This window comes from Micrasema longulum, unplaced genomic scaffold, assembly GCF_059751315.1.
Source record: "Micrasema longulum isolate JH-2025_06_02 unplaced genomic scaffold, ASM5975131v1 h1tg002899l, whole genome shotgun sequence".
Taxonomy (NCBI): Eukaryota; Metazoa; Arthropoda; class Insecta; order Trichoptera; family Brachycentridae; genus Micrasema; species Micrasema longulum.
Genome location: NW_028280018.1, coordinates 1 through 59,047, shown reverse-complemented (window position 1 = coordinate 59,047; position 59,047 = coordinate 1). Strand labels below are relative to the sequence as shown.

The 59,047-nt window shown below is 31.0% G+C and overlaps 1 protein-coding gene across 1 annotated transcript; it reads left to right on the top strand.

Annotated features, from left to right (window-relative positions):
* Window positions 1-18,069: 18,069 nt before the first annotated feature.
* On the top strand, window positions 18,070-55,615 carry LOC148271399 (uncharacterized). The gene is made up of 4 exons (XM_088241435.1): window positions 18,070-18,099; window positions 20,300-20,466; window positions 41,174-41,321; window positions 54,907-55,615. Exons 1-4 carry the CDS (start codon window positions 18,070-18,072, stop codon window positions 54,943-54,945), a joined length of 384 nt encoding a protein of 127 aa, XP_088097561.1. The 3' UTR covers window positions 54,946-55,615.
* The last annotated feature ends 3,432 nt before the right edge of the window (window positions 55,616-59,047 follow it).

The window sequence follows — 59,047 nt, the reverse complement described above, 5'->3', positions numbered from 1 at the left end:
TGTTGTGTTGTAGGCTTGTAAATTCTTCACAACACACGTGTGCTTTACTTTGTCCTCGTGGGAAATTCGAATTTAATGTGCGAAGGCAATAATTCAGGTGGACGGAATACATGTGTTGCCCAGTAGAGGTAATAAAGCTTTAATAAATCCAATTGTGCGATTTAAATATTTAAATGAATAAACAACTTACTCCATTTTTTTATTCAAATTATTTATTGACGATTCTTGATAGAATTCTATTGTCATGATGTAATAACGTATATTTACACATAAGTTATTAATTTAAAAATACTTGGTACACTTCCACTCATTTATTTGACCAATTAGCGCTTTCATCTTCTAATAGGAATCTCCAGACTGGTGACTTTTATACAGTGTAAGGATAATTTACATAAAACTGTATATTATTTTAAGTGTAGGTACATTTAAAAATAAGTTAAAAAAAAGGAATACGAAATATTTAAATGGATCAGATCAAATTATTGAAACATGTGTTGGCGGTGTACTGTAAGAGAGGATTCTATTCTATGAAAAACATTTATTGTTTTATTACAAAGTACAGGGACCAACCAAGGGGGCAATCAGCTAACTTCTTATTATTATTTGTAATAACTTATGTCATGTGTTGTTAAAGATGCTTGTTTAAGGAATAAAGCCACTCCAGCGTTTCTAAAATAAGCTTTATTTATTTGAAAGTACAATGAAAGAAATAAAACGTAATTTTTTCAAACTTTACCAAACAAGGTTGAAAAGATTTTTTTTTTGTATTTTTGAAAATGAAAATAACGGCGTTTGAACCCAAAACGTCAAAGTGTCTTCAAAGAAAAACCGCGACCTGACAGATTTCTCCTGTAGTTTTTAATCTAGAACAAAAAACATTATTTCTTATAAATATATACAAAAATCTATAGGACTACCTGGAGAAATTATAATAGAAAATACCGCTTTAAACAAAAAAATATTCGGATTCAAAAGAAAACTTTAATTTGTAAGCCAAAAATCACATACATTATTAAAAAATTACAGCAGAGTTGGAAAACAAATTTTCAGAAGGGAATATGGAAGTTTAGGTATTTACAGGGTCATTGGCTTGTTTAAGTGGCCAGTTTACACACTATGTAACATAATTAATTGTTTATAACGAGAAAAGTTAAAAACCAATCGCAAATTTCGTAGTTCGAGGAGAATGTATCAGAGATTTCAAATCAATCGGTGCTTTTTGGCTAAGTTGCGTGTCCGGCCAGTTTAAAAAAGATATTTCAAGAAACGCGCGTTAAAAGTTGGAATTAATAAATAACAATATAAATTTTCGACTTACTTTTAATCCGCAATGCCTGCACCATACATTTGGCCTTTTAAACTATCATTGTCCGCTTCTTCTTCCTTTTTGGTTGACTTGAAAAATTGTTGAGCGTCTTAAAACTCTGGAGAAGCGTTACCCCTAATGTTACTGTACCTAAAGCTTTTACCTTTATTTTCCAATTCAAACCAAAATGATTGAAAATATAAACAAATTGCAACTTAAGTAAAAGCTCCTGACTTGAACACGTTTTTTTTTATTTTTCCGCGAAAAGATGTATACCGAGAGATACAGAAGCTCTCGAAAACTATCGACATCTACATCTTCTCCGACTATCAAAACTGAATTAGTTACTTGAATACTTCTCAAATGATAACGATGATTTCTCTACACCCTATTGACTCACAATTAACCTGAAATATCTTCTTGAAGTTTACCCTAAAATTTTTACTTTTAACGAAAATTGACGTTTATAAATTATAAATATACATAAAATTTTGTTTATTTTTAGTTTTTTTTGGTTCGTTATTGTTACACATACAACTTATATGTACGCTATAGGAACTTTAACTTATTAACTATAAAGAAAACATTAGAGGGTGAAAGCGCTAATTGGTCAAAATAAATAAGTGGAAGTGTACCAAGTATTTTTTAAATTAATAACTTATATGTAAATATAAGTTATTACATCATTATAAAAAAATGTTTGTTGAAAACGGCTTCTGCGGATAATATGGACCTATTATTCTGTACATGTCGGCAGTTTAGTATAACTATTAAATATACTATTTTAATAATTTAACTATCAGCTTTCTATTCATTAACTTCTACCTTATATTTGCAGTCTGCATTATGTGAACGGTTAAACAACCGGAAAAGTAATGCATTCTACAATTGTCAAATAATTATATAAACGATCTTAGAACTCAGGATAACTTGAGAGCTATAATAAGCACCCGAGTACAGCCAAACGTAATCCGACACATCTGGACTGCAGGTTTCGGCTGAGCCAATGTTTCTTCGAAAAATTGGCCGAAACTGAAACGGTGGCTGAAATTCGTTTATTGGCCGAAACCGAAGCTAAACAACAACAACAAACCCTTATACCGTTTCTTTGTAGGGGTAGGCAGAGAGGAGAGAACGCCATATCACTCTGTCTTAGATTAGATTAGATTTTATTTATTTATTTATGACGAAATGCATCGTTTTTAACTTTACATATATTTACATACATTTCATTAAATTACATTAATATTACACCACAACATACATAATTTTGATAATACAAAGATTATGAGTCTAACAAATGAATACATATATCTAGGATACAAAGTCAAACTTGGTAACGAGCGTATGTACACAAAATCCGTACATGTTAATGTAAAATGAATGAATAGTAATAAACACAAATAATTAAATAAATGCTAAAATCGACAAATTCAAATAATTTCAGCAAAAAGTGGTAAAAGAAAAGTTACTTAAATAATAAATGTTAGAACACTCGTATATAAAAAGATTTAGAATATTTCAATTTTTAAATGCGATAACGGCGATATGTATATTTATTATTAAGTAGTATTATTCTATAAAATCGCGATCCTTTGCCTTCTACTGAAAGAAGAATAAACCTGTAATAAATTGACTATAAATATATATTAGATCAATCATAGCGTAAAATTTATGGCCGCGATCAAATTTTTATGACAAATATTCTCGGCGTTGCGATCATTTGACTATTTTTTTATCTTCTCATAAATACAGAAAACTTTGTCGTTACACGGGCCAAAAGTAAATCTTTTTTGTATAAGAACTGGGATTTTTTTCGGATACCTTCTGAGATTTTTACGATTTATTGGAAATGCGGTTGATTTTTCACATATATTAAGTATTATGGTAAAAGCAATATAGGCTAAGGTTTTATTTTAATGATCACACAAAATTTTACGTATTCACAAGCAAAATAATAATTATTTTGATATCAAACCAGGGTGGCCTCTGTAAAGGAATATTACGCGTTTCACTCAATTAAATGTAAAAAAAAATCTACACTTGAATCTTTCGATACATGACAAATATAAAAAAAAATATTAGAGTCTATAAGATTGTACTAGTTTTGATAAAACTAATGTTTCTACTGCGCATAACTTCACCTTTGCATTTTAGGCAGCCAATTATCGCTCGCTACGTCGCTTTAAAATCTACTTTGGCAAACAAATGTTTATCGCAGGAGGCTAAACAAGCAGTTCACAACGGAGTTCTAGTTCCAACTCTAATGTATGGGAGCGAAGTATGGAATTGGAAAAATAATGATGAAAGTAGGTTGAATGCTGTCGAAATCCAATCCCTCAGGCGAATGTGTGGTAAAACGATGTATGATAGGTGCACAAATTTCGAGATCCGTGAAGTGTGTAAGGCTGAGACATGCATTATTGACAGAATCAAGAAAGGGGTGCAGCGTTGGTTTGGACATGTAGAGCGAATGGACAGCGAAAGAACGGCTAAAAGGATCTACGATGCAAATGTTGATGGATGCAGAAAACGAGGAAGACCGAAAAAGACATGGCGCGATCAAGTCCATCAAATACTTGAAGATGGGCATGTCAAAAGTAGGAATAATCGGCGTGCGTGCATGAGAAGATGTATGAATGTAGAGGAAGCGAGGTCTGTATGCCAAGATAGAGTGTTATGGCGTTCTATCCTCTCTGCCTACCCCTACGGGGAAACGGGGTGATGGTTTGTTGTTGTTGTTGTTGTTATGTCGCTTTATGTTTATTAGTTGGACTGACCACGGACCTTTGGTCCGTGAGTCCAAGACACTAGCCATGGGACCACAACCTTTCCGGATAAATAATTTAGAAAACATGTTTTACGTAATTTCATATAATATTATATTTATAATCATTTAGGGACATGCAGAAAACAATATTTATTTACAGACGTTCGTATATTTTAAACTATACTATAACTTTCAAATGCAGAATAAACATTATGGTATATTGTAAATTAAACTTAATCGCCAAAAAAAACAAAAAAAAAAAAACGTTAATTGTTTCAATTCTAAGCTATGATGAGTATTATAAATGACATATTATACATAATACAAACTATAAAGCATTTGTCAGCGTCATGGTGTAATGATCAGCGCGTTTGCCTACCATGCAAGAGATCTCGGGTTCGATTCCCGACAGCGCTCTTCAGGTGATTTTTACAAAAACGGCGCTGTATAAATTATCCATCTATGATAATGGTTGATATAAATTATTTGTAAAAGGGTGTTTTACACTACAATATTTCATAGGTACCTTACAATCTAGAAGAATCATCATCAATGATACCGTCTTACTTTACAAAATTTGCAACAACAACTTAGATTGCCCTCAACTGCTTAAGAAAATTAAATTTCGTATCTCTTAACGTACAACTCGGCTGCAACAATTGTTTCATGTTGGTATTTCAATAACGAATAATAATAAAAAGGCATCTTTTCCCAGAATTCTAAATAATTAAAACACGTTTTTTACTGAAATCGATATATATTTTCTCGGTTTAAACAAGTTTAAAGAAAATGCTAGAACCCTAATTGAAAATAATCATTAAAATTTAATCTTACTGTACCTACATCATATTTTATTTTTCGTACTCTTTAATATTGTCATTAATTAATTTGTTTGAAAGAAGAAAGGAGGGAGGGCTGATTTGAGGTTACTCCGTATGGATTCGCTGGCAAAAGCATTTTTAAATAAACAAAAAAAAATGATTTTAATTATTTCATTATCATTGTAATGTTTTATTTATTTTTTACGTGTGGAATGATGCGGAGTGGCTTTTAAAAGATACGCTTTTTTTCTTCTTTTTTTGACATTTTATTTAGTAATGTATAAAAAAACTTTAATTGGCCTATAATTTTTGGTATTTTTGCAAATATTTTTTTTGCTATAATGGTTGTTGTTTTATTTAAATACAAAAATAAAATAATCCCTGGACTGGTACCTGAACCATAAGACTGGTCCTCCTACCTTCATGTAACAAATATTATCAAGATACGCTGCAATTGGTGTACCAATGTAGTGCCCTATGCACCATTAGATGCAAAAAGGGAATGATGATGATAAATGCTGTATAATATACAATTTACATGACTAAAACAATATTTTCCTTCTAATATCCAATTTTTAACCAGTGCGTGTCCGTTGAATTTTGTTAGTACCAAAATAATTGCATCAAACACAACTGCCCTAAATAAAGCCAATCATATGTTTTATTCAGTTTTGATATACAAGTATAATAATATGAACATTTACAGCTCAATAATGCAATATCTATTCAAGGGGGATTTGGAGCCAATTTCAAATATCGAACATGTCGCGTATGCTAAGTAATATTATGTTTGTGAAAGCTCATTAAAATAATATTATATATCAATATAGCAGGCGTTGCGTATTGTACGTTGAACAAAGAATTAATATTATACCTAATATATATTTATAAATAAATGACTACAAGTAAAAAAAATACCGGGCTTTCTATAGGATAGTTGAAATCAATTTGCATTAGTATATATATATTTATTATATAAATAAAAGAAGAGTGATACTTTAATCCACAAATTTGGAATATCCAGTGACCGGTTTCATCACTTTCGCCATATCTTCGAGACTGGTATCTTTATTAAAGCGTTAAATGTATTTATACAAAACAGAGGTAAGGATAGATAATTCAAAATTATAAGAAAGTAAAGTAAATAAGCTAAGTTGAGCAAGTTCATCAATATAAATATTTAGAATGCTGGCAGAATGATAAATGGAATCACTCGCAAGAGATTAAAGTCAGAATAGAGGTGGTGCGAGACTGCTTTTTCAGAATGCGCGACCTTCTTTGCCGTAGAGTTTTTAATTTAGACCTTCGAATGCGCATTACTCGATGTTACATCTTCTCAGTACTTTTTTACGGCGTCGAAACGTGAACACTCACCCAAAACACTTCAAAAAAGTTCGAAGCCTTTGAAATGTGGTACTACAGGAGAATATTAAAAATCTCCTGGGTGGATAGATTCCGAAACGATGATGTTCTCCGACGGATGGAAAAAGATAAAGAGGTACTGAAGACCATAAAGAAAAGAAAACTTAAGTACTTTGGGCATGTGATGAGAGGCAAAAAATATAAAATTTTACAAGTCATTCTACAGGGAAGGGTTGAAGGGAGACGCAGTGCAGGTAGAAAGCGCATCTCTTGGCTTAAGAACTTGCGCGACTGGTTCCATTGCAGCACTCAGTCCTTGTTCAGGGCAGCTGCCAATAAAGTAAGAATCGCAATGATGATTTCCAACCTCTATCGGGGAGAGGAACCATAAGAAGAAGAAGAAGAAGAAGAAAGTAAATAAAGTTATTTTTTAAGTTCGGGACGATGTTCCGCTTCTTACACGCTCGGTTGAACCACATGTGCTGGGATGCCATTCTTAGCTTAAGATTTATTTTTTTACGCAATCGTTTCAGGGTTGCTGTGTTTGCGTTATCTAAAACATTAAAGTGAAAATTCTTGATGGAAGTTCATTGCAATGGCATCCAAGCACCTGTGGTTCAACCGAGAGTGTAAGAAGTGGAACATCGTCCCGATTTTTTTTTTTATATCAAGATACGCTGAAATTAGTATACCAATGCAGTGCCCTGTGCATCATTAGGTGCGAAAAGGGAATGATGACAACTATAATACAAGATACTCTAATAGGGATCTGATACTAAGTGAGGGGGTCAACACTGTTCTGGCATCGAGACAACACTATTACCTAGGCACAAAGGTCCATAACCTTTTGCCAGAATCGTGGAAAGACGGGAGTGTTGTCAAGTTACGGAAGGTGTTGACCTCGCTCTTTCATGACGGGTCGTAGGGAGTCAGAAAAATTGGTGCATGCCACGGATTGGAGATTTTTACTGGATATCGAATATAAAAAATACGGAATAATTAAAAAAATATATATTTATAGATGACAACCATGAAGTTTCGCATAAATAAATTGTCTATGTTTTTATGAATATATATATGTGTATGCGCATGGGTATATGTACGTGTGTGTGTATGTACATGTGTATATATGTGTATATATATATATATATATATATCTGTGTATATATGTATATGTCTGTATGTATATGTATCAAAATGTGTATACGAATAAGTTTACATTTTGTTTTTCTGTGCTCTATATTAATTTGTTAACTATTATAATATATTAAAATGTAATTGCCTACCTTGGAACGATGTATGTACCTTTGTTAGCTGGGCAAAGTGAACATGGAATTGTATTTTGATCAAGAGTGTAAATAAATAAATAAATAATGATGTATTCCAAACTCCATGAGGCCAAAGGCCATGTGTTTAGTTGGGATACATAATAAAAAATGGAAAAATAAATATTATTAAAAAATATAATTATGAAGATTTTAACACAAATACCTATTCTTTATCACTATTTTTTGTAAAGCTATGTAATTTCAACATAAAATAGTAGTTAATTTATATATTTTATGTCGCTACGATTTACCGTTAAGGAGTTTTACTTTTTACCAAATAATTCCTATAAAAAATTTAGTTGAAAAAATAAAGTATATCTATGAAGCCATTTTTAATGTTATATACTCATTTTACTTCGCTACGACTAACCATTAAAATTAGTTTTATTTTATATTAAAAAGCCTGATTGCCATTGTGCGTTGAGAAGATCATGATCACAAAGCAACGATGGGTCATGTTCACGTAGAAAATGGCTCATTAATTTTAAAAATATCATTTTAAATGCCGTGTCTAAATTTTGCGTCGCTGTGGCATATTTTTCAAAGAATGGTAAGATCACCAAGCATCTCCGGATAAATTTTACGTTGTAAATAGCATCAAAAGCATAAAACTATGATTTTCCCTCACGTGTTTAAATTTTATATCTCTTTGGCTTACCGTTGAGAAAATCATCAAATGTATGTTAAACGCCAGGTAAATTTTAAGTTTTTTTAGGTGGTTTTATTCTAAGTAAGTCATGTGCGGATCATATCCATAATATAAAATTCATTATCCAACAGAACAATGAAATGAACTAACCCTTTGCGTGTTGCTTCATTGACTACTAGAAAGCATTTGATAATCCGCATCGACCATCTCTTCGGAAAATTCTCAAGACGAATGGTATTTCTTCCATGATTATTGATGTTACGAGTATAAAAGCGATCCACGTAGACAGCAATTGTCGTGTGAGAGTCGGAAGCTTTTTTAATGATTGATTCAGAGTCCCCACTGGAGTGAGGTAAGGCTGTATCCTTGCACAGTGTCTATTTATCATTTTTATGGACTTACCATACAAATCAATACCACCTGATTGAGGCATAGAAATCCACTCCCTCCTAAAATTGTGCGACTTGGAGTATGCAGACGATGTGGTTTTTTCTTAAAAAGTCTGTTCATGATTTTCAGGAAATTGTTTACAAACTGCAGGAAAACTCTGCCCGTCTGGATCTTAATATTAATACAAAAAAAACTCAGATATTGTGCAACAAATCCTGTCCTGAACCTGATCAGCCTCTCTATAATAATGGACAGAGGATCGAAAAAGTTGACAGCTTTAAATACATGGGAGTTTACATAACTGAGGATGAAAGCATGCACAAAGATCTCGCAATCCGCCTAGGAATTGCTGGAGCAATTTTTAACACTATGCGTGTTGTCTAGAACTCTTTACTTGGTCAAAACAAAATGCCAATTATTCAACTCTTGTATTGTACCAGTACTCTTATATGAGTGTGAATCTTGACACCTTACCCAAGCCCAGAACACCAAACTCCTGAGTTTTGAGAGTAAGTGCTTGAAGAGAATATTAGGTATAAGGTGGTTTGATTTTATTACTAACATCGAAGTCCAAGAACGGACGCAATAGCCTCCTATAACGAGCGTCTTGAAGATGCGGTGGCTGACCTGGCTTGGACACATGCTGCGCATGCCTCAGAAAAACCTAAACCCAAGTTGCCTCTTCTTTAAACCTGCGGGCTCACGCCGAGGACGGCGTCGATTACGGTCTTTCGACTTTATTCAGCGGAACTAAGGGGCGCTGGATTGACGTGGGAGGAGGTGAAAGTACTGGCTGGCAAAAGGGTCTCCTGGAGGTAACTGGTGATGTCCACATGCTCCACTTAGGAGCGGATGAGGAAAAGAAGAAATTTATTTTTTTAAATATATAAACTGAATTTAAAATTATACCGTTGATAGTTTCCTTCTTTAACCCTGCTGCGTGCCATGTAAATGGCTGTTTCTTTTATTTTAAAATTACTCAGATTACATACTGAAATGACAACCTGCTAATGGTACATGTTTACAATACCAGGTTTATTAGTATAAATGGGCTAGCCAGTCCTAAATATAAAAATAAATAGGGCAAGAGGACAGACAATATGTAGCGTGTTACCGAACAATATTAAGAATAGTGTGCTGAATACAGAAATAAGGTGTTTACTCAAATTGTGGTTGATGAAGAAAAATTACTTATATTGGCGACATGTGTTATTAAATAAAATATGTAAATATTAAATGAAATTTCAAATGGCATATTATTAGATTGGAAAAAAAACATAGGAATTAGATATAAAATATAATTAAAATCCCTTAGGGCTATCATGTCTCATCTCTGTTTTTTGTGCTCCCAACCATGTCACCAGATGTCAAAATTTGCAATTTTCGTTTTTATGTCCCAATGTCCAGAATATTTATTTATTTATTTACACATCAACGGTTCAAAGAACCTTTTACAAAAAAATAATAATATGCAGAAATAATCACAGCAGTGCACAATAATCATGTAGTACATAGTATGAAATAATAGAGTAATTAAAACTAAACAATTTAGTAAACATATAATACAAAAAGTTGAAAAGAAACATAACATTTCTAAATAAAGATAGCAATAACCATGAGAAAATCTTACGTACTAAATATAAATATAACACAGTAGTTGAGAATAACTAGATAATAATAAAAAAATTAATACAACATTAGTACTTAAAAAATAAAAGTTTTTTGAGCAATAAAACAAAAATAAAAAAAGTTAAATTACTAAATAATAATAACTCTATTTAGTGAAATCATCATCACTTGGTTGGAAGAAGTTGCCATTTGGCAATAAATCCGCCAATGTATAATTTTCAATTATGTCTAACATGTTAAATAAAAGATCACGTATTCCAGAAAACAAAGTTAAATTTAATAATATATTTTAAAATAAATCCATTATTTTTCTAAAAAATAACGAGTGAGAATTTGTTTTAATTCATGAACAGAATTTGTATTGAAGATATCGAATATTTGTTCTAATTCATTTCCATATTTATGTATCCTGCGTACATTTCAAAGTTGGTCCGCGAATTGTTGCAAAAAAATAATTCCTTACTTTTAGTGCACCTACCAGGTATTCGAATTTGAATTAGTTCAAGCAGAGCAGGGCTGTCAATTATCGATTTCATTATTTTAAATAAGAATCATAAATCAGCAATAACTCTACGATCAGATAATTCAAGTAATCTCATTTCATTTCTAAGGAAATCATAATTTAAGGATTCTACGGGTATTTTCAATTTATAATTTATAAAACGCAATAATTTATTTTGTACCCTTTCGGTAGCGTATGAATGAATTTCATAGTAGGGAGACCAAACCGTAGAGTTGTATTCAAGTCTACTCCTTACTAATGAGCAGTACAATTGTTTTACAGTAGATACATTTTTGAAATTTGACGCTACTCTCAAAATAAATCCAAGCATCTTCATTCCATCGTTAGCCACCTGATTGATATGTAAAGTGAACATAAGTTTCTCATCAAGTAAAATACCCAGATTTTTATTTGAATATGTAAATTAGTCTATTTATCGCATGAATTGGAGTTGGAATCTCATCGTCACTAACACGTGTGGAATAAAGTAGGATTGGCATGACTTATTCTTACATTTGGATCGAGTTTTTTTAATCTACTGTATTCCATTATTTGGTTGTCTTTGTTTGTCTTCATGACATGTATTTATGTTCTTTTCTTGAATAAATTGGGGTATTGAAAGCGAGCTTAGAAATCTCCATTGCAGAAATTACTGAGATATTTGCGAAAAACTTAGAAAAAAGAATTGTGAGATTTCTAATTGAACGTAGTTATGCAGAAAACAGCCAGTCCACAATTTTGAAAAAATTAGATATTGGTGTTATCGGGCGCAGTAAGGTCAATTCTTTGTTCTGCTAAAAACAGCCAGACCGTTTTCAAACAAAAAACTGTATTAATCGCCTTCTGAAAATGATGCCGATCACAAAAACGGCATTTCTCAATTTGCAACACCCACAGCACTAGCAAAACCCTAGGGTACTGGAAAAATTATTCAAAATGGTGAAATACACAATAAGATTCTTGTTTGCAATATAAAATAAAAAAATCATTGTTTATCATTTGTCAGCGTCAAAAACATTCAAAATGTTGTGTAGATTTGATTAGTTACTCTTTTCACAAAAGTGCTATTATCTCAGTTTCACTTTTCTATGGCTGGCTGCTTTCTGCATAACTACGTTCAATTATGCTTCACCAATTCAATGGAGACTGCTAAAAATTTGCAGTTTCAAACATAATTAAAAATTGAAATTTTTGCAAGATTTAGAGTCGGTTATGAAGTACACTATTATTTAGATATGTAGGTTTTTGTGTATAGTTTATTTTGGCATCAATGACTCACATTTTCTTAATTTGCTTTTAATACTCTTTTGTGTTTTCTTGTGAGAGCGTTATAATTAATGAATATATAAATAAAAACATTCTCACGAGTTTCGAATTTGCAATTCCGCAGGATTTAAAATAAAATTAATTATTTGAATAAAAGTGAATTGCTAAAATTAGTGGCATTTCACCTTTAGAAGCTCGCGTTGATAAAAAGCTTGATAAAAGGTAGTTCGTTAACTTAATAATTTCCCTTTAAGCGCAAAACTCGGAAGTCTGGCTGTTTTAAATCTTTCAAAAGTTTTTTGTCGCCGAACATAATCGGATAAGCTTAGCGCCGCCGTTCTATGCCATAAAAGACCGCAATTTCAACGGATCATCATATTATCTACTGAGTTCCCAAGAAAGAACCTAAATACTATCCTTTTTTTGGTCTATTTTGTTTTCGTAATCGATTTCTCCGGTCAATGGTTGACATTAAAAGGTCTTAATTCTCGGACTCTGACCTGAAACTAGGGGCCGTATTTTAATGGGAGGTTAACATTTCTCTTAAATTTTATCTACAAAGGAAATTAAGTTTTCTGCATGAAAAATTTAATATGGAGGCAATATTATTTTCTCATCACGTTCAATTATAGGTTGCTGACGCTTACGATTGTGCATATTGCCGGTGACAACATATGGACTAAAAACCATGTCTAAAACACGAAAAAGTAGCCAGAAATTAAAATGCACTCAACGATCCATGGAAAGACAGATGCTCGGTGTATGTCTAAGAGACAGAATAAAAAATAAAGAAATAAGACGCCAAACCAGAGTCGTAGATATCATGAATCGTGCAGAGAAATTGAAATGGCAGTAGGCATTTTTTTTTTTTTTACATTTTACGTTTTTTTTTTTTTGCACCACAACAGGCCAGGAGGCCTAATTACAGTGGTGAATTACATCACAGAGCACCCAGGCTTGAGAAAGATCACATTTTAATTTTTGTGTTTTCACCGGGAATCGAACCCGGAACCTTCCGTGCGTGAATCAAGCGTCTTGACCACTACACCACGGAGGCCGCCGAGCATGCCGCCGGCATGGCACTTGTAGAGACAAAATGACGGCAGGTGGACACCCAGAATAATAAAGTGGAGACCATTGGCAAACAAAAGAAGTGTTGGAAGGCCACAGAAAAGATGGGTCGACGACATTGCCTCTATTGCCGGTAAAACGTGGATGATGAAAGCGGGTGATAGGAAGGAATGGAGACGTTTGGAAGAGGTGTTTATCCAGCAGTGGAGAAAATAATGCTGCAGAAGAAGAAGGCGAAGAAGACGAAAATATTAGCAAAAATTATACAAATATACACATTTACGTACATAGACATCGATTTTACTTTATATCATCTCGATGTGTACATGTGAAGATAACGTTTGTAATCGCTGCGCAGTATTAACTAAAACTGTATGAGGTCTAAATATGTGAGAAATGTGTCATCATGATGTGTTATAAAAACCTAAAGAAATATATTTAACAGTAGTAAAAAACAAAAATCGTGTGTTTGTTTATAAGATTAAGAAGCGTATTTTTATTGAATTAAGACAATTTAAAAATGCGTATATTATAATTCTGCTCACTTATTACTCCAGTACAGTGTTTCAATATGTCCAAATGCTTGCTGACTGGCTGGATTTCCGCCATAGGGAGTTATTTAAATTTAAATTTATTGCAACAGAGAGGGAAAACATCTTTGAGAAAAGAATATGGAAGTCTAGGCATTTAAAGGGCTAATGACCTGTCATTGGCTGGTTTAAGTGGCCACTTTACACACAGTGTAACATTTACCATTTTGCCCATGTTCAAACATTCACATTTCCTCAACTCTTCCATCTGTTAACTTTTGTGAAGTAAAGAAGCTGAAACCATTCAGTACTGAGTTATTAGGTGGGAAGAGCTTTTAATAACATGAAGAATTTAAGAAAAATGAATGTCCAAACATAGGCAAATTAGTGAAAGTTACACAGTGTGTTAAATGGCCACTTAAATCAGCCAATGATAGGTCATAAGCGCTGTAAATGCCTAGACTTCCATATTCCCTTTTTTAAGGTATTCTCTATCCCTGTAGTAATTTGTTAATCTTAAGGACTCCCGAGGAATTAAATTCCAGTCTTTTGTCTGCAAACATTTGGACAGACTCAAATATTGTAAAAAAATTGTTTTTTTTTTCAACAGAGATGAAGCTGTTGAAAATGTGGAAGTCTATTCATTTACAGAAATTAAAATTCAACTAAAACTTTTCAGTAAAACGATTGATTTTGTCATCTAATGCAACGGATTTAAACAGCTAGATTACAAATTAATTCCTTATAATCCACCTGTCTCTCGAAAAATCCCAGCTTACTCTGATGTACAATTACTTTTTTTATCGCTGTGATGTAGCTGTTTAAAGCGTAGGACGTCTATCAACTAGTACATCTATAATACAATATTCTGAAGCACCTTTGTACAGTGATTTATACACAAGCCAACAGAGCTTGTATTCCACCCTCTGTGGAAAACCAATCGAATAATTTCCTTTACAGTAAATAAAATATGAATCGTGTACAAATCTTTTCACCCGTTTTTATTATGTATAAGGTGTATCTGCCCACAAAACAAACAGTTTTAAAATATGTAGGTATGTATAAACCATTACTAACTTTTACATGCCTCTGTGATGTAGGGGCTAAATGCTCAACAAACACGGAAGACTCCGGGTTCAATTCCCTGTAAGAACAAAAATAAAGTCTTTTGGCTGTAATACGCCACGGTAATTGGACAAATTGGACTGTTGTGGTGTGAAAAACAAACACCTGTTTGTTTTTAGTTAGTTTGAAGATATTTCTTAAAGCAAAGCCATTTTTAAATTACGGTTTTTTACTAAAAACCTTAAATTTGTTAAAACTTACCGATAGAAGAAAAATTATCGACCTTTTAAATTTATTCAAAATTGTAAATTCAATATGAGATTGCCCTGAACTATTATCTCTCATCAACTTCAGGGTGCCTGGGAGAATGACTAGACAGGTGCCACCGTTTTGTAACAACAATTCACGGACAGTGTATACTTGTAATTCCGTATTTAATAGACTTCATGAACTCGGCAATAGTTATTCCCACGTATCTGATATATTTAGTGTAGGGTATTGTTCCTATAGAACAAACCTTTTGAACTTTTTCAAAGAAAGTGAATGGTTATTATATTTATTTATTCGTGCATTTCATAATAAACACAGTTTTTTGTTCACTTTGCCCAGCTGTATGAAACAGTACTTATGATTTTCTTGTTGTATTACGGTAGAATGTTTAATTATTTAATTTTGTTTTTTAAATTTATTCTTGAATTGTTTAAACTTTTTACTGAATATGCTGTATATTTTTGAGGTTATTTTTTTTAATATAAATCTTGTTTAATTTTAATTTTTTTTTTTTCATAAATCTTGGGTGTAAGGAAATTTATGTTTTTAAAAAATATATAAAAAACATTAAGCCAAATATGTTAGTATTATAAATTTTTGTAAAAGGCAGATTTGCTGTTTACGTTCATAAAATACACCCGACAATGCACGACAGAGTACATTTTTGGTATTTTATTTATTTATTTTATAAACATAAACATATAAGGGCTGGCATATTTCCTTAATTCAAATTAACCATAATGTACCTCACCGTAACTTACGTATCAAATATGTCTTTGCTGTGGGAAATTATAAAACCAACGTCGGATGGATTTTTTCCCCTCTGCCAAGGATCCTCAGAATAGTGAACAAAATCTCAATCAACGGTACTGTTGATGTGTTCCCACAGCAAAAGCAAGGATTCAAGAAGCGAGCGGTGTTGTCACTTCTGGACTCGCGATGACGCACTTGCCATGCCCGCCTAGATTATGCCATAATTATACCTTTTGTAGATTTACAATGATTTTAAGATTGTTTTGATTAAGTGTATATATATATACTCATTGATGCTTATCTGTTAGGGCTTCCATAAGCCTGTTGATTGGCTTAAAATAAAAAACATTTTTTCCTACCTACCCAAACCATTCAGCTTTAGAAAATAAGAAGTTAATGAGCATATTCTTGTATATTAATACAGAATCTAATAATTGTATGAAAAATTTGAAACAAAATAAACAACTATATATAAAGTTTTAGAACCTAAATTGCTAATAATAATTATAATTTATTCTAACCGTACCTACGTAACTTTTGTTTAGATATATATTTTTTTTGTATACTTTTATGTTACATTTATTTTCTCTTGTTTGAAAGAAGATAGGAGGGATGGTTGAATTAGGGTTAGTCCGTATAGATCCGCTGACAAAAAAATACTTTAAAACAGAGTAAACATTTTTTTTTAAAGTTTCATGGATGGTTCTATTTCATTATCATTGTAATATTTAACTTTTTTACAAGTGGAATGATAGTAATTTTTCACGTGTATCTACGCTTTATTTATTATTTGTTGTGATGTATTAAGTTTTATATAAAAAAAAAACTGTAATTTCGGTTTTTTTTTTTGTACTGCAACAGGCCAGGAGGCCAGATTACAGTTGTGAATTACAGCACAGAACACCCAGGCTTGAGAAAAATCACTTTTTTTTTGTGTTTTCACCGGGAATCGAACCCGGAACCTTCCGTTTGTGAGTCAAGCATCATGACTCCTACACCACGGAGGCCGCCTTTTTTATTTGTAAATATCGTTTTTTTTATAATGGCTATTAATTAATAAATGAATCATAAATTAAAAATCTACACTAATCTATGAAGAGTGGAAGGAGAATGGAAAGGAAAGAAAAATCAGAAAGGACAAACTAAAATACTCAGATAATAACATTATGCTGTTAAACCCTAAAACTTCTTGTTAATTAAGTTGTCATATCCTTGTTCATTCGTCTATCATCCCGTAGCTCATAGCATATAGTAATTTCTTTTGATATGTAACTTTTCTCATATACAATATCCTATATGCATTTTTGCACTATCAATATTGGCGTAATGCACTTTCAGCGACGTCATTACAAAGTATTTATGACACTTTTATGAGGCATTACACGCGGAACGGGCTTTATTAGAAAATAGAAAATCGTGTATCGGAAACAAGAATGTTGATTTCTACGTATCAGCGCTTTTGAACATATTTTGAGTTTGTCCAAATTCTGTAATATATTAATACTTATAACTCCCTGGGGACTTGAATCCAGTTCACGTCTACAAAAATTTGGACAAACTTCAAATACTGTTGAAATAAAAGCTGGAAATATTTCTGTGTCTCTGGTCTAATAGAGCCAATGTCAGATTTTTTTCTTGACAACATTTTGTAGAGGGTCAATAAAAAACACACTTATTAAAAAAAATCATGTACACATTCATAATATGTGGTAGTGATTTTTTTTATTCAAAATAGTTTCAAACAGTTTATTGTAACGCCTAAAAATAGTCAAATTTATGTGCCATAATGTTGTGATTTACGACATTAGCCCCAAGACTTTTAGACCCAAGCCACAGATTTGCTGGCATGAGTTAGTTTAAATTGTGTTCGAAATTATGTAAATGCAAATTAATTTTTTGAAAATTATGGCCAATAAATAATATTCTTCGCGACTAAAAAGTTACGTTAACATTTTGTCGTCCAATATATAGTATTTTAATGTGAATACGGACAAACATTTTGCTGTCATGTAAGGTTATCTGCGACCAATATTTGTGTTCTTTTGCGTGCCTCGTGTACAAAAACTATAAATATGAATGAATATTTAAATCTATAACTGGATAGTCGGTTTTTTCGACTAATTGAAATAATTTATTGCAAGTGAAAACAGGGTAGCAAGGTGACGTATTAGAGATGCGCGTGGAGGTCTGAATTTGGACTTGTATGGGTACGGCGCGCGCTCAGTTCAGTTGTATCTCCGGAAAGAGTTGGTTAATTTTAGTGATCGAGGTGTCGAAAACTGAAAACGTGAACAAACATTAATAATATAATTAATTAAAAAATAACATTGCAAAGAAAAAATATTGAACTAGTGAAAATGCCGCGTCCTCCGAAGAAAAAGAAGGCTGTAAAATTTGGAATTCATAACAAAATGCGTCCACCCCAATTTGTAAATTCAGAACTTTGTCGGCTACGTTGATTGCAACAAAAGGAATGGGAACAAAGACGCTAAAATGGGGTCCTTTCACGTTTCTTATTATTTTTATTTATAATTAAGCAAAAACATACGATCGTAACGGTATTATTTTTTTTTTGTGCGACGTCGGATAATTTTTTTACAAACGGTTAAAATATACATTTATTGAATTACCCACATACAAGACGTTATGCGGCCTGTGGCACAAACGGCACGTATGGCATTTTGGTGCCAAACTTGTACGCAATGTTCGTTAAAAGCAAAGTCGGCTTTTATAACGCGTGATGTCAAAATGACGCGATGCCAACTAAGAGCCGTTTTGTATGTACTCATTTTTAAACCCGAAAATTCTAAATAAAAACTCGTTTTGAATGAATTGATAGTTATGTCATAAGAATTCTAAAAATCCACTCTAAATTCACATTATATTTTTTAAGTTATTTCCAACTTGTGAAAATACCGTATTTGAATTTGTATGTTGGAAGTGGAGCACTCAGTACAAGTAGCGAGTGTGAACAACGTTTGGAGCAACCTAGCATTTTGTTATCGTGTCAAATGGATTTAACAAGTAATCCAATAGACGAACAAAGAAACAACAATTCCATTGATATGCAGCATGATTATTTCTTTTTGACAAACATAACAAAAGAATCTCCCAATAACGAGAGAAATGCGTGTAATTTCGTATTCACGAAATAAAGATCCGACGGGGGTATCAACAATACTCCCTGTTGTTTTTATAACAAATACGGCTTTAGTTCTGAAACGGTGCGTGTTATATTGGCTTCTAATGATTCAAGAGTTGTCGGTTTGTTTTCACAAACTATGGGCCAAACGTAGTCCCATAGAAAATAAACCGAGGATCGTGGAGACCAATTAACTGGACCAATTGTTGTAGCCAAACTTGTCATGCAATTAATTCATTGTTTTACATATATCTCTATACGCTTGATGAACTGAACAACGATTGGTTCATTATTAATTTGAGTATTGTCACAGAGCACAAACGTAAAAAAATAATGTCATCGTTAGTTTCCAATCAAAAGTTCCACGACAACAAAAAAAAACACAAATATTTTAAGTAAGTATGTCCGAATGTTTGTAAACAAGGCTGGATTTCACTGCTTAGGGTTTTATTAGAATTAAAATTGATTAACAAAAAGAGGAAAAAAATCAGATGAGTGTATGAAAATCTAGGCATTTACAGTACTGATGACCTGTCATAGGCCAGTTTAAGTAATGTTGCCATTTAAGCCAGCCATTTTAAATGCCTAGATTTCCCTTAATCCTCTATCATTTTTTTTCGCTTTTGAATTTTTTTTGAAAAACATCTGTTTTGCTTATTGTCCAAATCTTTGCAGACAAATAATAGATTCAACTAACAGGGAGCTAAATAATATTGACAAGTTAGAAATAAATGTGAAGAATATCACCCGCAAAAAAAAAAATTCAGCTCTTGATTTTCACAAAAATCAACAGTAAAGGTACATTCCTTTACATATCCGAAAACTTTTTACCATCCGTAAAACGGAAAAAAATATTGCTTTTTCGTAAGAGTGAAACCAATGGAAAGACCCGCGGTTATAAAATAACCGCGAGTCTTTCCATTGGTTTCACTCTTACAAAAAAGCAATATTTTTTTGTCTATAAACAAGTTACTCTTTCAAAACTTTTTAGCTAGCTAGCTTCGATTGACATATTTTTATTAGCAATTACTGTGCTAAGTAATCCATTCATTTGGTGACCACATTCACTCTCCTTTCAACATATTTCTCTATTCTTCCATCTCTTAAAAACATACACAAATTACCTATTTACACAAATTCTTCTACTTGCTTTTTGAAAGTGTAAACATACGATGTAATTTTCAAAATGGAAAGCCTGCTAAATAAATGGACAATCTTATATAATTCTATTTACTTCCTATTGTGACAATACATGCCGAGGAATATTTTATTTGTCTTTGTTATTGTAGTATTATAATTATTTCTTATAAATTTTCTATATTCAACAGTGAGATTCCCCAATAAATTTAAAAAAATAATAACGCGTGGACTTCCATATTGCCTTCTCAAGAATTTTTTCTCTCTCTGTTGCAATAAATTTCATTTTTTTTATTTATTTGTTCAAGGGATTCACGGTGGCTCTATTCTACTGTTTCCTCAACACGGAGGTCCAGAATGCCATGCGCCATCACTTGGAGAGGTGGCAGGCCAAGAGGACGGTGGGAGGGGGCAGGCGCTACCACTACAACTATACTAAGGATTGGTCTCCGAGATCCAGGACTGAGAGCATACGGTACGGTCATCACTAAAAATAATATTTCTTCATATTTTGTTAACAAAGCAGATGAACTTATTAACTTACCTACTCTACTAGACTCCTGCGATTGAATGGAGTAGCTAGCACAAGAATCAAAGTATTCGTTCGTTTGAAGCAAAAACGAGAGACAAATATGATGCTGATTGAGTTCGGGTGAGACAGATATCAACCGTGTTCGGGTCGAAAACTTCAAACCACAATAGGGAAATATCACCTTTTTTACATATTTATAACAGTAAGGGCTTATGAAATACTGTAAAAAAATATTTCCTACTTATTAGTAGCATAAAAAATATTTTTAAATTTGTAATTTCGAATTCGGGCAAAAACGGTCGCTGCGTGGCCACGCCCCTAATACGTCACGATTCACGTTTTTTTTCAACTTTGTACCAAACCATTTTATTTTTTTAGAACATCGTCACGAATCTTAACGTCACAATTGCCAATGCCAAATATGTAGCGTTTTTCTGGTGACATTTTTTTTTTATTATTTCTTTTTTAAAGTTACATATGATAACATTTTTCCAAAATATCTATATTTATTTTGAAAATACTATTAATTATTCTAAATCCATTTCATATACATTTTTTGGTATTCGTAGTATGTGATATTTCCCTATTCTGTAGAAATCGGTTTCATTATTTCAGATGTGTTTTAAAACAATTGCGTATGTCTTATACACATTCTGGTAAAAAGAGGATGTTTGCAATTCTTATTCTTTTGCTATAATGTGTATAAAGACCCAAGCAATATTTTACAACACATTTGAAATAGTGAACCCGCTTTTTCCGAAATTGTGATTTGAAGACTTTGACCTGAATACGGTCGATATCTTTATCTGTATCCAGAAAATGAAGAACACGGTTCTGTGTGTGAAATAGAACCAAAACAGTGGACGAGTGTTTCTGACTCGATGGCTTTTCTCAGGTATGAGTCCTGGATAAGAAAATTGGATGGAGAAAAGTTTGCCTCGTTGTTTAGTGGTGGACACGTTCACCTACCATTCTCATATCAATGCCCTGGGTTCAATTCTTTGGAAGGTGGACATGGAATGTTGATTTTAAAGGTTTTTTAAACTGCAACATTTTATTGTTTCTGCACAACTACCTGAAGGGCACTAAGTGAATCTTACCTTTATACAATAGATGATCGAAATACGCTGCATTTGGATTACCAGGAGTGCTCTATGCATCACTGGGTGCGAAAAGGAGGATGATAGTGACGATATTTTGTTTGGAAAACAGGCAAACTTACCCTACTTACTCCATGCGACTGAACTGAGTATCCAGCATAAAGCCCATTTTTCAAATCGAGGCTTTACTGACAGAATGCATTTATTTATACTTTTACATTGTTTGTGTTCTTTTTTTGTACAAAATAATGTTCTCTCACTAGGGTGTCTCGTGCCGTTTTTGTTTTTTGAAGAAAGAAGTGTATATAAAAACACATTTTGTAAACACTTCTTAAATCTCAACACTCCAGTGTTAAAAATGTCAATTACTACGTTTTTAATGGTGTTGTATAATCTGCACATTCTTGACACTGGATTGAAGAAGGACACAATATTCTTAAACGAATCTATGTAGAATGTTGTTGGGTTCCTTAAGGAATGATCATTAGGAACACTTATTTTTATGTTACTCAAACAGCTTGAACTCTCTAATTTACTATTTATAATCTTATACACGGTTTTTCAGGGTCAGATTGTGAAACTTCAGAGGAACATTCCTCATGGTGAGCTTTAAAAAAAATCCTCCTAAATTTTTTCCAAAAAGTCATAAAAAAAATAATATTTATGATCTCAAAATGGAGAAAATCTTTCATTTTTCGGACTAGCATACCTTCCGCAAACCTCTACCCCTCTTCGACAAAAAAAGCGATAAAAATGGTTTTAACCAACGAAGCGCTACGCCCCAGACGCGAACAAGGGAAGCGGCTGGGTAGGGGAGGGGTACGGATTTTTGAATGGACTGTTTTTCCGAGAAATTAAGGATTTACTACATTTTGAGATTACATTTTTACATGATTATATGACATTTTGAAAGAAGTTTATTAGGATTTTTTTTAAAGCTCACCATGAGGAATTTTCCTTTGAAGTTTCGCGATCTAGCCCTGAAAAACCGTGTATAAATTCAAGTCATTTACCCTTCTTCTAGTCTATTTTCGTAACAATTTATTTGGAACTTAATTTACATTTCTGTGATAAAAGTCTGAAAAATTTTTTTCGTACAGATTCAACAATACATAATATCAACTATTCATAATATCTAATATCATTTCTATTATTTTTAGTTTCTTTTCTAAAGTCACTGTATCGCGAAAAATATCGCGTTATAACGAATCAGCAGAAATTCAGCTTACCTGTACAGGCAACGTGTTTACTTCAACCTTAAAATGACCATTATTTCAACAATGCTTGAGTATGCCAAATGCTTGCACACTGGCTGGATTTCCTCCCTAGAGAGTTATTCATAATTCAATTTATTGCAACAGAGAGGGAAAATATTATCGAGAAGGGAATATGGTAGTCTAGGGATTTACAAGGCTTATTACCTGTCATGTGCTGGTTTAAGTGACCACTTTACGCACTGTGTAACATTCATCATTCTGCCCATGTTTAAATATCCACATTTCCTCAACTCTTCCATCTGTTGACTTTTGTGAAGTAAAGGAGCTGAATTTTTTATTATGTGAGTGAGATTCATCCGACTGAACCAAATCACCTACTAGGCAACGCCTGAAAACAATTTTCCAATTTTTATACTTCTTCTTTTACCAGGTAGTTAATTAAGTATGTCCAAATGCTTGCAGACTTGCTGGTTTTTCCTCTCTGTTGCAATAAATTTAAGTGACTATTATTTTAATTCACCTGTTGCCGTAAGTCGACTACCTGTATTTGAGCTTTTCAAGTACCATTATACGTTCTAAACTAACACAATATATATTATTGTTATCAAAAACATTTTTCACTTTGTGGTATGACATTTTACACTTATTTGTTTATAAATTAGTATAAACCACTTTAATTTCTTTAATTACACTTCGACCGGTTTCGAGGTTACTACCTCATCGTCAGGAAGTTCAATTCCTCGAAACCGGTCGAAGTGTAATTAAAAAAAATAAAGTGGTTTATACAAATTAATAAACAAATAACTGTAACACAATAAAGTTGCAAAAGAGTTTCAATTGGCCATTTTGGATTTATTGGAAACGTTTTTTTTTACTAAATTATTTAACACGTAAACGGATAAAATATATTTATTGTATTAATTACAAAAATCTCAATATATTGTAAGTACCAGTACAAAATTTTTCTATTCAGTTTTCGAATTAAATATTTTGTAATGCGGACCATTTTGTTTTATAGTATACATACACACCGGCCTATGTTACATTTTTTCTCGTTTTATTTTTGCTGTATTATTTTCTTTTTTTAAATAGAGTTTATCGCAGAAAAAAATTCAAATGCAATATTGTATTGTTAATTTATTTATTTGGTAAAAAAAATAGTTTTTTCATGTAATTTATATTAAAAATAAGGGTATTTTAGAAATTAAATTGTAAAAACAGTCAATTATAACTTTCCACAGCTATGAAAGTTATTGATCAAGTGTACACATTGTAACAACCCAGTAATAAAAATAAAAAAATTTAAAATAATTAAAATTGTCTGTCATTCAGAAACTGCAAATAAAAAATGTCTTTATATTAAATAAAAATGAATGTTGTACGAATATATTATAGATAAGTGCATTTCTGAATATATTTTTTAAATACGAAAACAAAAAAAAAGTATGCTGTAATATTGAAGAAGGTACAAAGCATGAATATGCATTTTTAATGATATACTCACATAATTATACAGGCGTGTTATCAACTCCTTTAAGTAATCTCCTATAGTATAGGAGAGATGAAAAATGTCTGCTTGACCGGAGAGAACGATATTGTAATAATGATACGCTTTATAGAAAAAATTGTACTTTCTTTAATTTTTCCTGGGTATCGGCAAATTGAATGGGAGTCTTGTCCTGTTGGATACAAGATATTCTAAAGGATTTTTTTCATTTTTTTTGTTTTTTTTTTATCATACAATTTGTTTTTGTACTCCCAGGAGTTACAACAAACTCATTTTGGGTCAGAATAATATTTACATAAAGGTATGGTAATAATAATATATGGGAACAAGTAATAATATGTACATAAAACTGAAATAAGATTAGCAAGTTAAATATATAATGCAAAGAAATTAAAATAATACAAAGTAAAATTAAAAATTAAACATTCACATACAGTAAGAAAGAAATATCCCAGGAAAAAAAAGAACTCAAAACTAAATTTCACCATTCACTTACCACTTAAGTAGTAATTTTAATGAATATAGTCATTTTTTAGCGATCTATAGGACTCCGGTAGCCTGTTGTACTCACAAAAAGCAAGGTACAGCCAAACCTTGTCGTGCGTGATCCAGGTTCGTGAATATTTTGACTTTGTCGCGTATTATACTGGTGGACGTCTCGATTGAAGGTACATCCAATATTAGTGAGAGAGTATTATTTATGCCTTGAAGCACCTTTTTTGCAAATTCGTTAGTAAGTATAAGGCAATCTTTGACATTGTTAACAAGTTTAAATAGAGTATAATTATATCATATATGAGTATAAAAAATACTTTATTATAGATATCGAATTAAACAGCATAAGCACAACTTTTATTGATTTTATTTGGCTTTGTCTCAATTAAACACGTCACGAACCACATAGACCACTAAACTGGAACATTATCCATTATTTAAAATAATTTTTTTTTTTTTTTAAATAACCATTTATGTAAAATATGCAGACTACGTATAGTTTCATTCTATGGCATATTTATACTGCTTACATAAAAGTCAAACTTACTATAAATAAACCGTTCTTTAATCCACTTAGTTTTGTAGACCAATTATTTTATATGGGAGTAATCTAGTTTGATCAAAGTAAATAAATTTGAATCATTTACTTTTTTATGTGTACAAAAATTTATTGTTCCAACTTTTATGGTGCTTGTTTTATGTCACAAGACAATTTGTAAAAAGGTTATTAAGAAATAAAATGAACGGAAGAAAAATTAGTCAAAATTAGATTGCTATGGGACGAACCGTTTTACTCAAAGCTGGCTTAATTTTCAATCCGAACTAAAATAATAATGCGTTTTTTTTTTTATGTACAATACAGCACAATTGCCAAGTGAGGACCGTTTTCACAAAGCAAATGTCTACGGAAAGTAAAAATTTAAGAAGGTTTTTTGAGTATAAAAAAATTACCAAGATAAAAAAAAAAAAACACAAATTTAATTTTATAGCAATTTTACATCTTAACTCATACACTGAAAATAATTTCATAGAATAAGTGGAACAATAAAAAAAATTTAATCAAATGTTCACAAAAACGATATATCGACAAATTTGATATAGGAATATCAAGAAAAGTAAATTTGTGTTAGGATACAACATATAAGCTTACTTTTACATGAAATCATTACAAACTGTTTTTTTGTTTTATTTTATATGTCTTCATATACTTATTAGAATAGGTAGTTTATTTCAGAAATATATTCATATTATTACTCAATTAAATGATGATTGAATCTATAATCTCGCACACATACCGTTCTGCTAAGATTTTATGTCACCAATCGATAGATCTCATACAGAAGAATCGATTTCCATCTAAAAACATATTTTGTTCACTTTATGAAAATGGTCCTCAATTACTATGCACATATATGATTAGATACTTACAAAAACGTGTTTATAAAAGTGCACAACAGATCAATAATGTACAACATTTAGTCCATAGAAACTAGTAAACAAAGGCAACTAAATCACGAATTCACATTATGATACATAGTTAGAGAGGAAGAGTCTAAAGCTGGTAATCCCAGCATGGAAAAGATTTACCCCTCTCGATTGGCTGTTCAACACACCAATTATCCTTCCCACAGGCTTCATCAACAGTAAATTTGTCCTGCATTCAGGAAGAACAAATAGCCTGTGTTGTTTAGCTCCTAAATTGTTGTTTATTTACTGTTACAGTTATAAAATTATTATTATTGTTATTTTTTTTTTTTTAATTTGTTGCAACATAGAGAGAAAACATTTTTAAGATGGGAGTCTAGACATGAACAGGGTTTATGACCTGCCATTGGCTGGTTTAAGTGACCACTTTACACACTGTGTAACATTCGTGGGCGGCCTCCGTGGTGTAGTGGTCAAGGCGCTTGACTCACGCACGGAAGGTTCCGGGTTCGATTCCCGGCGAGAACACAAAAAATAAAAAATGTGATTTTTCTGAAGCCCGGTTGTTCTGTCGTGTAATTCACCACTGTAATTGGGCTTCCTGGCCTGTTGTGGTGCAAAAAAAACGAAAAAAAATAAAAAATTCACTATTCTGCCTATGTTTTAACATCCACATTTCCTCGACTCTTCCATCTGTTGACTTTTGTGAAATAAAAGAACTGAAACCTTTATCATTCGGGTGAGATTCATCCGGCTAAACCAATTCTCCTACTAGGCAACGCCTGAAAACAATTTTCCAGGAGTAGTGGTCAGCGCGTTTACCAATCATGCAAAAGATCTCGGGTTTGATTCTTAACATGGTTGACATGAAATATTTATTTTAAGAGGTGTTTTTATACTAGAATATTATAAGTCCTAGAATGGTAAATGTTACACAGTGTGTAAAGTGGCCACTTAAACCAGCCAATGACAGATCATAAGACCTGTCAATGCCAAGACTACCGTAATGCCTAATCAAAAATGTTTTCTCTTTCTGTTGCAACCAATTTAGATATGAATAACTCCAGCCAGTTTGCAAGCAAATGCTTGTCCTGTCTAAATGGACATACTCAAAACATTGTTGATTCCTATTTAAACTATAAAACAGTTTAATATAAGGTATTTCTAAAAGAAAATTAAAAAATATTACGATTTTTCAGGAATATTTCAAATTTTAAATTATTATTTCTTCCGTGCAAATACTGAAGTATTCAAAATGGTAATGATTTTAATGTTGTTTTTAAACCAGCTGTTTGTTTTCAGAATCAAATCTCCTTGGTAAGCTTTGAACAATCAGCATATTTATACTTTAAAATTAAAACCATGAACTATTCTCAGAACTTTCCTTACCATAAAACCACGCAGAAATTGTAGAAAATGGTCGTTCTTTGAATACATAACTGGATAATGAGATTTGTTTATAAGAATACGATGCGGCTTTTTTCCAGATTGAAGTTGCTAGATCAAATGAATAAATCATTTTTGCTATTCTCTTTCATCTAACTTTCAATTTATTAACTACACTACGTGTGTACACAGCGGTAGGTATATCAAATTTTTAAATCAGAATCACTAATTCTTACAAGTTATTAGGTATGTTTTCTTTTAAAGAACTAACCCCTTCGTTTTAACTAAATACCACAGTTATTAAAAAAAAAACAAATCAGTTTTCGGAAAAAGCCTTAAAAAAGTGCTTTCGTATAAAGTATTATTTTTCAAATAAAATTTACTATGCAGGCTTAATGCATACATTGTGCTACGTGTTCTTATATATCTAGTGATATGAAATGCATTTTTAAACATAAATTAAAACAGATTTCTACTGCCAACTATTTTATCGAAATTAATGCTGAGAAAGTTCGATATCAAATCTGGTTTAACGACAACGTCCTTAAAAAAGTAATATTTTAAAAACAATATTTTGAGTTTGTCCAAATTTTTGTAGACAAGGACTGGATTCAACTCCCTGGGGAGCTGTTCTGAACATTCACTATTCTGCCCATATTTGAATATTACACAGGGTCTAAAATGGCCACTTAAATCAACCATTGACAGGTTATAAGCCCTGTAGATGCCTAGACTTCTATATTACCTTCTTTTAAATTAACGTAGTTATGCAGAAAGCAGCTAATCCACAATTTCGAAAAAAATGAGATATTTTATTTTTAAAAAGAAATATTTGCGTTCTTATGATTTGCCCAAATATTTAATTTTGAGGGCCATTTTCAACGAGTTGTAAATAACTCACTATTAGAAAATGGAATCAAGTTGGGGTAGAGTGGGATTCGAACCATGGACCTTTGGTCTGTGAGTCTGAGACACTAGCCACGGGACCACAACCCGATTTATCTAGATATTTATTTAGATATTGATGTTATCGGGTGCAGTAAAGTCGATTCTATGTTTTGCTAAAAACAACCAGACCGCTTTCATAAAAAAAAACTTTATTAATCACCTCCGAAAAAAGGTGTCGATCACAAAAACGGCCATTTCTCAATTTGCAGAAAACACCAATAAAACTAGAAAAATCGTATGGAACTTTAAAAATCTTTTGAACTGGTCAAAAACACAATAAGATTCTTGTTTGTAATAAATAAAAACTTATGTATTCACTGTTTATCGTTTATTAAAGTCAAAAACATTCAAACAATTGTGTAGATTTTATAATTCACTCTTTTCACAAAATGTTTTCACAGTTTCACTTTTCTATGGCTGTCTGCTTTCTATATAACTACGTTCAAATGTTCTTCATCTCTGTTGTCATATGTTAATATAAACAGCTCCCCAGGGAGTTGAATTCAGTCCTTGTCTACAATAATTTAGACAAACTCAAAACATTGTTGATAAATCCACCGGGTCCATGAAGAAATATAGAAATTGAAAAAATATCATTTTCAGGCGTTGCCTAGTATGTAGGTGAAATAATTCAATTAGATGAATCTCACTTGCATAAATAAAGGTTTCAGCTCTTTAACTTCACAAACATCAACAGATGAAAGAATTGAAGGAATATGGATGTTCAAATATGGGCAAAATGGTGAATATTACAGAGTGTGTAAAATGGCCTCTTAAACCAGCCATTGACAGGTCATAAGCCTTGTAGATGCCTAGACTTCTATATAACCTTCTCTTAAATGTTCTTAATTTCTGTTGTTATATGTTAATATTTGATAATATAATAGTTCACTCCAATTGTTGGCGGCCTCGTGGTGTAGTGGTATGTGCGTTTGCTTAAAAAATATTTATTCAATACTTAGTTAATATTACTATTCCAATATTTTTCTTATGTTTATCGTTTAAAAAAAACAGCCATAAGATAAAACTTTTAAAAAAGCTTTTTACGCAGTGTGTTTTATTAAGCATATCATTAAATAAATGGTCAGCTATACATTAAATTTACCATTCAGGTTTAATGCACATTTAATTCTACGTGTGGTCGTCTAACTATAGATTTAAAATGCATTTTTAAATATAAATTGAAATTGATTTAAACAACCTACTTTTTTTCGAAATCAATGGTGTCAAAATTCGATATCAAATCTGGTTTGACGACAAAATCCTTACAAAAGTAATATTTCATAACAAAGTAGTTCACTCTTATTGTTGGTGGTCTCGTGGCGTAGTCGTCAGAGAGGTTTCGGGTTCGATTCCTGACATGATTGATGTTAAATATTTATTTTAAAAGGTTTTATTACCCTAAAATATTTCAATGTCCCTGGACTGGTACCTGAAGCCTAAGACTGATCATCTTAGCTTCATGTAACTTAAGTGATAAAAAAAAACTGGGATTGATTTACCAATAAAGTGTCCTATGCATCATTAGGTGCGAAATTGTAATGATAATGATGATGTATAAACAAAATACACGTAAAATTTTACTGGTTTTCATACAATAATGGGCACGCTAACGCATTAAACGTTGATTGGTTAACGTCGTTTGGCAGTGTTTGAACGTGTATTTGTTTGCAGAAGAATACGGTGACCATTTCTGAAGCTAAATATTTGGAACAAGAAATGGCATTATTTTATAATCTCACTGAAAACTTGTTATATTTTTAAGCCTGTCTGATGGCGAAATTGGACTCACCTTACGTGATTCGATATTTTATTTATTTTCTATTATTATCCTACTTTATATATATTTTTTATAAATGCAAGCTTATTTTATTTACGAGAGTAAAGGTGTATATAAATAGTTATGTTTTAATATTCCATTTCTCTGAATCAAAATGTATGATATTAAGGGGAGTGCAAATTATTATTTCAAAATACAAATGTGCTTAACAATGTAAACAATTTCAATTTGTGTCTTTGTTTGATAAACAGATTTAAAAAATGCCTTTTTTGAACTAAACCCTTTTTTTTTTAACGCTTTATTTTATAAACCTGTAAGTTTTTTTTGTTTTTTAGTAAGCATTTTTATTTATTTATCGTATAACACAAAATTTTTTACAAGTATAATACATATAAATTATATTCCCGGGAGTTATTACAACACTCATTCGGGACTTAAATAATATTACCATAAAAAAAAACACAAAAATTAAAAAAGAAACCGAACAAGTATAGCACCTTTATAACTAAATGTAACAACAATATATAAAATAAATATAAAAATACGCTTTCAAGAATGTAGGAAGTGGTAAATCTAGAACTAAGGGAGATTAAGTCATGAACATCACAATATTTTTGATATTACGATGCTTTCATTAATTTGAATTATTTTATTTTGCCACATCATAAAAAAAACTCTGCCTCGTATCTGGTGATAAGCATGGTTTTTAGACATGCAAAAGATCTCCGGTTCAATTCCGGACATGGTATTTAAAATTGCACTGCTGCATTATTTCTTAGCCCCTTAGCTGGCACCTGAAGATTTATCTTCATCATCATTCCATGTCTGTTTCTTAGTTACAGTCTTGACCTCGGTCAACCAAAGAAAATAAAAGCTAGGACAAAAATTTACTTCCTCAAGACAAGATCTAGTCTATCTGAGTTATTGTTTAAATCTAGAAAAGCTTACACCAAAAAAGTCCAGATCTTGTCTCGAGTTTACAACGCGACATAATCGGGACATTGGTGCATGCTAGCTATAGTTTGTGCTGTGCTGATCAACGTTAATGACATTATTTTTTCGCAACCGGTGGATCGGACATTGTTTGCCACTAGTTCCAGTTATGATGGTACCTACATTAATAAAGATCTTTAATTAATTTAACATTAAATTTGTAAACCTAAATATAAGATTTTTTTAAAAACTATGTTTCTTTACCATGGGACATATCATGTAATCTTTTGAGACAAAAAATTACATATTTTCAATATCAAATTATCAAAATGTAAGAAAAACTTAAAATATTGATTAATTACTATGATATGATTATTATTTTAATTTCAGAGTCTACTAATAACCATAATAACGGTTATTGGAATCTTTATTAAAAAATGTTTTTTCAAATTTGATTATAATGTACGCCGATTTTTTTTATTTATAAGTTTCAATCTCAAATAAATCAAGGAATTTTTACGCAAGACTCTCATATTTGTACAAATTTAATCCATCGCCGTATCTTTTGATAGCCTTTTTCCGCATTGGACAATCTAATAATCCTTCGAATTTTCCGATGTTATTTCGGTCACGTCGTAGAGAATAATATTGACACAATATTGCGTTATACCATTAGTCCGCTATTAGGTTTAATAGGTGTTCGGTTAGACAAGGGTGATTCGAAACGACCGATATGTCAACCAAAAAAATACGAATTTATATGAAAAATTATGAACCTGTCTTTTTTCATCACTGGTTCATATCACATGTACCATCGCATTTTTTGTATACTTTTAATTCAACGGGTAACTTTTGTACCGAATGGTTCTTTTTAAAGAATTATATTATATAAACTTTTTAATAATTAAAAAAGGGATGGTCCACGCTCAAACGCTTAAGTCTTTGTGGGCATTTTTTCCAATTAATGCTATAGCTTAATTTTGATATGTATTTTTGTAATTAAAATTCTATGTAAATATATGTATGGAAAAAAAAAACAAATTAAAAAAAAAAAATTGAAAGAATCCTATTAAGTATTGACTACCCGATAGTTTTTTTTTTGAGTACAAGATTTTTAAAATAGGTTTTCTATTTATAAATAGATATATTTATACGAATATATATTTATACATCTATGTGTATGTTTTTAAATATTTATTATCATAACAAAGGTAAATATAAAATAGAAACACTTCCAAACTCTATAAGACCACAAGCTCTGTATTGAGTTGAGATTTAACGTAGTAAAAATTGGTAACATAAATTTTATTATATACTAGTGGACCCAACAGATTATGATTCTATATTAGAACTTTTGATAAACTATATACTTAGTGATATTTGACATTGAGCTTGACGTTTCAATCTTTATCATATCACCTAACGGGTCCAATTGTAAATTAAAACCCTCCAAGGACCCACCTAAACACACACAAAAAATTTCATCAAAATCAGTCCAGCCATTTAGGAGCAGTTCAGTGACATATACACGTATGGATGAATTATATGTATAAAAATAATAGGGCGGGTCGAAAACACTGATTTTTCGATTTTCAAATTCAAACAGGGCTTAAAACTTGGGTATTGGATGATTGTTGACGGGAAAGGAAGAAAAAATTCTCCATTGCATAAATTGCATTGCATAAATCGCACCGCAAAGAGTGCAAAATTTTGAAAAAATATAAAAAAACATCGAATTTTGATTTTTCTTACAAAACATATGGATAACTTTTAATTTTTTGTAAAAAAATGGGGTTTTTAACGTTGATTTTGTGGCTCTTTGCCCATTTAACTTTTCTTGATATGAAAAAACCAAAAACTAACCACGAAAAGGTGACTGATGAGTTTCCATTAAGCCTGCATGATAAATTTTATTTTTGTTTGATCATTTATTTAAAATTATGCTTAATACAACGAACTGTTTAGAAAGATTTTTTTAAAGGCTTTTTCTTAAAGCTGATGTTTTTTTAAAAAAATAATTTTTAAAAAAAATATTGAAATAATAATATTAATATTGAATGAATATTTTTTTATAAAACCATATACTCATAAGATGCGTAATTTGCCTCAAATTCGGACAAAATTTTCCTTAATTTTCAAAATTAAAACGGAAAACTAAAACAAATGTGTTGGATTATGTATAAATTAACGTGTCTTTTTTTTAAAAAGGACACCGACAAATGATTTCCTTATATAGTTAAATTTCAAAATACTACCTACAGTTCAGAGTCACAAAATTGATACCATCAAAGCTCGCTAAATATAAAAAAGTTCTTTCGATAAATTATTTCTTTACTTGAAAATCTTCGGCACTTTTGGACATCAATCTGCTTCTCTAAATTGGCAGATCTTATGGTATTAAAAGTTTCTTTTGGTTCCAAACTTTTAAGTTACTACAGTCTTGTAAAACCTCTTTTAATGGCTTTGAAGACTGTGAAATTCCAACACTTTATCATACAATGGGTTTAAAAATTTAAATTCAGACTGAAATATATACGATTTATAATTTATAATTTCTGGCTCCTCAAATAAGCCTTATTTGAATAATTTTCAAATCACTATTATTTGATCGTATCCTTATGAATAAATTATAAAGAAAAATAAGATATATCTTTGCACATATGTTTAACCTTTCCTTCCCAGTGATTTATAGCTAGTACCGAGGGCGTAGCCAGGATTTCCTCAATTTTCCTATTATAATTTATTGTCAAAAAATGGTTTTGTCAAAGTCCATTGATCGATGACATACACGCGTTAAATGATTTTACCTGAAATATAAGGCAACCACTTAAGACACAATTCAACAATTTCTAGTGAATACATTACATTATATTTTTATTTATATTTTGTAAAACTAACAGTATTCCACGCAGGACGTTAACTCAACAACTTAATCGGATGACAATAAATACTCGGTAAAGATTTTTGGTATTCTTTCGTTATATATTCGCGTATCGATTTGAATATTCTTCATTAGTTATGAATGATAATTCTTATTGCCACAGAAAAAATATTTTATCAGAAATCGGAAACAAATCACCAGTACAATAAATAGTTTACTATTATGTCGCATTGTCAAGATGCATGAAGTAAAATATTACCAAATATACGATTGTCTCAAACACTATAAATAGTGTTTGAGACAATGACCTGTAGTATTGAAAGTGAGACGTAAACGTCTCACTTTCAATATTACAGGTATATTCGCAAGCAAGAGATGTAATTTCATGCGCCACGCAGGTCAGTAGCTAAGTTGCCAGTACCACTGCCAATAGCTCTGAGGGTTTTGTTAGGGGTGGTCCACTCGCTCGCGTTGTGAGCTTTAGAAAATGGTTATTTCATATTATGAATAAAACTGTTGCAGAAGAATGCCGTATGGCACGTTGCTGTTGTCTCTGCCACACATTGAACAACACTGATCAAAATCTAGCAACGTGTTAGCCTAGCGGTACGCGTGGAGTTGGAAACGGGAATGCATGTAAAATGTAAAGCACGGAATCCGGTTTTTGTCATTACGGTTGGAAATTTGTGTCCTAATATCAAAAAATACATGTGCTAATTGACATATATATCAAAGATTATTCAACTGTAAAACGATGAATTAGAATGTTTGCTATTTTCTCTGGGGGAAAGCAAAAAAAACAGTAAATTGTTATCTAAAGAATTTAATATATTTTATAATAATTTAAACGAGAAAAATATTTTAAAATATACATACATTCTTGACATTATGGGATAGGAGTATTCTCAGAACAAAATCAATATTATCATAAACGAAAAAGTTATTGAAATAATATACTACCTTGCGGACCCTAGATACTCTCCTTAGGGCTCGGAAGGGTTGTATTTCTCATATTTGAGTGCCTCTTTCTTGTTTTATTTTAAATTTTTAACTCACATTTTGATGCGCTTGAACTATTCAGCTTAATTAAATTAAATATTCCAACTAGAAACCTCAGACAAAACTTACTCTTTCATACCGATAACTAAAGAACTAACTGTGGTTTTCATTTCCCTATGCCCAGAATTCTTAGGTCTGCCAACAAACATACCAGTCTTAATTTCTTTGATAACAAATTGTCTTCTTTCAAACAATCACTGAATCAAATTCAATTATTAACACCTATCTCCCGCTTCCACTCCCACCAAGTCTACTATAATATACCATTGTGTCTTTCTACTTTCCTTTATAGTAATTTTCTATGTTTAATATGTCCTTAAAAATGCTCATCGGGCGTACATAAAAATAAATAAATTTGTACTGACTACATAGCACAAATACGCGGGGATTTTTTTAGCTCAATAATGGAATGTTCCATACACCATTAGGTGCGAAAAGAGAATAATGATGATGATAAAGTAAATAAAAACAATTAGAAACAGCTTGTCGTTTCACTAAATAAGTGCAAAAAGAAGATTATTATCATAAATTTATTTTACAGGTGTGTGGAAAAGTTAAGTATTTAAAGTTTTATTGATTAGGATTTTTTAACGGCTCTTAGAGTCTTATTCAATATAATATTTTGTTTCTAAAAATAAATGATTACCAAACTAACAATTTTTAAAAATCTAAAAAAATATAAAAATCATAAAAAAATATGTATGGCATTTGAATCCCCCTGTATAATAACTGCTCACATAATAGACCTAATCAATAATAATATAATATATGTATATGGTAGGTACATACGTGATATTTCTTATGATTAGGCTAATGATTTGTACACAATTTAAGGGTCGTTATTCTGAAACCTACCCAATACGTCACTTTGTTTTTTTACATGACGCAGCACTTTTCATCAAAATATTTACGTGACATTGCTTTAAAATATTTAAGTTTACTTTAACTACTGAAAAATAATTCAAGTGTAATGAACTATGGACTATAAAACGTGAACTCTTAATTTTAAATACGTAAACGTTTGAATGTAACACTTAACTTTTTCTAGTTTGTTTTTACATTTTTCATCAGTTTCGTTTCTATTTGAGCCAAATATAGTTTATTTATTTATTGACGGACATTTTCTATTTTTACAATTTATAGGGTTTAAATATTACAATAAAATAATAGTTAAAAACATTAAAAAAAAAGAAAAGAAGCATTGACGAACATAGGGGACATCGAGACAAGATATATATGGCATACTATTCTCTCTGTCTACCCCTACAGAAACGGCGTATTGGTTTATTGTTGTTATCTGTTTCCACTGATTCAATTTTATTGCAACAATAAAAAACTTTGGTAGAAACAAAAAATATTTTTATAAAATATAACGTACTCGGTGGCGTATTATTATTTGATCGGTTTTATCTCAACTACACAAAGTCCTACAAGAATGCTATTGAACTTACAAAACATTTTTTTTACATGGTAACAGTATAATTTTATCATTCTAGGTTGGCTGGTAAAGTTTGAAGGATTCGAAGAAAAATATGAATGAAACTCAATTCAATTTAATTAAAAGACTTTTGATCAATATTTTTTACTTATATAACCTAATTTAAGTTAGATTGTAATTAAGTTTAGTAAATAATTGTTTTGAAAAGTTTGTAATACTATTTTAAAAGAACAAATTTTTCATAGGCTCTCCTTTTGAAGCTCCTACCTGCAAACTGCAATACAAGAATCCTAGGCTTCAAGATGCAGTCATTATTTTTAAATAGTTCATTATTATGTGTATGAGTCCGAACATCTGAAACCGGTAGATATTATTTCATAATTCAGCGTTGTAAAAAAAGTCAATATAATTTTTTAATATATGTTTTGTAAAATTAACGATTCACTTTTTTCAATTTGGTCACTGACATATAATAAATAGACACGATATTCTTACACTAGCTTCATCCAAAAAGTATATTTATTTATTTATATAAATTAAGTTACATTTTACATATATTCATTAACCTATTACGAATTTTTGATCTGTGCCCGTGCTGTGTCATAATAATTTAAATAAAAAAACAGTAAAATTATGAAATAACAATGTGAAGAATAACAGTCTAAAAAATAGTACTGAATACTTTTTTAAAAAGAAGATAATCCTGTTTTGGTTCCACGAGAATTCCCTATGTGAATTGAGTAATGGCGGAAAAAAAATAGTTTACCTACGACACGGTTTTGTTATTTCAGGCTGGTGACAGAAAATCTGTTTTTCGAAAACCAAACTATTGTGTTAACATTAATTTTGAATATTGATAAAACAAAATACCTAAATTATGTTTAAATCATAGTACAATATTAAGGAGTGCGCTTATTCTGGGAATTAACTCTGGTAACGCATGTCAACTTTTGAAAAGGGTAGATTCTATAAAATATCTTGGTGTTATCATTGATATGAATCTACGATGGGAGGTCTTAGTCCAGTCACTGAATTCTAGGTTAAGAAAGCTGAGCCATATTTTTGTTCTATAAGAGACATTTTGGACATTGGCACTCTCAGAAATGTGTACTTTGCTCTGCTTCAATCCACTGTGACTTATGAAATAGCTGCTGGAGAGATTGTGTGACATCCATCTTTAAACAAGAATCATATTTCGGCATCCTCCAACATATCAGTCAGAACAGTTGCTCTAGTAATGAGGGGATACTGGATGTAAAGCAACTTTACTTAAAAGAGGCACAGACACAATTCTGGTCGAACAATAAGGAGAATTCTCAACAAAACGTTTGTGCGAGGTTTTCCCTGGGAATGAATTATGTTAAACTAAAAACCGGGACGATTTTTGCTCAGAGACACCTCTCCTTTATCACACCGAGAGCCTTTAATATTTTGAAAAGCGTGTTTAGCTCTCAAGGACAAAATCTATTTTCAAAAAAGAGTTTCAGGACTGCATCTTCCTTAGAAGAAGGATTTGAGTGAGAAACTCCTAAATGGTTTTTTTAAGTATTTGAATTGGTTTATTTAAATTCTATTTTTTGATGTACTTCAATTTTTTTTAAGTGTGTTATTTTACATGTTTATGTGCCATATATCTTTTAATGATGTGTTTGTTATGTATAATATAAATGGTGAAATGTATGTTTTAAAACTGTCTTACATATATTCGTCCCATCTCAACACAGGTATTTGGTTCCATGGAGTTGGGATGTGTGTCTCAATAAATGTTTCATAAATATATTGTAAATTAAAAAAAATAAAAAATAAAAATAAACAAAGTTAAAAACATAAAATAAAAATATAGTATAACTACTTTCATAAAACATTGCTACAGTTATTTTTTCGCGCTGCAATCTCATACAGTGGTCTCTTTCTTTCAACAAAATATATTTATGAACATGGCCTTTATTTTGCAGAACTTAATATGTTCATCCAAGACGTTGAACACTCTTGTAGCACAAAAAGTGTCTGCTAACAAGCGATAGAGAAAATACATATAAGGGGCTTGAATAAGTTTTCACTGTTTTTCGACTTCAATTCGTTCGGAACCAAATTTACTTGCTTTTGAATCATTCTTAAGGGCTTGTCCATAGTAACTGGCTCAACGCAATAGCAAGTGCTCAATCGACCGAGCATGTGACTAGGTGTCCATACTGGTCGAGCAAAAAACCTACCTAGCGACAAGCGATTATATACAGGGGTTGAAGACTATTGCACAGCATTAATTATTGTTATTGACAGTCAGCTACTGCAATGGCAAAAGTTGGATAAACGAGATGGCCCAACTCGAGAAACCCAAAATTGAAATATTTGGGTAAATCACAAGAACGTAAATATTTATTTATTGAAAAAAAAAATACGTTGATGTAATGTATATTGAATTATGAAATTGTTATCATTTTTTCAAAACTAAGCCGTATTTTTATTAAAAAGATCCACAAAATTTATGCACACTCCAATATTAACAATTTAAAACATTTTTGTGCACTGACAAATCATTAATAGAATCATTGCTTCAATTATATCGTCATGGTGAAGGTATGAAGTCCTTAACTTTGTATTGTAAAAATATTAAATCTGCTCAACATTGAAAGACGATTTTTCAGAAACATGAACTGGATGTTGTTAGTCCTAACCAGAAGCAAATATTTAATATTTACCTGTGTTAAGCTAAAAAAATATCTTAAATATTTCTTCGCTTCGATATTTTCGGAATTTATCCGATTTGTTAGTCCTCTTAAAAAAAGTTACCATAGATACGACACAAACTAACAGCTGGCAGTTTTATTATTTTATACTTAAATTATTTACTTTTAATTCTTTTAAAAAACTAATTATCTACTAAATTCAGTTCAGTTGAGTTCAGTGCCAAAAAAATCGGCATTTATAATAAAATAAAGCATAATATTATTATGACCTCTCTGCAAAACAGTAAAGAAATTTAAAAAATACACAAATAAACAAACTCAAAATATCACTAAACATATTGGGCACTGTATATTTTCACTAAGTATGCTAAATAAATGTTCTAAGGTAGAATGTATTAGGTCATTAATCGGATTTAGAAAATATATATGGTTTCATTAGTGAGAAAACATTACTAGTGGAACAACGTACCTGTGCTGTTTTTCAAGTTGCAGTGTAAAATTAAATCATTTTCTCATCAAACGCGACGCCATTACTCTTCGTAGAGTCCCGTCTGAATACGACGAAAGTCTGTTATAAAATAAAGGCAAGGGGGGGCAATTACCCACGAATTGAAATGCCACCTTTCACGCGCTTTTAACGTGTCTGTTTGATTATACGTCCTTGACTTATATATATAACATTTAAAGTGTTGTTCAAAATTATAGACACACATTATTGTCACCTCTCAAAAAAATTATGAATGTACTTAAGCTTTTAAATGTATTTACATTAGATTTCGTAATATTATCAAAATTATAAAATATAATGTTTTTAATTCTAAAAAAAATATTAATGTAACTGTACCAAAAATATTTTTAGCTGAATAAAATTATGTAACATATTTTGTTTTTTTTTTATTTATTTTACTTACGTTGCACGAACTTTTCATGAAAGGAGACAGTTTTTTCTTCATTTTTAATGGAATGCAATAAATATTTAACATTAATGAAATAAATATATTTTAATGAAATAAACTGAATTTATGCCTGTCATTCTCCTGATATCTAAAATAGGCAGAATTAAGAATGTTCCAGATTATGAAAGTTAACGAATTTATTAAAATCATGAAATATATAATATTTTTTGTGAAATAGAACCAGAAACCTGAACTAGTGTTTTAAGCTCGATGGCTGCTCTCAGATCGTAGCCTTTATAAATAAATCGAATAGAGACAAGTCCGCTATGTTGTGTGGTGGTTGACGTGTTCGCCTACCATTCTTGAGGTCCTGGATTCGATTCCTGTCAAAGTTAACGTTAAACATAAAGGTTTTTTTAAACCTAAATATTTCATTATTTCTAGACTGCAACCTGTAGCGTAAGACTAATCACCTTACCTTAATGTAACAAATGATCAATCTACGCCGCATTTGATAAACCTTGTCATTATCTGGTTTTAGTGGCCACATTACGCAATGTGTAACATTCATCATTCAGCTTATGTTTGAATATCCATATTTCTTCAGTTAAATAGTTGAAACCATTACTGCTGGTGAGATTATCCTGGGTTAATTATTTTATTGAAAAAAACATTGTGATGGGGAACATTTTTTAAAAGAAAACAAAAAAGTAAAGGCATTTACAGGGCTTATTGCCTGTCATTGGCTGTTTTAAGAAAACCAGCCATTGTTTATAAATATTTCAATAAAATAAGCTTTGAATACTGGAAATTAGTTTAAAATGTATATTTTGTCTTCATTTCATGAAAAGTTGAATTATTTCCGCTACTAACTTAACCCTTTTGTCCATCCCCTAAGACTTTACAGCCAGCCCACGAATATTTACCACAAGAGGGAGTCCACAGCCTCTGAGACTACTACAACCACCCTGGTAGGCCTCCCAACCGGAAACAAGGGGCCGCTGGTGAGTCGCCCGCCGAACTCTATAAGCCCCAAACTACTGCAGGTAAATAAATATTTTAACAAACCATAGTTTAGTCCGTGTCCAGGCGGATAAAGAATACAGTTCGGTGAATGAAATATAAGAAGTTGACATTAGTTGTTCTTTTTTTTTCAAATAAAAAAATAAATCAAAATGTTAAAGACATTCCAAAGAACATTTTCTGCGCTCCAAAATTTAATTGCATTTATGTTACAAGTATCATTTTGATTTATTGTAAGTCTTTAAAATTAAATGTCATGTAGACAAATTCGGAGAATATATTTTTGACAAATTTTTTTATATTTAGTTTTCTGTCCGTTCTTTTCTCTTCAAAACAAAAATTAAAAGTCATGTTAGCAACCAATTAAATAAGAATTCTAAAACATAAGTTTTGTTTTATCAAAATTAATACCTAAAAACGTTTTAAATCACAAAAATTTTGCGCTTTTTTTCTTAAATTCTGAATTAAGTTAATTATGCCTTGAGTAATCGTTTAGTTTGAAAACATAAAACAATTAAGTTAACACATGTTTTTTATTTTTTCTTTAATGAAGGTATAATTAATACGCTTATTGTTAGTCAATATATGTATATAAATAAATAAACCACCACAAAGAGATGGTCAGGTTTCAATAAATAACTACAGATTCTAAAAATAATCAAATAAATTAACACAAATGAAATATTATTGTCCGTTTCATATATTACCATCTTCCATTTACTCATTTATTCCAAAAAAGACTTTTTTTTTAAGTAGGCCTTTAATAATTTTTTTTAATTTATTTTCCGTCATAATTATTGTAGAAGCGTACGCAGTGCCCCACAAACTATGTGTTTACCTTACTTAGCTTTAATTTCGGGAACACTAATTTGTCTTTACTTCTAGTATTGTAATTATGTTTGTCACTACTTTTTTGAAAGAGACATGTTTTTGCGCACTTACATAATATTTTCAGAAATATACTGACTATATATCCCGTCGTAATATTTATTTCTTAAATTTTTTTTTTAAAGAATCGTGAAAATGTAAGTTGTAAATAATTTTGTGTTTTGTTTGATACCATTGTGTTTTGCCTTTTAAAAGAATAACCATCACGTTGGTTGTAAACATTTGATTTCTACACAATGTTTTATGCAAAATGTTAATGCTCGTATGTTTCGGATCATTTGTCGAGGAGGGGGATGTAAAATATTCAGTCCTTATATTAGAAGTATAAATTATTATTTGTATTTTAACAATATTGTTCGGTCAAGCCTTTTCTTGTGAGGTACTGTTGTTTTTCGTTTATTTATATCTTAATTTACTGTTGTTTACCTTCATTATGCCGTCTTATATAATATATTATTTTTTCACTTCACTCTGTAAACATGTTTCTCATTATATTTGTGAAAAACTTTATCTTGATGTATTTACAATTTTTTCATATTTTTATTTAACAACTGTTGTTTTTCATTAATAAATAAAATAAATTAACTAAAGTGGTGATATTCTTCTATAGTTCATAGGCGGAATTATGAGACAAACTATTCAATTGTCCGCAAACAACAAATGGACATCTTAACGAGCTTGCCCGCCACATGCCGCACACCGCATCTGAGGACATAAGTCTCCCTAGCGGTGCCCACATACACGGAAAATTTGCTCGTTGCCGAACGAGAAAAGCTGCCCAAAGGAGCTCTCTGTAATCTGGTGGTCTTAGCATCTTTGTGCTGAAAGGAAGTCATCCAAAAGTACATAATATGCATTTCATTAGATTGAGAAAAGAGGGAAGTGAATTATTCACTGACTGGGATTAAACATCTAAACCATTAACTATTGCCGTATTTATCTACTATTACAAATTAAATAAATAACAAAACAACTACATTATTAAAAACCCCAGAGAAGTAAAGCTTTGCAGTTGTAGAGACGGTATTTCACTATATTGCATAAAACAAAAGCGTTGAGATTATCGTTTTTTATTTTAGTTTAACAGCGGACGTGTAAACCATGCGATTCTCGACCTGATAATCATCGTTTTACTGTAAACTATAGCGAACTTTGTGATTGATATTTTTAGAATGATTTTTGTCCGTATGGACGACTCTACAGCGATAGCGTCTTATTAATCTGAGATTAACACACATTAAATTAGATTAATTCATTATTTATATTTAAAGCATTAACTTTGTGGTCAAATATTTTACTAAATATTTTTTTTAAATATCTGTAAGTAACCACTTTTTTATGTCTATTGGTTTCGAGACGTACCCGTATTTTCGTCAGGACACCAATGAAACCAACATGCAAAACCCACCATTCACCTTCACAATAGTTATTGCAAAAAAATACAAAACCAATACGACGAGCATTTTAGTAAGCACATGCACTGATTAGGACAAACATGCACCGATTAGATTATAAAAATATTTTATGTTGTTTGAGAAATAGTTAAAAAAAAAAAGTTAAATGAAGAGAGGGGCGTGAGTTTAATAGGTTTAGTGTGACCATTACAGTGGAAAATTGTGTAACGGACTATATTGAAAGGTTGTTTGATTATTGATCAAAGGAACATTATTTTTCAAAGCTATCCTAATGTGAAATATTTCCATATTATTTACTTTTAACCCTTTATTATTTGCATGTAAGATTCTCTTGTTTAATTCTTTTAACCCATTTAACTCTTAAGAAATAGTTTTCAAAAAGTGAAAGGGGGTGAAGAGAGGGGCGTGAGTTCAATAGGTTTAGTGTGACCATTACAATGGAAAATCGTGTAACGGATTATATTGAAAGGTTGTTTGATTATTGATCAAAGGAACATTATTTTTCAAAGCTATCCTAATGTGAAATATTTCCATATTATTTACTTTTAACCCTTTATTATTTGCATGTAAGATTCTCTTGTTTAATTCTTTGAACCCATTTAACTCTTAAGAAATAGTTTTCAAAAAGTGAAAGGGGGTGAAGAGAGGGGCGTGAGTTCAATAGGTTTAGTGTGACCATTACAATGGAAAATCGTGTAACGGATTATATTGAAAGGTTGTTTGATTATTGATCAAAGGAACACTATTTTTAAAGCCATTCTTATGTGAAATATTTCCGTATTATTAACTTTTAACCCTTTGTTATTTGTATGTAAGATTTTAACTCTTGTATTTTGATTAAAGTCATGAATAAAATTGATTAGGTTATTTGCAAATTCGGAGAAATCGTTATTGTGAAGGCACTTTATATGTTCTTTAACACGAATATCTAAATTTCTTCACGTTCTTCCAACGTAAAACACCTGAATTGAAAACACAATTTAATTATTATTTAATATAGTATTTTAAATTATAATTTACCAATATTGTTTTTTTTGTTGTTAAAAGCAGGCTCGATTTTATTAAGTAAAAATTTGGAGACATTTGTGGATAGTTTATTTTCGTAAAGAATTCTTCTCTATTTATTATCACTATTAGAATGGGTTTGTTTTGCTGTTTAAATAATTTCATAAAGGTTTTGTAATTGAAACAAATACTACACATTTCTACAACATAGGACTATAATTCAAAATATGACAAACTTAGATAATAGCGGTAGAAGCTTTTCATCCCCTTTAACGGGTTTACAAGACGCTGGGATTATAAGACGCGGCGTTGTTTCCGGCATACATATACTCATATATACTTATATTTAAATATATGTACGAGGACACGCTCTGGATCAGGCGTCGGCAAATTTGAGAGGATACGCGATCTAATTTTTTTTCTTATCAAATTTTTGTAGACAGAAACTGGATTCAATCTCTTTGGGAGTTATTAATATTTAAATATTACAAATAACAAATTACAACGGAAATGAAGAACATTTTATAGTAGGGAATATGAATGTCTAAGTATTTACAGGGCGAATGATCTTTTATTAGCTGGTTTAAGTAAATCGGCCAATGACAGGTCGTAAGGCATATAAATGTCTAGACTTATATATTTCCTTCTATGAAGTGTTGAGAATGAAATGAAAAGCTGACAGCAGAGTCCCCCGGGACTCTGTAACACATGTGAGTTGGGGTGAGTTTTCTACCTCATTACGAGCGAAAATCATCCGAAATGTGACTCAACAATAATTTTAGAATATCCTTATCTTGAGAGATGATGATTATAAAGATTGAATAACATTTAATCAAAAATACAGAACTGGATATTGAACATAATATGGCCATATGCTGTCAACGTATGCTGCAGTTCTTCGGTCACATAGCTAGACGTGACCCAGAAAATCTGGAGAAAATAATAACCACGGGCAGTGTGCCAAGACAAAGAAACAGAGGCAGAGCTGCAGTTCGATGGATTGAGCAAGTGAAAACAACCTCACGAGTGACCCTATATGGAGCTGTGGAGAGGGCGCAGAGCCGTAAAGAGTGGAGACGCTTTGCCAATGGAATGGCTAATGAGAGTACCAACGATCACGACCGTCTGAGCTGAGGAACGACAGAGAAGAAGGCTATGCAACAAAAATGGAAGTTGAGGCATTAGCAGGGCACATGATCTGTCATTAACTGTTTTAAGTGATCACATTATATGCTGTGTAAAATTAACCATTCAGTCCATTGAACATTTGAACATTAAAATTTTGTAAACTTTTCTCTTTGCTGTTTTTTGTGAAATGCTGAAATCTCTACTAAAAATCATTTTTACAACATCATCATCGTCATTCCATATTCGCTTTTTAGTAAAAGCATATGGTATCCACGAAGATCCTCCAACTGCTAACTCCTTTTCATCCTTCCAAGTCAGGATCGCGTCCCATAGTTCTGACACGAACGGCCGACAAATAGTCAGCAGTGGACGTCCAGAACTACGAGAACTTGATGCCTTGTAAAGTTGGCAAGCGTAGTTAAGGCTCTCAGGAGGCATCAGCAGCACATGGCCAAGCCAACTGTATCGCCTCCCCTTGATGACAATTGTCGCCGGAGTTTGTTCCGTCCTTTCTCTTATTACTTCATTTTTTATAAAGTCAAACCCTTTTTTTGTTTTATCATATTATTTTTAACCCAGTTGTTTTGATCTTCAACACTTTGAGTAACCTACTGGATCAGCCAATAACAGTTCACAAGTTCTGTAAATACCCATACTCCCATATTCCTCTTTTCAAATACGTTCTCCATTTCTGTTTCAAAAATTTGTCTGTTAAATTATTTATTTATTTATTTATTCTTCTTTTTTGCTTACAAACTATAATTATTAATAAAAATAATGTGACCTTACTGGGGTTTCCCGTGCCAAGGACACTCAACTATATACTTTTTTAAAATTACATTTGAGAATAAACAAAGAAGACTAACTTAAAAAAGAAGATAATTAACAAATATTTAGACTAATAAAATATTGTTGATAAATTACCTGGTCCATGAAGAAGTATAGATATTGAAAAAATAATATTTTCAGGCGTTGCCTAGTATGTAGGTGAAATAATTCAATTAGATGAATCTTACCCGCATAAATAAAGGTTTCAGCTCTTTAACTTCAGAAAAATCAACAGATGAAAAAATTGAAGGAATATAGATGTTCAAATATAGGCAGAATGGTGAATGTTACACAGTGTGTAAAGTGGCCACTTAAACCAGCCATTGACAGGTCATAAGCCCTGTAGATGCCTAGACTTCTATATCACCTTCCCTTAAATGTTCATCTCTGTTGTAAAATGTTAAAAAAAACAGGTCCCCAGGGAGTTGAATCCAGTCCTTGTCTACAAAAATTTAGACAAACTCAAAATTTTGTTGTTAAATATTTAGACAGTTTAAAAACAAGGTACTTATGTACATCTATATTATTTATATTACAAAACACACAATGAAAATGACAAAAACCTAACATAAGCTATACACTTGTGGAGCAGTTGATTCAATCTTGGTATGGGCGAATGAGACAATCCATTTTACTTCTACCTAGCTCTACTATCCATTTTTTTATAGCCTTTTTAAACATTTTCTTGTTACTTATTGTTTTAATAGATAGTGGAAGTAGGTTATAAATTTTAATTGAATAATACTCAAAATCCCTTTGTCTGAAAGTGGTTTTAGTTTGTATTTGTTTAAGTTGTCCATGTGTTGAGGATCTAGTGATTATATTATTTGTATTTGATGTATTGTGGAGGTTATGTCTTTCATTAGTGTAAGAGTAGTTTTGAATCTATAAGTGAGTAATGTTTTAGCGTATAATTGTTTTGGTGTCATAAGTTGTGATTTATGGAATATTTCTTCATTATTTTTAATTAAACCATTAAAATATAAAGTTTGAATACCCCTGGTATACATGCTCTAAGTAACGACCCATTTGTCATAATTTGTGTTTTACACTTTGAGGGACGTTTATCTACAGGTTTTCGTCAGGTTTAATACAAAATGTGATATTTATGTCAAATGATTTATAAATTAATACAATTATATGGTGAATTAAGCGAATTTTATCGTTAAATCAAATCTAGTCCCTGTTAATCCATAAAAACGTTAAATATGTAATGGAGGTGTTACGTTTACTGTAATAATGTAGTATTGTAATAATGTAGTATTGTAAAAAAGGGTATTTAGTATTTTAAATTGCTGTATTACCAAATAGTTATGGTTGTTCAACTGAAGGACATTGTTTTAGATACTCGTCCAGGCTATAAAGTCAGCCTACTATGCCGTTAGCCACGTCTGAAATATGACATGGCGAATTTTTTTTTAACACTCGATTCTATTAATATTTCATTTATAAACAGGAGACCAGATAGCAGCGCAATATTTAAAATGGGGGCGTACGTGTGTTATTTATAGCATTATAAATGTACCAAGTTTTTAAAAGATTTACACAGTCACATGATAAATGCAGTCATTTTGTATGTCTTATATCTTTGCATAATTTATGAAAAATTTATTTGTCTCTTTTATGTTAGAAAATTGTTCTTTTGAATACTTATTATGTTTTCTTAATAATTTTTTTTTTTTTTAAATTGTTAAAAGTCTAAAATATTCTGTTGGATAGATTTGATTCACAAAAGTGCCATTATATTAGTTTCACATTTCATGGTTGGCAGCTTTCTGCATAACTACGTTCAATTTTGCCTTTGTTTTTTGCGAAAGCATGTAAATTTAGTGTAGGCGCGAAAGATTTTTGATGGGTTTTGCCTCTGTTATTCCCGGGGTGCAACACAGACAATACGTCTTTTATTTTTTATTAATTAATATTTCAACGAAGATGGAGCGCATTTTAATGAAAGTCGGTGCGTTTACATAGCATATGACATGTTAAAGGTTAATTTAAGTGATTTTTTTTCAAACCAACGAGTACTTCTTAAAGCACGTATTCCATTACGATGGTTTCTTTTTTGTGCAACTTCTGTGGTAAATATGTTTAGTGGGATTTGAATGATAGTGTAATTAATGTCCTGACGAAGAGACGAATATGACTCGATACTGGTGGATAAATTTATAAAATGTGGCAAATATACAAATTAATTGTAATATTTGACTACAAGCAAGCCTTAACTATTGATATGACTGATTTTTAATATTTCCTTTATCTGGACACTTAAATATGCAATATCATCAAAAGCATACCCCTGTCTGAACTAGATGGTGCATAGGGCACTGCATTGTTACATTAAATGCAGCGTATATCGATCATATGTTACATGAAGGTAAGGTGATCATTCCTTCACTTCGGCGGCCAGTCCAGGAACAAGTTTTTTGTACGGTTTTGCGATTTATCCAAATATTTCAATTTATGGGAAATTTTGAAGGTGTTATAAATAACTTACTATTAGAAAGTGGAAATCAAGTTGAGGTAGAGTGGGTTTCGAACCTCGGACCTCTAATCCATGAGTCCGCGACACTAGCTTCGGGACCACAACATTGATATATTGCAAAGTAGAACGATCAACATAGTTATAATAACGACCAAAAAATCGGGTTGTGGTCCCGTGGCTAGTGTTGCGGACTCACGGATCAGAGGTCCGAGGCTTGAACCTTACTCTACCCCAACTTGATTCTCATTTTCTAATAATGAGTTATTAACTACTTGTTGAAAATGGCCCCAAAAATCTAAATATTTGGATAAATAATAAGAACGCTAATATTACCTTTTCTAAAAGTAAATTCTAAATTTGTTGCAACAGTTTGTTTGGAAAACATTTTTGAGGAGGCATGTGGAAGTCTAGGCATTTACAGGGCTTATCACCTGTCATTGACTGGTTTAAGTAGCCACTTTTTACATTGTTACATTCACCATTCTGCTTATGTTCAAACATATACATTTCCTTAACACTTTTATCATCGAAACTTTTATTATGTGTGAGATTCATTCGGCTGAACCAATTCACCTACTAGGCAACGCCTGAAAACATTTTTACAATTTTTATACTTCTTCTTTTACCAGTTACGAGTTACGAGTTGAGGGTGGAAATCCAACCAGTCCGCAAACATTTGGACATATTCAAAACATTGTTGTAAATAATACAATTCGTTCATTTTTCTTATCTTTTATTTTATTGAGGCGTTGAATGAACGATTTTCCATTTTTCCAGCTAAGCCGTGTTCTAAATTTAATTTTAAGCGTAATACGATATAGGAAATTAATTTTTCTCTCCAATAATTTTGATTTGTAAACAGTGTGATGAAGCGTTATATCTGAATATGATTAATGATCTTGATAAATATTTTCTTCGCCGCCATAATAGGAACATTTCCACCTAATTGAAATATTTCCGAACGAACAGACACGTAAAGGCGTTTACAGGGAACAGTTTTAATATAAAACGATTAAGGTTTCTTGAAGGTAATTACTTAAGTTTCGCAACTTTGAGAAATAATTTATGCACGAGTAACGGAGTACCTTTAACATATCAATACTAAATTACGTTTATTAATATCCCCTAACAATGTACCCTTTCATCCCTGGAATTCATTCTTGAACCTAGAGGATTGACATCATCACCTGGGTGGCGTTGATCTTGGATAGCTTGAATCTATTCAAATAGCTCTTAATAAATCCACAATGACCCTTCAGGATTTGTGTTAATTCGTATCCTGCACGCAGCATTTTCCCTAAAGCAAAGGCACGGTGAATAGATAAACGTAGCAAAAGTGTTTTCCCGCATATATAGATATACTCGTACTATTTAAAACTTTTCATTGCTTGCATGTAACAAATGATCGTGGATTATTTTCTGCCTTGCAGAAACATATGTAAAAGATGTAACGTAATAAAATTAATAAGAAGATGTAAAAGACTTATATTTTTACTGCAAAAGGTATGTTCCTTCTAATTGCTCTAACTGTGTGTCAGAATCTGGCGGGATAGTCGGCTATGGCTTTTTAGCTCTTGTATGGCTGTGGTGTTAGACTAGTCAATATAGGATATGATACTTGATATCCCTCTCTTATTTAACTAAATTGTGGAGCTGTATTTTTTTGAAATCTTCAAACAGACATTTCCACATCGTATTTCGAAAGTAAAATTTGTATAAGTATGCTAGATTTAAAAAAAAAGTTATCCTAGCTATGCGAGTAATAACTATACGAATGAATGTGATTTATTTTATTTTTTTATTAACATATATGGCACGCAGTGCCATTTACATTTTCTACATACATTGAAATGATACATATTAAAAATAATATAAACACTTCAATATAATGTAAAAACTTCAAAATTAAATTGAAAAGTATTATGTTACATAAATGCTATGTATAACACAGCAGTATTGTACAAAGAACATATTTAGATGTAAAAAAAATAATTTAACAATGTGTGCAGATAAGATTTTAAAAGAAAAAGAATTTGTATGCTTTTTTTTATTTTAGAGGTACAAAACATAAAAATAATAAATACAATAAAATTCTTTTGTCTCAAAAAAAATAAGCAAAAAATGATAATAATAATAACAATTTAAAATATTTTTAAAATAAGTGCTCACGTAAATATGGTACAACACAATAATACCCATACAAAAGTAAAAATAGAAAGCACCATAATCGAAAAATCGTGAATTACCGTTCACCATCTTTAAAATGTTTAAATACAGTTGATTTATATAAACTATACTTTATGTGAAAGATATCAGCAACGTCGTGATGCTACAATAAATATGTTTTACTGTATGGTAAAAAACGTGAGAATAGAACTAATAACAAGGGAGGCAGAGCCGCTGTTCTATGACCTGTATCTGTGTAAAAGAGACTAAAACAAAAGAAAAAATTCGTTCAGTCAGTTTTGGCAGTTAACGGAGTGCACGCTAGTTATGTAACCGGCGTATTAATGATTTTCAATTTATTTTGTTATTCGTCACTACGTTTTTTTTCCTAAAATGTCTCAACTTAAGAAAATCCTATCTTTGTTTAAGGTAACACGATGTTACATCATCGCGTATGAAAGAATTTTGTAGCTCAGTCTTTTAAGTGTTAAGGAATTTTTCTGCATTTGCTTATGAAAAGTAAACTACGGAAAACTCATTCAGAATAAGCCAGACTATTGACAGGCATCAGACCTCACGTTCCACTTAGACAGTGTTGGGCATTTTTTGTGTCCTTTTGTTTATTTCCTCAATTAAGTTTACTATGTTCACCATATACGACGTCCATAATTAGTCGTTATGACTTATTTTACGTTACAACATCTCCCAAATGATAAAGTTACACTACATTTAGCTTACTAATGCAGTGTGATGATGACAAATTTTTCTAGTTGATTGTGCTACTAGCCAGAAGCTGATGAACGCTCGAATTATTGGTTCGCGGATTTGCGTTATTTTACATTCTTTGCTACTGAACCCTTAACAAATTAATGCAATTACCTAGGGTAGGTACAAGGTGTACTGAGTTTTCTTGGCACCTTATTGTTCAGAGCTTCTTTCGCGGCAGGCAGGATCAGATTATGTGGTCTGGAAAGCACTTATTGTGGTTTCTAGATTATTGATATGCGACAACACGACACAGTGGATTATTGATCTTTAAAACAAATTATTCGCGATTGCGCTGGGAATATGAAATCAAAATTTCACTCGGTGATAGTTCGGTTGTTATTATGGACGGAATATGATACCCACAGTAGGAATTACAACATGCTTACCAGGGTCCAGAATGTGGCAAATAAATCTCAAGCCTCAATTCAGTAAATGTACTATATATAAATACTCTACCAGTTGACTACTTTTACTTACAAAATAAATTATTAGTGTATCAAATAATGACTATCGGACTTGTATTTTAAGTAAAAGTTTATCCCGACATTTTACTTGATGTTTTAATATTGAAACAGTTTAACAATATAAATTTCTTATTCATGAAAACTACCCAGGTGACCTTCAATTACTTCCAAAAGGAGCTGTTAATTTATTGATGTACCAAATTATAAGAATATATTATTCATTCTATACCAATTAATTTAATTTATCACACCTTAATTAACCTGTATAATTAAAATTACTATGCACACCTTTATATATTTAAGTTTTTTATTTTTATTTTACATGATACTTTTTTTCGGTACGATACGGTATTCATAAAAATACCAAGTGCAGCTTTTCGATTCTATCCGTAGCTCCATTATCGGTTCTGTCGGATAAACGGATTTGGTAGCTTCCAAAAATAATTTCAAAGCTTCTTAAAAGCTTCGTAATCATTTCGGCGAATTGATCATGTCTAATCAATTTAATTTTAGTAAGTGAATAATTTACTTCCCTCTTTTCTACAATGAAATATAGTGCATATTATTTATTTTTATTTATTCATTTAACACTTTATTTATATATGCAATATTTAAACATATAAAAGCGGGTATATTGCCTTAAGGCAATTTCTTCCTACCTACCCAAACCGTTCAGTGTAAGAAAATTACAAGCACATAGACATATTGAATCTCATGATTTTAAACAAAATTAAAAACAAAGATCAACAAAAAAAATATACATAAAAAAATAACACTACTATGAAGAGTGGAGAGGGGATGGGAAGGAAAGAAAAAGGGTAAAGGAACAACCAAAATATTAAGATAGTGACATTTCAATCTTGACTCAAAAGTAAAAAAAATAAAAAAATAAAATAAAGAAGGAGGCGTCTCAAACATTTGTGGAAAGATTATTCCACAGTCGAGCAGCAACTACTGGAAAAGGGGAGGCAAGAAAATTAGAGCGATGAGAGAGTATTAAAATTAAGATAGTCCGTGTTGTGATTAGGCTGAAAGAGCTCTCTCAGATAAACAATTATTTAAAATATTGTAAAGAAATGACAGAATTTGAATGTTTCTTCTACTATTTTTTCCGCACAAAGATGGTAAGGCTACCAGAATACAGAAAACTCCCTTCGGCAGCTTTACTTGTTCAACAACAAACATTTTTTCCGTGTATGTGGGCACCCACAAGAAGACTAATGTCGATATTATTAATAATATTTAATCAAACCGTCTATTTTTTTTGGAAAGTTGCAGTTTTACAATTTACTGGATGTTTAAAAGTAGATTCGTATTAGAATAAAAAGACATGTACCATTTATGAAAATAAATGAAAATTGATTTATAAAAAAATATATGTCAAGTTTTATCAATTTAACAGTCATTTCCCCCATACAAGTTTTTATTAATTATTTAGATATTAAATTTATTATTATCAATGTTTAAACCTTTATTATTTATGCCTTTTATTTTTTTTTAGAATTATTTGCCTATTCAATTAATATCTACGAAAATTTTATTCACTCTGGTTCTGATTTTATTGTCGTTTTATTTGCCATATTATTTCCTTGAGGGGAGAGATTTGAATCAGAAACTCCGTGATCATTTTTCGAATATTTATGTTAGTCTGTTTCAGAAAAATCAAATGTTTGTCTTTGTTCTTTTTGTATTTTAATTTATTTTATTTTATTTATTAAGGAAATCACACAGTCTTTATATTAAAACAAGGTGCAAAAGAACAATTAAAAAAAGTTAGACAAATTACAGATTTCACACTAATTTATTATGAATGCAGGAGGAGAGGGGAAAAAATAATTAAATTCTAAAAAAAGGAAAAAAATAATAATAAAAAGTACATAAAAGGAAGAAGACATTGTATAGCTCCAACATTATTTTCCTCCCTCTCTTCTGCTTCCATGAACATTTATATTTCTTGGTAAAAATACACAACCAACAATAATTAACTAGATGCAAGTAGAAAATGTACATATGAATAGGTATAAATTAAGAGTTAAAATTAAATGTTAAAATTAAAATCAAAAGTAAAAGATTAAATAAAAATTAAAAGTTAAAATTGAGAAATAAAATCAAAAAATTAAAAGATAAAAATCAAAAGTTGTATTGATGTGGTCTATGTAATTTTTAATGATATTCTTATTTCGTACAATATCATTGCTATGCCATGTTGTTTTTTATTCGTCACAACTCAACAATGGAATTTGGCCCCATAGAGTAAGCTCTTGTGACTCAATAAATGTAAATTAAATCAAATTGTCAATAAAAATAAATAAGGCTGTTAAATAGTATTCTACATTTACATCCGATATCATATTTACTATACATATATTGCAATTTTTATTTTATACCTGTTGTAACGAAACAACATACACATTGCTGCACTAATGTTATTTGGTTGATTTTTAATCACGTGGTAATTTTCTAGCCCTACAGCGCCAACATGATAGAAAATACCCTCGTCTGAGGAGAGTGGCGGGAGGGGGGGGCTCACCGCCCATCCCTCTCGCATCCATCCCCTTTATCAGTGCTGAGAGAAGATAGCAACTCTTCCGATGGACCGCCTTCGCCAACACCAACTTACCAACAGCATAACTCCCTGCAGACCAAGAAGATTGAAAACAACAAAAGCAAATCAATTCAAAACGTCAACGCAACAACCAAATTCGATGTTAATTACTCCAACTCGGCTAATGATCTTGATTTATCACCAACAACAATAGCGTATCAACATCAGAACGATCTACACAGCAACATATCACGAAATTCCGTACCAAAATCTATTTCCAGTACATTTAACCAAAACCAAAGAACTAATGCAAAAAATTTACATAAAATTGAAACACCATCTTCAAAATCTAAATCTTCATTCAACATACTATCAGCAGATCCGAAAGCTTTATCTAAAGAGTCTTTAAAAGACTTTAACCATCTATCGAATAAAATCAACAGCGCGAGATCTCCTTCCAATAGCAGATCCCAGCAAAAATCTGCTTCAAATTGCAGTCTAATTGATCCAAATAGTAGGCTTAATTGCGTATCTGTTGAATACAACACTTCTATCAATAAAAATACGGTTGTCTTTAATATTTTACCTGAACTGCAGGATATAAGCAAAAGTATTTACGACGTCAAAATATCAAAAGATTAAATTAATAAATAAAAACTCGAAATAGTTAAAAATAAAAATACTAGCATTTTATCTTATATAGTTTTGGGTAGCTTTGCCATCAATATGAATTTAGCATTACTTTGTACCTGTAATATTGATGAGTAAAAAATCATATTTATTTTCAAATATTAAAATTAGTTAGCTATTTCACCAAATAATAATCCTTCTTACTATATTCTTCTGTCTTCTAAATCTTATGCGTGAAATACATTCAGAATTTGTATGTCATTGTACATTATGTAAATTTTCGATTTAAATAAATATATCATAAGTATCATCATTATCATCACACCCTCATTTGCACCCAATGATGCATTCAATGCATAGGGCACTTGCATTGGTACACCAATTAAACGGTATATTGATCATTTGTTACAAGTTAACTTGATTAGTACCTAATAAAATATCGCACCATTTAAAATCAATGCATTTTATGTCCAACTTCCCAGAAATCGAATCCTGTACCTCAAATATGATGGGTCAATGGGCCAACCACTTCACTGTGAGGCGAACTTATCTTCTCTCGATTTCTTTTTTCAATATTTGGGAATATCTATCGAGTCAAAAACACTCGTCCGGGGGTTCTGGGTGTATTTCACACCAGAAGCGATCTTCTTCATCTACCTGCACAACATATGATTTATTCAAGAACTTTTGTATAAATTACTTCTTTGCATTTATTTATGTTCAGTCTTAAAACTTAGGATAAACACATTTTTTTATTAATCTAAGCAAATGAAAATGTATAAATAATTTTTATAATTAAATAAACTTATGTTTAACATAAAATATTTATTAATATTTTAATGATCTCAAAACTTATTAAATATCTATGTTTCTTTCGTATTTTAAGAAAACTTAAAAATATAGTTATCTCCATTTTTTCGTATTACTAAGAAAACAATTTATCAAATTTTCACAAAGAAACTTATTTTATTGTAAATTTATGTCATTTTGGTGCTAAAAATACTAATACGTACATGTTTATGAAATATTTTTCCTCTTCATTATTTTTATCTAAATGACACTTCCATGAAGTAATTTTTTTTTTTACTGTCTTGTTCTATCGAGCTTATAAAAATGTATATCTTTAAATAAACGTTTTTAAGAGTAAACATATTTTTTCTATATTTTTAGCATAGATGTATAATTTGTAAGGCGGAGTAGAGTAAATTTAGTAGGTACAAAAAAATAAATGTAGATATGTTACTTAACAACTTTCTTTTATTTTATCTGTTTCCGTTTCTTCAAACCATATATTTATCAGTATAATGTGTTTTTTGATGCATGGTATTATTATTGAATTAAAATGTTATTCGAGTAATCAGATTTTAAAAATAACCAAAACAATAGTGAGTTTTAAAGGTTTAATTACTTTTTATTTATGTAAATAAAATAAACGTGACGTGAACCCGTCGATGGGAGGAGTACTCTCCCGAAACTGTATTAGTGTTCTTGTAAAATAATAAAAATTGTGTAACACTAATAACAAAGTTTTATTTTCATAATAACCCCATATCTCGTTTGTAAATATAAAAAAGAAAAAGTGTAATTCTTTTACGTACAATCTTTGATATTTTGTAAAAAAAATAATAACTCAATATTAGTTGTTTTAATTTAAAGGTGTAGTAGTTAATCAATAGTATTTATTCTGGGCTTTAAATTTGTAATGATTTTTATAAAGTTATAAATAAACTTTTCAATGAAACTTCTTGGTGTAGTTTTACTTTTTATTATTTTTACCAACGAGCGCTTTCGCCTTGGTAGACATCTTCAAGACTGGTGAATTGTTTACAACGTTTACAGTTTTTATACTATTTTTAACATATTTTGGAGATAAAATCAAATAAGTATTTTAACAGGGGTCAGAAAACATAAATATTTACAACTAGTTTGCTAAACGGTTCATTTTTGGGAGTTTTTGGACCGAAATTGGGATTAAGCTTTTATTATTTAAAAGGTGGAAAAAGAACACATGGCGAAATACAACAGCGTGGGAAATACACATTTTGACAGATAAAGTTGGCACAATACTTTGATTTTTTGACAGGGAAGTTTACATACCTATAACAATTCGCCAGTCTTGAAAATGCCTACTTAGGCGAAAGCGCTCGTTGGTCAAAATAATAAAAAGTAAATATAAACCAAGAATTTTTATTGATAAGTTTATTTATAATTTTATCATAATCATTTACTATGGAGTTTTATCAAGAAATATCAACAAAAAACATCCATTTTATTTAAATTTGTAACTGATTCAAAATAACAAACATGTAAATTAAATCTCTTTATTGTGTGAAAAATTATGGTTAAAGCATCGTTATTTTTACGAAAATTGTAAAAGTATCTAGTAAATGTGCAAATATTGTAAAAGTTGGTACTTAATATTTATACGAAAATCATTGTAACTGTACCTAGTATTTGTGCAATAATTGTATTGTATTTGTATAATCATTGTCAAATTAAGTAGTATTTACGAACTTAAAATATTCAACAAATTTATTAGAAATTCAAAGAACATGAAATAAAATATCTGTACGTGTTTTTATGTTTTCAAATAAAATATGTATTCTTAATTTACAGACGCATATATCTTATTTACATTTAAATATTTGTAAACTGTTTGGTTTTGTGTTTTTCTCCGTGAAACGCTTAAGACGATAAGGTATTTTATTTCGTATTTAGATAACTTATAGATATAAAAAAATTTCATGCATTCACTGTGTTACATTATTCATATATTTTAACAAATGTATACTGAAAAGTTAATTCCCCAAATACAATGGATTCCATACATTAAAAATTGTTTCATTTAAATAAAAATACTGTTTTCTAAAAAAAAAGTTGCTATATTTGTAAATGCATAAAAAAAATACCTTTCTCAACTAATTAGTTTATTTTTTGCAGTACAGTAGCTGAAAGGTGCAATAACAGCGGAAAATAATTCATTTATCAATAATTTATAATTAAATAATTCAAATTCAGTTATTATTTTCTGTTAAATCACTAAATTTGAACCTATACTCCGAACGCCGCCGCCGCCCGATTGGATTCGGAAAACGACTCTGTGCCTTTCTCAAAGCCAAAAAGTAAATACATATCTTTATTTATTGATTAATAATCACATGTTTACGTACCTATTTATTTATATTTAAGAGAAAATAAACATGAAGAACGAAAAATCGGGTTGTGGTCCCGTGGCTAGTGTCTCGGACTCACGGACCAAAGGTCCGTCGTTCGAATCCCACTCTACCCCAACTTGATTCCATTTTCTAATAGTGAGTTATTTACAACTCGTTGAGAATGGCCCTCAAAATTAAATATTTGGGTAAATCATAAGAACGCAAATATTTCTTTTTTATAAAAAAAAAAAAAAAAAAAAAAAAGCAGGTAACAA

Excerpts from the sequence above, each read along its gene's own strand:
- LOC148271399 (XM_088241435.1), top strand. The coding sequence starts at position 18,070 with ATGCCGCGTCCTCCGAAGAAAAAGAAGGCT. Across the intron at positions 18,100-20,299 it reads CTCCGAAGAAAAAGAAGGCT|GGATTCACGGTGGCTCTATT; the intron begins GTAAAATTTGGA and ends TATTTGTTCAAG. Across the intron at positions 41,322-54,906 it reads TAAGCCCCAAACTACTGCAG|CCCTACAGCGCCAACATGAT; the intron begins GTAAATAAATAT and ends GTAATTTTCTAG.